General features: G+C 48.1%; 2 protein-coding genes across 2 annotated transcripts; one reads left to right on the forward strand and one right to left on the reverse strand.

Moving 5' to 3' along the window:
- The first annotated feature begins 22896 nt into the window (after positions 1–22896).
- On the forward strand, positions 22897–28585 carry LOC131291417 (serine/threonine-protein kinase D3). Its single transcript, XM_058320625.1, has 8 exons — positions 22897–23128; positions 23249–23393; positions 23580–24009; positions 24861–25300; positions 25409–26292; positions 26460–26643; positions 26731–26913; positions 26981–28585. The coding sequence occupies exons 1-8, from the start codon at positions 23003–23005 to the stop codon at positions 27178–27180; spliced, it is 2592 nt and encodes an 863-aa protein (XP_058176608.1). The 5' UTR covers positions 22897–23002; the 3' UTR covers positions 27181–28585.
- A 1739-nt stretch (positions 28586–30324) lies between these two features.
- LOC131290478 (uncharacterized) lies at positions 30325–42082 on the reverse strand. Its single transcript, XM_058319626.1, has 5 exons — positions 41997–42082; positions 34926–35118; positions 34290–34506; positions 31903–31989; positions 30325–30491 (listed from the first exon to the last, which is right to left on the reverse strand). Exons 1-5 carry the CDS (start codon positions 42080–42082, stop codon positions 30325–30327), a joined length of 750 nt encoding a protein of 249 aa, XP_058175609.1.
- Between the last annotated feature and the right edge of the window lie 13392 nt (positions 42083–55474).

Consider the following 55474-nt stretch of genomic DNA (forward strand, 5'->3'; position numbering starts at 1 on the left):
AAAAACATACCCACACACCTACAGAGACTGGGGGATGGCAGCAGATACACACACAGACTTCCCTCCAGATTTCGCACTGCATCCGAGCAGCCGTCGAACGTCGAACAACGAACGGAGTTCGCAAGACCCGAAGAACCGGGGGGGAGACCTCTGCCACACCTCACCCGATATCTCCGGGGAAATTCGGGTCGGGTAAAAGTTTTGCTGGGCAGGCTCGAGAGCCGCAACCATCTTAGAGTTGGGGTAACCAACTTGTTTTAAAATTAATTGTGATCTAAATAAATCATTATCCCCAGACCGCTAAGAAGCGAATGGGGGCGAGCGATATCGTCGAAAGTGCGGATAAGTGGACAAATTCGACCAAGAGCAAGCTGAAGAGTTCCCGGCGTTGTGCTGGCTCGCCGGGGGGACGAACCGTTCCCGAGGTTGTGGTCAAACGGCCACAAACAACCTCTAACCAGAGCCCGGATTTCTGGCAGCACGCGGCAGTGGGGACCTGCAATTGCACCGAACTCGGGGTACTTGGGCTCCACTCTGCTCAAGAGCACTCGCAGTAGTTCAACGCGTTGTCGAAAGTGTTTGGACGACGGTTCGGTGGCCCTCGGCGGTATCGTTTTGCTGGCGGCGTGCCGGGTGAGCTGGGAATAATAAACACAAATCAGGAGTACCTCCGGGCGGCTCGGCGACCTGGTGGCAGGGCAATGATCTCATATTGTCCATTGCCCCCGCGAATAGGTCCTGCGCTGCCGTCTCTTACGATTTCGACGAACAGTAATTCACTTTTTCCATCTCCATCTCCAGGCCGATGCGTTCGGATATGACTTAATAAAGTTCGCGCGCGGGGCAGGAGGGAGGATGGAGTCGTAAAAAAGCGACACCCCAAACGAGAGATCTCGAATCGGGCGTGTCCGGGAGGGACGCTTCGGGGGGCAGGGTGAGGGCTGCGAGGTGTCCCGGTGGGGCCAAATACGTTGCAATATTAATATCTCACCACCAAGTAATGGGGCTACAGTCGCAGAAAGGGCGGCTTTTTTTTACTACCTCCATTGTATTTCCATTTACCTCCCAATTGTGTTGTTTGATGGAGGAGTATGTACCGAATATGGAGCTTCCAATCTGGACTTGTTCAATACCACGGTGTGGCAGCGTTTCGAGGAACTCTTGTAGCGTAAAAACAACAGGTACCAACTTTCTTCAAAGGAGACGAAAACAAATTACCCTATTTAGCATACTTAGGGATAAGCTGTTGGTAAATGGCAACGAAGGTAGGGCCGAACATTGGTACGACGTTTGGAGAGGTCAAACAAGACAGGGGAATGTAAAGGAGTTCGTGGGAATGAGACAAGCAACCATCAAAGGCAAGTGCGAAGGCTGATGGACACCGAGATATCTAACTCACAAATCGCACACTTCGTACGGAGTGAGTTCCGGTACTTGCACATGAGGAGGGGGGACCGATTCTCGTACTTCGTGTAGACTTCCACAGTCCCTGCAGTGACGTTGGAACCCGGTGTGGGAGGGAGGAGAACACCAGGCACGGAAAGGCACAACAAATGAACCTGGACGAAGCATAATATCTATCCACACTTCCACATCGGAGCTCGGAGGCGCTGTGAGTGTTAGCGCCTCCGAGAGCCTCCGGATCGTGCCTGGGAACCGATGCCTCAACCCCCCCATCGGGTTCAGTCAAGGTCTGCGGACGTGATAAGAATAAAGTATTTTGTATTAAAATATATGTGATTTCTTATTCTCCAGCGACCGGCGCCCCCTCCCCTATCCCATACCCGGCCCTCAGATAGGTGTTCCGATGAACTCAGTAGTCGTAGCTAGGAAGGCGTAAACCTTGCGGAAGACTTGCACTCCCCTGCCACTGGTGGGGATGGTGGAAGGTGAGGGGTTTCCCCAGAGAGATGAAAGGTTTGATCCTTTCCGGGCATCTTTCCGGACCATAACACCTCTCTCCCTTCTCCCCCCCCCCCCCCTCCCCCTCCCCCCAAGCCCGTCACTTCACGTGCGATTCTTTTCCGTTTCATTTGCGTGGAAATCATAACCGAAAGTGATGCCATTGTTGGGGGGCCAGAACCGACTCATGTCCGAGCCGGGACCGTCCCAGAGATCGTCCCGTGGTGGGGCCCGCTTTATGGGCTTTGCACCTAGATTGTGTGCGGATGTGTGCCCCATGATTAGGTTGATGACGTGCGGTCTTTGACGTGGGTGACCTTTTTCGGGTGAAGTCACAGGCCAGACGCCGACTCGCTAACGTGCCGATTGGCCCCGTCACGACACCGCCGGATGTTTCCTGCGCTGTGCTGGAAGTTCAAAGTGAGTGCGTCTCCAGGTGAGCCCATTAGCAACAGCGGGGAGGTTCACATATAATGTGTGCCGAAGCCGTAGATTAGTGTCCGCCCAAAACCACGTCCTGCACGTACGACTACGCTGATGGCGGCGCGCCTTCACACGAACCCCGGGAGGAGAGCTCGTAAAACAGCATCGCCCCGAGTGACGTGTTTGATCGGTCGGTTTGTAACAGATAAGAGTTGACAACCGGCGCGCATCCGCGAGCCGAACGCTGTCCGAAACGGAAGTCGGACTTTAAACTCAAAGTCAACAATCGGTGTGCGTGTCGACAAACAAGAGAGGTGGAAGACTGGAATAAAAACAAAACCAGAAACAAAGGAAAAAAGAACACACACACACATACACGGGGTAGAACTGCTGTTGATTTGTGTCTGCGAGTATCTGCAGAGTCCTTCGGGATATCCTCTGGTTAGTGATGGCTGTGGCGCGTGCCGAAACGGGCAGACGAACCCGGGAGTCAGCTCACTCCGTGCGTCCACTTGTTTGTCAAACGTGTGCGGACGATTTTACTCGGCATTAATATACCGGGGCATGTGGCAGAGCGTGTAGCGTTTCGCATCGGGAACGGCACCGAGCTAGCTTCATGATTAATCAACTCGCCCCCCCCCCCCCCCCCCCAACCGATATATAGCTGGCGGGCGTTGTGGAGGCTGCATACAGTCTGTTTTACGACGAAACGGCAATAATTTGTGTGCACCTCACCCGCGTCACACCTTTCGGTGGAACCGAATGTCGAACGGGTTGCATAATTTATGGCCCAATGGGTTTTTCCGGTACACCCCCTCCCCTCTCACACGAGCTCACCGCGGCTTTGGCATCGAATTGAAAACCAACACAGCTCGGCTCGAAGACGCGCCCGGTGGAACATGAAAGCTAATGCCCTGTAATCGTCGACCACCCGCTGCACGCATCGGAACATCGTTCGTTTGCAAACTGTCAATACGATTGCTTTCCACATTCCCATTCGATGCGATCCGATCCTTGCCTCGAACGGGCGCGTGGGTCAATAACGCTGACAGTCGACTAATTAACACGAACTAATGCCAAATGAGGAAAAACTGGTCGCACTCGTTCATACCTGCCTGAGAACAAGGCTTTTGGGAGTAGCGAGAATCTGAAACTATCAATCAAGGATGAAATCCGATTAAAGCTAAAAATACCAACATGAAAGAAATAGCAATCAAATGACTCTACTCATTTCTGTTGCGTCATAGCGACCTCTCCAGTGTAGTTTACAGGATTCTGTACCGAGCCTCGTTTGAGGTACTAGGCGTCTCCATCGACAATGGTGAAATGTTTTTCCCAACACTTCTTTATAGTCTCTTTTCCACATATTTACTTTACAAAAAGTAGAAAAAGAAGCCACAATTATTAAGAGACATCAAAACGCATTTGAAACACAAAGATATTTATGTTTAGTGCTTCCTTTTTTGAGGTACTAGGCGCCTCCATCAACAATAATGAAAAATTTTATAGTCTTTCACTATGTTATCCACCTTTTTCCTCTTATTGTTTTTGATGTCTTTTTTCTGTTAAAAATAATTCAGTGTTTATGTACAATGTTAATGTATGTTTTGGGAAAACGGTGTCTTCAAACCCAGCATCAACAGTGGGAACAAGTTTCGGATGCGTTGGTACAGTGACACCCGGTTCACGCCACATATATTACTAGAAATTACCGAGTCACACTTACTATTCATCTTCGGTTATCTTGGAGTTCAGGGGACGTAAGTATTCGCCCATGTGCCTTCGGCTGCAATAAAGTGAGTCGGATCAACTCACGGCCTCTGCCCCTCATGACTTCGCAGCAAGCTGGTTTCGGTTCGCCGAGCAGCTTTTAATTTCCGTGCCACCACGAATCCGTCACACAGATATACAAAAGAATAAAAGCCGGCAAAACACAGAGAGAGAGAGAGAGAAGGAGAGGGGGAAGGGGGGGGGGGGGGGAGAGGGTGAAAAGGCGAGAACGTGCACTTGCATTTCCCATTTTCAAAGCGCCAAAGATGCAGACCCCAGGCTCCGGGCTGTTGTGCGGAGAGATGGATTTACAGTTTATTTTATTTCCGGTAAGTTTTTCTTTTCCCGCGCGCGCGCGGCGGAACTGATGAATCTTTCCGCAGAAGTTTACAAACACACCACCAACCAGCAACCAGCTAAAGGTAGGGATGCGGCCCCGGTTCCACCGTAAACACCACCACCAGTCGGCAAGGACGCGGAACCGGAAAAGCGGCGGGTGAATGCAGCGACTTAAAACTTTGCCACCCACGTACGCATTGGAATGCTCCGGGTTCTGGCATGGGGGTGGGGTAGTTGCTAAGAATTTCCCTAAGACCCACCACCCGGAGGGTCTCCCTTTCCCAGGCCCCCCAGGAACGCCAGGCCCGGTGATGACAGCGAAAGAAATTTAACGGCTCTCAAGCTTCGAAATGTTCGCACGCGAGGACGTTCCCGTAGTTTCCCGTTAGCGGCACGGGACACCCAAACACGGGGCGCGCACACGGGGCTGATAAAAGCAGAACTGAAGAACGGAAAAGTTATACGCTTACTTCCGGCAAAACCGGGTTGGTACGCCGCCATATGCCCGGCTTTTTCCCTACAAATGAGGCACATTCGCGCCCGGGACACGGAAATGGCAAGCACGTCTTGCATCATTTCACCTTTTCTTTCGCAAATCATAAGTACTGTGTGTGTGTGTGTGCTAGGAACAACCTTACCTGCCCATTCAACCCACACTTCCGTCAGGCTTTCCCTCGCCACCTTCGCGGGGATCCATTTCGCCGACGCCCCGGACATCTGTGTGGAGACATTATTTTAGCTTATTTTTCCATCATTTCCGGTCGCTAGGCTTGCAGCAGCAGTTCGCCCGCTACCCAGAAAGTAGTTTTTCCGCGAACTTGCCGCGCTCTGGCCCCCAGACAGCCCGCTTCCCCCCCCATCCCCGCGCGAGAGTTTCTTCACCGGGAAGAACTTTCGCCCCCTTAGATGTTATATTAATGAAGTAAGATGACCAAAATATGCGCCGAAACTGACACGCTACTTCCCAGTCTGAAGAGAGAGAGAGAGAGAGAGAGAGAGAGAGAGACAGAGCGAGCGGGTGAGAGGCGGAAGTTCAGCTTGTGACCTTTTGCGAAAACCATCGCACCCGGGGATTGCCAGCCAGGAAACACACAACACGGTAAGCCTCAACCAGTCTCAGAGCTCGCTGCTCTTTTAAGTTTGTTTTGATGGTGTTTTCTCCTTCTCAGCCCGGTTTTGTTTGCCATTTTTGCCCACTTGTCGGGCAGAGGGAACTGTTTGAACGATGTCAACTTTCCCAATTCGATTGGCCGGGAAATAGCCTTGTTGAAGCAAAGGATGAACAAACAAGTGAACTGAAGACTTATCAGCTGAACGGTTAATACCATCGCCCACTGAAAGAAACAGAGAACAATTATAATTCCCCATCATTCGCGTCCGCGAGGGAGGATGTCTATGAATGGGTGATGAGCCGATTCACCGAAGTAACAGCTCACCATTACCATTGGTCAATCGTCATCCATTTAAAATCCCTCACTATCAGAAGTTATCCTAGATACCAGTTCCAGTGTTGTACGTTTGATGGACTCAGCAGTAGTTTGTTTTCTTTGCTTGCTTTCAGTCCAGAGTTCAGTGGTAACGATGAAAGGACATCCGACCAGTTCACCTTCACCACACCAAACCCATCGATGGTCTGTTTACTCTCTTCCACCCAGGATATACTTAGTGACACAACCAACGGGCGATTTGCAGCTGAGGTTTGTTGGACAAAGTTTGCCGAAAGGATTACCGTACTACAACAACTCTGCATGCTGAAATCCTGCCCCAACGAAGGTTCTGGTCTCCGAAGGCAATCTCTTCTTTGGGTGTAATTTATTTGATTTCCCTTTTAACTGGTTTATTGTCCATTCTCCATTTGGAATGCTACAAACCAGCGACGCGTTCGGGGTTCGGGAACATGCTTTTCGCCAGATTTACGTTTACCGAAGATACATTAAACGGATCAATGGACGGTGGCGATGTAGCGTGGCGACATACTCTCAGTTCTCAGCGCCTCCAAACGCCTATCCCGCGAGCGGAGAACAAGCATTAGATTGTAAAGAAGAAAAAAAAGGTAAACAGCAGTTATAGAAACACACCTACCAAGAAGCGGGCGATAAACCCCAGCTGGCCGCGGTCCGGGGTGGGTCAACATCGATCACAAACGTATCGTTTCGAGCAAACTCCTCCGTAAACACGGTCGGATTTCGATGCTTTCCAACGCCAACAACGAACGAAGGACAAGAAGCGGAAAGTAAAAAGGTCGCGCTGGAGTTGGAGGGCATGAGTTGGGGGTTTCTGGATCTGCCCTGCAGCTGAGGGAGGGAGGGAGGGAGGAGACACAAACCGGTCCAAAGTTTTTCGCCCCCGAGAAAAAAATAAAACCGCAAAAGGATCAAGCGATTAGCGGCAGTCACCGTGCACCGGTAATCGATTTTAACTTTCGCACAAAACCGAATCGTACATGACGCTTTCGCTAGCACAGGGTGTGAGCTGTCGCTGTACGGGTCTCTAATGTGGGTAATACACGGAAAGAAAAGAAACCGGCCACCCACACAGAAAGGTAAAAAGTCCAGTAAGGGTCCAATTTGGGTCAAATTGAGTGGAAATACTTCTGACTTGACTTTACTCGACTTCTGCGGCGGCTCCTCAGAGCCAGCGGGCGCGTCGTTATTCTCTGGATCTTCCAGCTCCAAGCAAATAGCCGCCCCCTCAACCCACAGACCGGCGTCCCACCGGGAAGGTGTTGTAATTGTGTGAACTTCGGAAGGGCTCAAATTCGGCAAACAATCCCGCTCGGATTTTGGGAAAGAGTGAGTGAGGCACCGGTCATCAGCTGACGGTGAAGGTTAGGTGGAGTTCAAAAACGAAAACAGATGGTCCCCTTCCCTTCCTGGACGGGATTGGGGAAACCTCCCAGAAGAACGTTTCAGGTTCAGGTGCTGCTGCGTGCTGCACGCTCGGTTTTCCTCACCACCAACTGCGGCCCAAGAACCCAGATCCCGGGGGGAAACATACCGATGGGTGCTGGCCACACACAACTTCACATACCGGATTTGTCCCGAGATTTGCGTGGCCGCTGAAAGGTAAAAGTTTCTCGTGTGCAAAGCTCAACTGCAAACACTGGACACGTACTCGGGGTGACTCGGAGGTCAGTCTCGGCCCGACACAAGCACGCACTGTCGTCCAAACTGCAGTAAGCTAACTTCCGCCACCCTTTTACGGAATCTTGCCCATTGTCGGTAAGCCGTATTGTCGAACGCAGTTTTAGGGCACCGAAGTCCACCTATCACGCCGATGACCACATCGCAAATGTGTGAGGTGTAGCGGCGAGTCGTCGTTTCCGAGCCGAAAGGCTTACCGGAGTACCCGGAGTTCCCAGATCCCCGTCGAATCTGAGGGAAAGGGTTTTGTTTATAGATTGGGAAAGTTTTTCCTCAACAGTAGCGTAACTTTGTGCTAAACTCACATTCCCTCCTGTCGTGTGAATGTAAGAAGAATTAAGCCAGCAGCTTCGGCTCAATTTGGCAAACACACACACACGCACGCTTAATAGTAGCTGCAGCTGTAGCAGCACCGAAAAAAAAATGGCGACACTTGCAGCAACACTCCATGCCTTTACCAGGGATAAAGTTAGCGGTGACGGTGACAGGGTCAGAGAAGTGCAGCAGAACGTAAGCGGGGAGGTCCTCGGAGAGCTTTCAAGACACATTAGAGCCGGCCAAGCTGCTGGAACAACTACCATCTTGGAATAGGTTCACTGTACTTACATAGAGGCAAATGGAAAAGTTTTTGGTCAAACAGGCCGTTTTCTTAACTCTTTAAGTTACACCGCAGTTTCAACATCATATCCTTCAAATCACTTATAAAGCAAAGAAACAAACACACACACTGTTACTAACTACACTGCCCTTCGTATCACGCGGTAACGAAATAGGCAACGATTGGTAAAATTACACTTCTAGTAGCCACGTAGTAATTAGTAAACAAAAACAAACACTAGTGACAAGTAGGGTTCACATAGCGAAGGTGTCCAGTAGTTAACAAATTAATTACCTTGGTTGGGGCGAGTGTAATTTTGAGACCATCGCGCAATGGCGATGAATTGAGGCTATAAAAGTTAGTGCACAGAGGAAAGTGCTCCTTTTTTAACGCTTTTGTAGAGCAGAGTAAAGAAATAAATTTTGTAGCGAATGAAAATTTCACTGGATGTCTAAAATGGATGTCCTTAGATACGATACGATAGATAGAGGCTTTTTTGTGTGATCAACCAATATTAAAAATAGGATGTAGCTACAGCTACGAGTTGGTTGCTTGAACTATTGAGGTAAGTCTTTGCCCTACGTAATTTTACTTTGATGGATGACAATCCTGCCCTTTTGTTTGCATACAATAGACATTCCTACGTCCCAAAATAGGCGTTCCGTCCGGAAGGCCTCATAGATAGGCCACGCCAATAAAATGAGTGACAGTAAGTGGGAAAGTAATCCCCGGTGAACTGCAAATGTTGTAACGCGCCGGAGGACAAACTGCTCACGGCTGAGGTTTTCATTTATACCCGAATTATCCAGCAATTTTCCTCGCCCCGATAGCAAACGAAACGCCCCGCCGAAAGCCCACGGATATCGGTATCGAAGCCGCATAAAACTGTCCAATAAAAAAGAATAAATAAATAGATAAATATAGCACAACATCCGGTACGGCCGGATAGTTTTGGCATTTCGTATTGTGTGGCGCACACACGTTGCTGCCAGCGGGAATGGATGGTCTTGAGCGTGGGGACTTCCGGCGGGAGCGGGCGGGAGGTTTAATCACTTCCTTCCACATCCAGCAGCAGGGATGAAAAGAATTGCTGGTCGTATATATGATTATGGCTTTCGGATAGCGTCATTATGTGACCGCTTTTTCCTCCATCCAAAAAACCTCCCGCGCTGCCCACACGCTGGAGGAGGAGATGTCGTATCAAAGCCACCGATAAACATGTCTTCCGAGCCGTTTGCAGCGAAACGCATACTGCTACTACACAGACGTCCATTTCCTACATTCGGGGGGAGGGGGGCGGGGCGTCCTGGAACCGGTTATCCTGCTCCGAAGTCCGAGAGTTTGGCGTTTCGCTTCGTTTAACCTGGGCACAAATTGGGTGGATGCAGTGAAAAGACTCGTTCCCACTGTTGCTATCTCCTTCCAACAAAACCTCCACCCATCTCCCGTCCGTCCCCATCGCATCCCTCCATCCTGGTTTAGTTTCAACGCATTCGCAGCGTTCAGAGTCTGGGATGCTCCCTGGCTGCCGGAAATAATATCACATTTCACCTGCACGTTCTAACGGCGCACAATGGGGTGCTGCTGTTCGAGAAATCAACGTCCGGGCGAGGGTGGAGGGAGGTGATGAAAAAAAACCCTACTTCAGGAACATTGAGCTGAAAAGATGACAAGAGAGCCACAACGCGGTGCCGAGTTGAGTCGGAAGAAATTTAATTCAATTTAGTTTCTTTTCCTGTGGCCCCGACAGACACACAGACACACACGCATAGACAATGCGCAAAGGAACTGTTCCTCTAGAGCTCCAGTAATGTTGTATCTACCCATCCCAGATGCACAGAACAATCGCCATCCTCTCCAGCCCTCGGGGTAAGGCGTAAGATATTGCTAGGGTGCGCTGTAAACCCGTGGATTCCTTGCATGACGATCGATTAGATGCGTTTTTCGGCGATACCGGGCAGGTTTCGTGAAGTTCACGCCCCTAACACTAACACTTTCGGGCTTCTCATTACGTCTGGTCTTCAAGTTGCGATATCCGTACCACCGAAATCGAACTCCGAAGGGTCGCCCAACCTGCTACGGGATCGCCGAATCGATAAACGGCAAAGCAACCTCCAAATGTAAACACAAAAACTAGCAAAAAGCCGTATACACAGCCACAGCGATCGTGCCATTCCGTGCGATTTAACCTGCGTGTTTGTCCAGCGTTGCGAACTCAAGTGCCATTTTCCAAGGTATTGAGCACCGTACAGACCGTGCCAAAATTTACAACACCCGGAGAAAGTTGCTCTGCGGCTGTGTGGTCGAAAGCATCCCCGGCGACTGCCGGCCCGTCTCGTGGTGACTCTCTGCCCTCCCCCTTTTTCCCCGAAAATTCGCCCCGGGCAGGAATCCGAAAGCCAACGCGGCACAGGGTGTCACACACGAACGTTGAGAAATCAAGCAAGTGGTGAAATAAATTCCTCCGGCTGCCTTATCCATAACCATAGTTTAAATGCTAGTTCATTCCCGGCCCTTCCAGCTACCCGCCGTTCTCTGTCCCTTGCCATCCGTCCGTCCGTCAGCAGGGGGTTTTCCGATGGAGCAAATTTTGCAAAATCCCCTATATTGAGGCATTGGGTGCAGCTGTTGCGTCCAGACCAACCTTCCGGGCTGGTAGGACGACGTGCGCTCGACGTGCAAAACCCGTTCGGGGGGTGCGCACCTTTTCCAATCCAACTACAACCTTCCACCACTCCCCCACTCTCCTGGGGGGCAATCTAAGCGAACATCATCAATGTTCGTGCATACATTTGCATGTATGGCGGCCCGGGGTTCGTATCGTTTCGCCCGTGCTATCATTTTACAATCCAATCTGGCCCGGTCCGAAGGTACGCCATCCCACCAGCACCAACCACGTTGAGATCCGTTTGTTTTATTTTACTTGTCCTACGCTACAGCTTCCGACGCTACAGTTTTTCCACCCTTTTTGGAAAGCCGCCTTTAGGCAGGGAGTTAAATAAAAATAAAAAAAAACAAAAAGATAAACCGATTGTTCGTCTCGTGCGACAAATTGCTCCACCGCCATAATTGGGCTCGCTCGAACAAGCTGCCATGTTGCAGCGTTACTTATGAACATACCTTCGGGCTGCAAATAGAAGCAAATCATAAAACTAACGTCCACCAAATGAACTCCGAAATAAAACTCACATGGTTGATTCGTTTCCGCGTTGTGTGTGCCATTACTTCGACTGCTTCCGGCAGAGTAACTTTGCGGGTTTGCTTAAGACGTATACTGCCGACTGCTGACTATGTTGTACGCGAACGCGTCCTCGTTTGTCGCCGGAAGCGGCAAATGACTCCGACGCTGCTGGGCGTAATCTGCTTAGGAGCACATTTGGGGCAGCGATTATCCCGTCCGGCGTACTTCCGCGCCGTATCGGAGACGTATCGATTGACCACCAACCAGTGTGTAATGGCGCATCCTTTGCCCGAGAGAAACCGTACATCCGATACTTTGTTTTGTTTTTTTATCCTTTTTCGTAGTTCTATCGTGACTATTTTGAGGAGGACGAAAAATGGGCATCCTTCTCCCTCCAACTTCCGGTAAATGCTGCCAACCGGACCGCCTAGTCACCGAGGGTTGGTTGTTCGTATGAGTTGGATTATCGCGTTTAATCCATCTATATGGGCGATCCCGTCCATAATAGATTACAGCTGATAAACTGTTGGATTGAGTGGAAAGCCACCTGATAAGAGCTGGGCAGCCGTACGCTGCTAGAAAGTAGTCGTCAGAAGATGGGGGGAAAAAAAACCCTCCCTAAACCCGGAGAGCAGGACATCCGCTGGCTTGGCACCGGTTGGATCCTAGAATTGGTTGGCAATTTTGCAATAAAGGAGTGTGGGGGTGCGAGCGGACATATGAAGAAATCGTCCCCTCAGGTGGCAACTAGAGGACGTATCGGAGATTACGAGATGTCTTTTTCACATCACCAATCATTCAATTAGTTCAAAGGTGGCGTACAGGCAACATTTATTAAGACATTGTAACTATGAAACGTTTTCCGAGAAAACATGGAAAAGAAAAGTAGAAGCCTGGATTTGGGGATTGAGTTGGTATTTGAGCTAAGTATCCTTCCATGCTTAGAATAGTGAACTTTATATAGAAGACAACTCTTAAAACTTGGTGGGGCTGTGCATGCTCTCAATACCTTCTATCTAAACTTCTGAAACTGCTTGCTTTAAACGAGCTTTTCCTATTTCGTTTACGAAAAATACAGGTTAATTCCAATAAAACCATCGTCGTCCAGCTAAACTCGTCGGAATACTTCAAGGTAGATCATTAAAGGAAAACTCGGTGGATTGGAGTATGAAATATTTGCCCTCGGATTGCACCCCGGGGGTTTTGGTGCATCGGTTCTATAGTGCTTCCAGCTAGCTAGCTTTAGTGGCAGCCAAAGGCCTTCATTTACATGGAGGATGCGGGCCCCCGGAAAGGCTAGGCATTTAAATTTTCTTTTTATGCAATTTTCACTCACCCTCAACAGTGCCCGGACTACAATGCCAGGCTGCATACTGGCAGAACATTCGGACCGCTCCGGAAGGGATGTCGGCGGTGGCGAAAAACGAAGCGAAAATCAAATCCGAAACATCCAAACATCATTAATGCGCCACGAGCACGGAGCGAGGCCGGGGAACGATGTGCTGATTAGAGGCGGTGCAAGACAATCACCAATTAGTGCTTGCCAATATGCTGCTATGCCCTGGTAGCCCGGTTCCGCATCCGGTTCCGTACATCGGAGAGATTGTTTTTCCTACTACCTATTCTTTTTTTTCTACACTGCGCTCGCCGTGTGTTCGTGCACCTCGTTCATTAGATTTCCAATCGGAATATCGGCAAACCGAATGATACCAGGCTGGTGGTGAAAATACCTGTCTAGCGGAAGGAAGCTCCAAGGTCGCATAGTTGTACCCGTGCAAGCAGCAACTTAAACAGAAATAGTCTAAAAGAAAAAACCTAATACAAAGCAAGCATACCTATCGCGACATGATGGGAAAGGATGTTTCTGCACCCCCATTTTGGACCCGTTCTGTTTCTGCATGCCTGTTTGCAGAACACAAAAGTAGTAAAAGTGCAATTTGCCACCCTTATTGCGTTACGCTAGCTGTTCGCTATCGCGTATGTGAAAATCTTTCATTTGTCTACGGTGGTGAGCATAGCGGGAGAAATTGGGTCGTTGTAAAACGGAAACATCGGGGAGCAAAAAACCACCCTATGGCAGCTTAGCCGTATTACTATCAACACCCAAATGGGACCCGTGAATACAACAGTTAGAAACATTCCATAGCAGATCTGTATTGCTTCACTGTTGAATAGAACAAAAATCATAACGGTAACATTAAAATGAAAAGAACCAACGTAGTGTAATCCGATTCAGATCCCATCGTCGGCGAAAGGCGTCTTATAAATGACACAAACTCAAACACACACAAAAAAAAAGAATGCTTATTAGATCTAATATTTCATGAAGTTAAAAACATGTTTGATGGCTCGCACATCCAAAATGAATACGAGCAATAAATCAATCCCCCCTAAACGCACGAAACATAGAGGTCGGCCGGTCAATCGAATCGCCGTTTGATTGATAGGGAAAATGATGAAATATAGGATCATCCGCCGGTCCCTAGAGGGAAAGCGGTCGGTAACGATTTAAAATGTAAAATGGGAAAACAAAAATGCTGAGCGAGAAAGTCTCAAGATGAATAGCTGTTATTGTTGTTTGGTGGAAGATATGGTTCCGGCCTTCGGCGCTGATATCTATCAACCATCTGTTCTTCGCGGCGGCCGGAACGACACAAATCGATCAAAAACCCCGCTGCCACTACCGCTTTTCAGGCGAACCCTACGAACGGGAGCCATATGCATAGTGGCACTGTAAAAAAGCATCCCTCTTCGAATGCAACAGGTTGTTTATAGCGTATAGCCAATTGAGCTGAAGCTTTGCAGCAGAATATTCCTTGGGACGACCTAGAAGCAAAAAGACGAAACCTGCAATCATCACCGTTACAAGTCAATCGGTATACCCAGCGATAGCTGTAGCTTTGATCTCCCAGCTTACGCAGTCGACAGAACCGCAAACACTCATTTCAGGTGCGGAATCTTACCGGATAGCATTGTTTAACCACGGTGGCCGGAACATATACTTGAACAAGCCCGAAGCTACCACCAATTAGCATATATATTGCATGAAACCCTTACCGTTTGCCTGGGGCGTGCGGCCGACGAGAACACTATTGAAAGAAGTTGATTGAAGAGGGCACAATTAGATGTTTTCCAAACGAGCACTTTGCTAGCACTTTGGTCCAGAAAATTGCCCTACTGGTGTAAATCCTCGACGAAGAAGAGGAAGAAGAAGAAGACGTACACAAGCGACAAAAAAGGTTTTCACACGGCACGTAATGTAGCAAAACTATCGGCATATGTAAAATCGCATTTTTTACACCTCTGCGTTAATGTTACATTCGATAAACCGATAAATTTCACTAAAAAGCAAGATCTTGCACACTGCGCGCCTGGTAGCCGCACTCTTGACACACGCGAACTCGTCGTTGTAGGGCTCTGCATCAGTAACACCTCGACGGTGTAAATCCTCGACGAAGAAGAGGAAGAAGAAGAAGACGTACACAAGCGACAAAAAAGGTTTTCACACGGCACGTAATGTAGCAAAACTATCGGCATATGTGAAATCGCATTTTTTACACCTCTGCGTTAATGTTACATTCGATAAACCGATCAATTTCACTAAAAAGCAAGATCTTGCACACTGCGCGCCTGGTAGCCGCACTCTTGACACACGCGAACTCGTCGTTGTAGGGCTCTGCATCAGTAACACGTGTAACACGTAAAAATGCGACTGAAAAAGGTTTTCACACCGCACGTAATGTAGCAAAACTATCGGCATATGTGAAATCGCTTGTTTTACACCTCTGCGTTAATGTTAAATTCGATAATCCGATCAATTTCACTAAAAACCAAGATCTTGCACACTGCGCGCCTGGTAGCCGCACTCTTGACACACGCGAACTCGTCGTTGTAGGGTTCTGCATCAGTAACACATGTAACATGTAAACAAGCGACAAAAAAGGTTTTCACACGGCACGTAATGCAACAAAACTATCGGCATATGTGAACTCGCTTTTTTACACCTCTGCGCTAATGTTACATTCGATAATCCGGTCAATTTCACTAAAAAACAAGATCTTGCACACTGCGCGCCTGGTAGCAGCACTTTTGACATACGTCAACACGAACGTAGACAAACGACAGAAAAAGGTTCACACACCGCACTTAATGCAGTAAAACTATCGGCATATATGAACTCGCTTTTTTTACACCTCTGCGTTAATGTTACATTCGATAATCCGATCAATTTCACTAAAAAACAAGATCTTGCACACTGCGCGCCTGGTAGCCGCACTCTTGACACACGCGAACTCGTCGTTGTAGGGTTCTGCATCAGTAACACATGTAACATGTAAACAAGCGACAAAAAAGGTTTTCACACGGCACGTAATGCAGCAAAACTATCGGCATATGTGAAATCGCTTTTTTTACACCTCTGCGTTATTGTTACATTCGGTAAATCGATCAATTTCACTAAAACACAAGATCTTGCACACTGCGCGCCTGGTAGCAGCACTTTTGACATACGTCAACACGAACGTAGACAAACGACAGAAAAAGGTTCACACACCGCACTTAATGCAGCAAAACTATCGGCATATGTGAAATCGCTTTTTTTACACCTCTGCGTTAATGTTAAATTCGATAATCCGATCAATTTCACTAAAAAACAAGATCTTGCACACTGCGCGCCTGGTAGCCGCACTCTTGACACGCGCGAACTCGTCGTTGTAGGGTTCTGCATCAGTAACACATGTAACATGTAAACAAGCGACAAAAAAGGTTTTCACACGGCACGTAATGCAGCAAAACTATCGCCATATGTGAAATCGCTTTTTTTACACCTCTGCGTTAATGTTAAATTCGATAATCCGATCAATTTCACTAAAAAACAAGATCTTGCACACTGCGCGCCTGGTAGCCGCACTCTTGACACACGCGAACTCGTCGTTGTAGGGTTCTGCATCAGTAACACATGTTACATGTAAACAAGCGACAAAAAAGGTTTTCACACGGCACGTAATGCAGCAAAACTATCGGCATATGTGAACTCGCTTTTTCTACACCTCTGCGCTAATGTTACATTCGATAATCCGGTCAATTTCACTAAAAAACAAGATCTTGCACACTGCGCGCCTGGTAGCAGCACTTTTGACATACGTCAACACGAACGTAGACAAACGACAGAAAAAGGTTCACACACCGCACTTAATGCAGTAAAACTATCGGCATATATGAACTCGCTTTTTTTACACCTCTGCGTTAATGTTAAATTCGATAATCCGATCAATTTCACTAAAAAACAAGATCTTGCACACTGCGCGCCTGGTAGCCGCACTCTTGACACACGCGAACTCGTCGTTGTAGGGTTCTGCATCAGTAACACATGTTACATGTAAACAAGCGACAAAAAAGGTTTTCACACGGCACGTAATGCAGCAAAACTATCGGCATATGTGAAATCGCTTTTTTTACACCTCTGCGTTATTGTTACATTCGGTAAATCGATCAATTTCACTAAAACACAAGATCTTGCACACTGCGCGCCTGGTAGCAGCACTTTTGACATACGTCAACACGAACGTAGACAAACGACAGAAAAAGGTTCACACACCGCACTTAATGCAGTAAAACTATCGGCATATATGAACTCGCTTTTTTTACACCTCTGCGTTAATGTTAAATTCGATAATCCGATCAATTTCACTAAAAAACAAGATCTTGCACACTGCGCGCCTGGTAGCCGCACTCTTGACACACGCGAACTCGTCGTTGTAGGGTTCTGCATCAGTAACACATGTAACATGTAAACAAGCGACAAAAAAGGTTTTCACACGGCACGTAATGCAGCAAAACTATCGGCATATGTGAAATCGCTTTTTTTACACCTCTGCGTTAATGTTAAATTCGATAATCCGATCAATTTCACTAAAAAACAAGATCTTGCACACTGCGCGCCTGGTAGCAGCACTTTTGACATACGTCAACACGAACGTAGACAAACGACAGAAAAAGGTTCACACACCGCACGTAATGTAGCAAAACTATCGGCATACATAAACTCGCTTTTTTTACACCTCTGCGTTAATGTTACATTCGATAATCCGATCAATTTCACTAAAAAATAAGATCTTGCACACTGCGCGCCTGGTAGCCGCACTCTTGACACACGCGAACTCGTCGTTGTAGGGCTCTGCATCAGTAACACATGTAACAAGTAAAAATGCGACAGTAAAAGGTTCACACACCGCACTTAATGCAGTAAAACTATCGGCATATGTGAAATCGCTTTTTTTACACCTCTGCGTTAATGTTAAATTCGATAATCCGGTCAATTTCACTAAAAAACAAGATCTTGCACACTGCGCGCCTGGTAGCAGCACTTTTGACATACGTCAACACGAACGTAGACAAACGACAGAAAAAGGTTCACACACCGCACTTAATGCAGCATAACTATCGGCATATATGAAATCGCTTTTTTTACACCTCTGCGTTAATGTTACATTCGATAATCCGATCAATTTCACTAAAAAACAAGATCTTGCACACTGCGCGCCTGGTAGCCGCACTCTTGACACACGCGAACTCGTCGTTGTAGGGTTCTGCATCAGTAACACATGTAACATGTAAACAAGCGACAAAAAAGGTTTTCACACGGCACGTAATGCAGCAAAACTATCGGCATATGTGAAATCGCTTTTTTTACACCTCTGCGTTAATGTTAAATTCGATAATCCGATCAATTTCACTAAAAAACAAGATCTTGCACACTGCGCGCCTGGTAGCAGCACTTTTGACATACGTCAACACGAACGTAGACAAACGACAGAAAAAGGTTCACACACCGCACTTAATGCAGCAAAACTATCGGCATATATGAACTCGCTTTTTTTACACCTCTGCGTTAATGTTAAATTCGATAATCCGATCAATTTCACTAAAAAACAAGATCTTGCACACTGCGCGCCTGGTAGCCGCACTCTTGACACACGCGAACTCGTCGTTGTAGGGTTCTGCATCAGTAACACATGTAACATGTAAACAAGCGACAAAAAAGGTTTTCACACGGCACGTAATGCAGCAAAACTATCGGCATATGTGAAATCGCTTTTTTTACACCTCTGCGTTAATGTTAAATTCGATAATCCGATCAATTTCACTAAAAAACAAGATCTTGCACACTGCGCGCCTGGTAGCCGCACTCTTGACACACGCGAACTCGTCGTTGTAGGGTTCTGCATCAGTAACACATGTAACATGTAAACAAGCGACAAAAAAGGTTTTCACACGGCACGTAATGCAGCAAAACTATCGGCATATGTGAAATCGCTTTTTTTACACCTCTTCGTTATTGTTACATTCGGTAAATCGATCAATTTCACTAAAACACAAGATCTTGCACACTGCGCGCCTGGTAGCAGCACTTTTGACATACGTCAACACGAACGTAGACAAACGACAGAAAAAGGTTCACACACCGCACGTAATGCAACAAAACTATCGGCATATGTGAAATCGCATTTTTTACACCTCTGCGTTAATGTTACATTCGATAATCCGATCAATTTCACTAAAAAACAAGATCTTGCACACTGCGCGCCTGGTAGCCGCACTCTTGACACACGCGAACTCGTCGTTGTAGGGTTCTGCATCAGTAACACATGTAACATGTAAACAAGCGACAAAAAAGGTTTTCACACGGCACGTAATGCAGTAAAACTATCGGCATATGTGAACTCGCTTTTTTTACACCTCTGCGTTAATGTTACATTCGATAATCCGGTCAATTTCACTAAAAAACAAGATCTTGCACACTGCGCGCCTGGTAGCAGCACTTTTGACATACGTCAACACGAACGTAGACAAACGACAGAAAAAGGTTCACACACCGCACTTAATGCAGCAAAACTATCGGCATATGTGAAATCGCTTTTTTTACACCTCTGCGTTAATGTTAAATTCGATAATCCGATCAATTTCACTAAAAAACAAGATCTTGCACACTGCGCGCCTGGTAGCCGCACTCTTGACACGCGCGAACTCGTCGTTGTAGGGTTCTGCATCAGTAACACATGTAACATGTAAACAAGCGACAAAAAAGGTTTTCACACGGCACGTAATGCAGCAAAACTATCGGCATATGTGAAATCGCTTTTTTTACACCTCTGCGTTAATGTTAAATTCGATAATCCGATCAATTTCACTAAAAAACAAGATCTTGCACACTGCGCGCCTGGTAGCCGCACTCTTGACATACGCGAACTCGTCGTTGTAGGGTTCTGCATCAGTAACACATGTTACATGTAAACAAGCGACAAAAAAGGTTTTCACACGGCACGTAATGCAGCAAAACTATCGGCATATGTGAACTCGCTTTTTTTACACCTCTGCGCTAATGTTACATTCGATAATCCGGTCAATTTCACTAAAAAACAAGATCTTGCACACTGCGCGCCTGGTAGCAGCACTTTTGACATACGTCAACACGAACGTAGACAAACGACAGAAAAAGGTTCACACACCGCACTTAATGCAGTAAAACTATCGGCATATGTGAACTCGCTTTTTTTACACCTCTGCGTTAATGTTACATTCGATAATCCAATCAATTTCACTAAAAAACAAGATCTTGCACACTGCGCGCCTGGTAGCCGCACTCTTGACACACGCGAACTCGTCGTTGTAGGGTTCTGCATCAGTAACACATGTAACAAGTAAAAATGCGACAGAAAAAGGTTTTCACACGGCACGTAATGCAGCAAAACTATCGGCATATGTGAAATCGCTTTTTTTACACCTCTTCGTTATTGTTACATTCGGTAAATCGATCAATTTCACTAAAACACAAGATCTTGCACACTGCGCGCCTGGTAGCAGCACTTTTGACATACGTCAACACGAACGTAGACAAACGACAGAAAAAGGTTCACACACCGCACGTAATGCAGCAAAACTATCGGCATATGTGAAATCGCATTTTTTACACCTCTGCGTTAATGTTACATTCGATAATCCGATCAATTTCACTAAAAAACAAGATCTTGCACACTGCGCGCCTGGTAGCCGCACTCTTGACACACGCGAACTCGTCGTTGTAGGGTTCTGCATCAGTAACACATGTAACATGTAAACAAGCGACAAAAAAGGTTTTCACACGGCACGTAATGCAGTAAAACTATCGGCATATGTGAACTCGCTTTTTTTACACCTCTGCGCTAATGTTACATTCGATAATCCGATCAATTTCACTAAAAACCAAGATCTTGCACACTGCGCGCCTGGTAGCCGCACTCTTGACACACGCGAACTCGTCGTTGTAGGGTTCTGCATCAGTAACACATGTAACATGTAAAAATGCGACAAAAAAGGTTTTCACACGGCACGTAATGCAGCAAAACTATCGCCATATGTGAAATCGCTTTTTTTACACCTCTGCGTTAATGTTACATTCGATAATCCGATCAATTTCACTAAAAAACAAGATCTTGCACACTGCGCGCCTGGTAGCAGCACTTTTGACATACGTCAACACGAACGTAGACAAACGACAGAAAAAGGTTCACACACCGCACGTAATGTAGCAAAACTATCGGCATATATGAACTCGCTTTTTTACACCTCTGCGTTAATGTTACATTCGATAATCCGATCAATTTCACTAAAAAACAAGATCTTGCACACTGCGCGCCTGGTAGCCGCACTCTTGACGCACGCGAACTCGTCGTTGTAGGGCTCTGCATCAGTAACACATGTAACAAGTAAAAAAGCGACAGAAAAAGGTTCACACACCGCACTTAATGCAGTAAAACTATCGGCATATGTGAACTCGCTTTTTTACACCTCTGCGTTATTGTTACATTCGGTAAATCGATCAATTTCACTAAAAAACAAGATCTTGCACACTGCGCGCCTGGTAGGAGCACTCTTGACACACGCGTACTCGCTGTTGTAGAGCTCTGTATCAGGAGCACATGGAAGACGTAAACATGCGATAGAAAAAGGTTTTCACACGGCACGTAATGTAACAAAACTATCGGCGAACGTATATAACGTAGCCCTGAATGTAATGCCCAAAAAGAAAGCATCTATTCCACAGTCCGCCAGTTGTCAAAGCGACAGCAGCAACTTCACCTACCCACTCTATACGCGTTGGTTTGTCAGCGAAGCATGCGCAAAGTCGCGATGGCTGTGGACAGCCGAGAGAAAGTAAGCAGTTTCGGTTCACGGGTAGGGTATGTCGTGGCTTTGCCTGGTTGTAAACAACCGTTATCGTTGGTGCAATAGGGAACACATTCCACGGGGGCCATAGAAACGCGTAGTGCAATTGGTTGCAGCAGTTCTGTTCGTTCGGAAAACTACCTTCTCGGTAGTGCGTCACAGGCACATAGCAGATTTTCTGCGTGCCCTCGTTCCTCGGGTGAAACTAACGACCCCCGGACGGCGTGCGGTACACGTGAAGGCCCAGCGGTTGCCGTACGGGGCGATCCGATGCATGCGGGTGGTCGTCGTAGCGGACAGCACTACCGCGCTCACTAACACAGTCGCCACCATCGCTGGATTACATCCGCTGTGTCTCGGTGCTCGGTTGCCAGTTCCAAACCACCTCTAGCGGCGATGTACCTGGCGGACCATCGATGTTAACATCCAGTGGTAAGAGTCGTTTCAATTTGCTACGATTTAGATTTTCCAGCAAACAGAAGTGGGTGGGTTAACGGTGAATAAATATGGTCGCAGGTTGTTGACGGTGTGTGCTGGATGGGCAGAGAGGGTGAAAACTTGCAGGGCATTCCGGGCTGCTGACGGCACACTACACCACTTCCTTCCGTAATCAATTATTCAGCCTTTGCTATTTGGTGTTTATAAACGTGTGCTGTGAATATTTTCATCCGATGTACGAGGATAAAACAATCTTACAATCCGCCTAGACCACGACAGGGTGTGGTGGTGCGCGCTGTGTGCTGGTGACGGGGTGCTTCCGACACCGTCGTGTGTTTGCCCCGTCAGATTCCAGGGCGAAAGATTTCCCTTTTTTTTCTTCTCTCGCCTAGTCGCAGTCGTAACATCCGAAATAACGTCATCGCCGGACGAAGTGTGCAGTGGCGCGACCGCCCAGGGTGTTTGTGTTTCGGTTGTGCTAAAACGCGCGCCCCTACCTCGTCTACCCCCGCGAACTGGCACTGCTTCCCACTGGTGAAGTGTTTTTTCATTTCATTTTCCACGTAGGTGCAATTCTAACACGGCCTGGGAAGGTCGAGCAGCTTACAATGGTGCAATTAACAATGGTTTTCCAGTTGTGCGCCGATTCGTCGAAACAGCAATCAAACAAATATCTGGATCCGGATCATTCAATCAAATATGCTTCGGTGGGACTCCGTGACGCAATCCTACAACCAACCGACTATCTTGCCGAAACAAATCTAAAGCTTTAGTTTAACTTTGTTGTTCGATATGATGACAAACAACGCAGCAACCTGTGACTTTACTAATTGGTTATGTTTGTTCCACTTGTTTTTTTTTTCCTCAGGGTTCCTTTTATCGACCCCCCAGCGTGCACTGACAAGTACCGTAATTATTGTTTTTCGTTAGTACCCCGCGACCTGGGTCGTGGTCATCTCTTCCATCTCCGCCAAATCACCACCACCACCCTTCCATCCAATCGCAATGGCCGGCAACGACACGACGTTCATCTTTCAGTTCGGCAACCTGCGCGACATTGTCACGGTCGAGTCGAGCACACTGACGCTCAAGACGCTCAAGGAGCTGGCGTGCGAGTTTATCAACAACAAGGTAAAGGCGCGCAATGGAGAGGGGGAAGGCACATCCAGCACCGTGTGCTGCACTTTTTGTGATCTTGTCCCAGTAGTTGTCAGTCCCGGGTTTGATGTAAGGGTGTTCTATTCTTTTCAGATACCAGAAAATGGGTTGAACCGGCTGCCGGAGCGGCTGCTCCTTTTTCGCCACGACTACGACTCGCACAACGTGCTGCAGATGGTAACGGCGGCGTCGGAGATAGTGGACGAAACGCTCGTCGAGATTGTTCTTACTGCCAACCGTAAGTGTCGTAGTTCGTTGTTGCTGAAACCCTCGCAAAATGATGGAGATTCAAGTAAAATACGAAGGATTTAATGAAACACTAAATCTCAATCTTGTATTGCGTGGTGCGCTGCCCGCGGCAAGCAGCATGAATCAGCTGACCTAAATGTTCCCTTCCCTTTGGTTTTTGCTTTCACCTGCACAGAAACATTGCTTCCACCCGCCATCGGTGGCCCAGCCATGATGCAGCAGCAGCGAAGTAGCAACAACAACGTGACTCACCTTGCTCAAGACGAAATACCACTGGTGCGGCCGCACGCACTCAACGTGCACTCCTACAAAGCGCCCACGTTCTGCGACTTCTGCGGCGAGATGCTGTTCGGGCTGGTGCGCCAGGGCCTGAAGTGTGACGGCTGTGGCCTCAATTATCATAAGCGTTGTGCTATCAAAGTGCCAAATAACTGTAGTAGAGTAGAACACACCGGCATCCTACAGCAGCAGCAGCAGCAGAGCAATGGAAGCGGTGGCGGTAGCAGTGGCCGCCGTTCGGGCTCGGCTGGCGGCGGGGGCCTGCTGTCGTCGATGACCGCCGCCGTCATACCGGCGCGCAGCCCTTCCGGTGGCTCCAGCAACTCGCTCGCCTCCGACGAGACGGCCGGCGCCGGAACAATGCTGGTAAGAAAAATGCAGCAACTTATGAATGACATTACAAACTAGGCGCCGTTCTCGAATGTCACACGCAACCAGCGTCACACTTAACTATTAACCAGAATTATTACTCAATGAACTCTGAAACGCATTCGCAACGACTGTTTGCAAAACGATTCCGTCCAACTATTTTCTAAGGGAAACCAATGCATTCCATATATTTTCGTATTTGTATACTCATTTTTTTATAGTTAAAAATGGGGGCTAATATACTCCACGGGGGGACACAATTTGGATATGGGAACAAGGCAAGACTTTTTTTTATTACACTAGATATAAAGACAATTTCTCTTAAGACTTTTATGTATCAACAGTATTCTTTTTTCACGAATTGAACAAAATAAATTAAGCTTTTCGATGGAACCCCAATCCCTTTTGGTTGTATTTTATGTTTTTATTTTCTTCGTTCTTACCGTTCCTTGTTGGTTCCCCCGTAGGTTGGCATTCACTGTTGATCATTTCGTTGTTGTTTGGTTGGTTTTAAGAGAATCCTCCTTAATGCCGCTGGTAAGAAGGAAACATGTAGGGACTATTAACTTTCCGTGAGGTTGATGATAGATCACACTTGACCTTATTAATTAAATAACACAACAGCTGATGAAACGTACCACCGTTTGGTACTCTGGGTGGCAAATACATTTATTTTCTCTCTTCTTTTTCTCCCTATCTGATGTTTCTCTCATGACCAGTATTCGTCCGGCGGTGTGTCAAACAATCGTCAGAGCCGATCGTCGTCGCTGACGAGTCGCGGAGGGACCATTGGCATGAGTGGCGGCAGCAGCCAGTCCATCAAGATCCCGCACAGCTTCTCGATTCACACGTACACGCGGCCGACCGTGTGCCACCACTGCAAGAAGCTGCTGCGCGGGTTGTTCAAGCAGGGCGTCCAGTGCCGGGACTGCCACTACAATGCGCACAAGAAGTGCATCGAGAAGGTGCCAAAGGACTGCACGGGCGAGAACACGCAGCCGGCGGACCCGCACGACGATCGCAGCCTATCGAGCGACCGCGAGCTGATGTACAAGGACGACCCGGAGGACGAGAGTAGTGATTTCGATGACAACCCGTTCTCGGGCGGTGGATCCGGTAGCGGATCCGGCAGGCGCAGTGGTGGCAGTGCGCCGATGACCTCAGCTGGGATGTGTTACAGGGGCGAGACGGCGAAGGGTGGCTCGGAAGCGTCCGGGTCGTCGTCGGGCGAAACGTCGGAGGAGCACACGGCGATGGGCAAGACGGCGGCGATGAACGGTGGATGTCCAGTGGCATCGCCCTCGTACCACCTGCTCGGCGCCGGGGACGGCGGGGACCACCGGCTGGAGGTGATCTGCGAGCAGCAATCCCGCCAGTCGTCGAGCAACTCGTCGTCGTCGCCGAGCGCCAACATCCCGCTGATGCGTATCGTCCAATCGGTGAAGCACACGAAGCGCCGGGACGGGCGGGCAATGAAGGAGGGCTGGCTGGTGCACTTCACCAGCAAGGAGAAGACGGTGCGGCGCCACTACTGGCGACTCGACTCAAAAGCAATCACGCTGTTCGTGTCGGACCAGGGTAGCAAGTACTACAAGGAGCTGCCGCTGAACGAAATCGTGGCGGTGGAGGCGGCGCGCACGCTGCAGGGCGAGGTGTTGCACTGCTTCGAGATCCGCACGGCGACAGTGGACTACTATGTCGGGCAGGACCCGCTGTACAATGTGAAGCATCCGGCGGATCCGATGCTGGCGCTCCCGCCGCCCGACAGCGGCATCGGAGCGTACCTGGCCAAGAGCTGGGAGACGGCCATCCGGCAAGCGCTGATGCCGGTGCAGACGGGGACGGCCCGGGCGGCCGAGTCGCCGGGTAGTGCGGGCGAGCCGGAGGAGCGCATCACTGACATGAGCCAGCTGTACCAGATCTTCCCGGACGAGGTGCTCGGCTCCGGCCAGTTCGGCATCGTGTACGGCGGTGTGCACCGGAAGACGCACCGATCGGTCGCAATCAAGGTAATCGACAAGCTGCGCTTCCCGACCAAACAGGAGGCGCAGCTTAAGAACGAGGTCGCCATTCTTCAAAATCTGTCGCACGCCGGCGTTGTCAACTTGGAGCGGATGTTTGAGACGCCCGAGCGCATCTTCGTCGTGATGGAAAAGCTGAAGGGCGACATGCTAGAGATGATCCTGTCGCACCAGAACGGCCGGCTGAACGAGCGCGTCACTAAGTTCTTGATCACACAGGTACGTTGGCTCGAAGTCATGCTCAACTTTTACTTGAACCATCAATCAAAGCCTCTTCAATCCATCAACAATCAATGTGTCACGGTGAAGTGCTTGACATATGCAAATCAACAAGTGATATCATGTTTAACTCGCGTTGTGTTTGTTCCTTCTTTCCCTCGCCGCAGATACTCGTTGCGTTGAAGTACCTGCACAGTCGTAACATCGTGCACTGTGATTTGAAGCCAGAGAACGTGCTGCTGTCGTCGGACAACGAGTTTCCGCAGGTGAAGCTGTGCGATTTCGGATTCGCCCGCATCATCGGCGAAAAGTCGTTCCGTCGATCGGTGGTCGGTACGCCCGCATACCTCGGTACGTACCCCAGCAGCTAGCTTACCCCCGAGTGTGATCTCTGAAGTGTTTCTAACTAGCGCGGGACGATTCTTATTCATGTTACAGCGCCGGAAGTGCTGCGCAACAAGGGCTACAATCGCTCGCTGGACATGTGGAGCGTGGGCGTGATCATCTACGTCAGCCTCAGCGGAACGTTCCCGTTCAACGAGGACGAAGATATCAATGATCAGATCCAAAACGCAGCGTTCATGTATCCACCGAACCCGTGGAAGGAGATTTCCTCCAACGGTAGGGAAACGCGGCGGCAGTAGTGGTAGGAGCGGGTTAATAGCTCTCTTTTATTGTTACCCCTCAGCGATCGATCTGATCAACAACCTGCTGCAGGTGAAGCAGCGGAAGCGATTCACCGTGGACAAGAGTCTGCTGCACTGCTGGCTGCAGGATCTGCAGACGTGGAACGATTTGCGCACGTTGGAGTCGCAGGTCGGCCTGCGCTACCTGACCCACGAGTCAGACGACGCACGCTGGGCGTTGACGGCCGGTAGCGGTCCATGACCACCAGGGTCCTCGCAGCAGCACGACAACGCCGACGCCGGTGGCGCCAACGACCGCGACAACGACGACGAAGAAAACGACCGTCATCCGCCGCTAGCCTTCATCGAGGAATCCTCATCGTCTTCCCCGGTCACGGACGAGCCGTCGTCGGCCACCACGGCACCGATCCCCCGGCTGACCTCCGCCGGCTACTACAGCCCGGCGGGGCCCGGCAAATCGTTCAGCCCGAACCAACCGTCGCTGCTGTTCAACGACTTTCGCGGCAAGGCCTACCGCTGGGTGCGCGGCCGATTCTGTCGGTTTGCGAAGGCCTAAAGCATTGCTCGAATCGAATCCACTTCCAGTGTAATCTCCGTCGAAACCATTTGTTGATATTGACGCCGCTCATCTGACTCCTACTTCCTTAAAAAAACAACAAAACAAATTTACCTTAAAACACGTACGCGAAACGAAACGTACGCAACTAATGCTCTCCCTAAACCAGGGAACCACGAGTACAGAAATACTTACATCACGTAAAGCTCGTATATATTGTAGATTACAAATTTTCCAAAACTGTGAAAAACTACGTGGTTGTTGACACTCCAACGTAGGCCACCGGGTTGGCGAAATCCATCCGTGGTTGAATTCGAACGAATGCGGGGTTAGGCTGTAAGTTTTGTCTATATTTTTTAATCTTTCTAATCGCCCCATGAACTCTGCTCGAAGCGTAGCGCTAGTTTTTATGTCTAGTAAAGTAGTTTTTTCTCCTTCACTTACGTGCATTTAAACACGCTCACCATCCATTCATCCATTGACGAGCGTCGTCACCCCTTTTCGATTCAAACTTGCTGGATATCAGGAGGTTCAACATCGTTTTCCACATTTTATGTTTTTGTTTACGGAATTAACGGAACCATTTTTGGTCCTTGGCGTCGGACGCACCTCAACAATCTCTGACACACGGCGGTGCTCGGGTAATCTTTGAAATAATATTGGACTATATACAACTAGAACCGTAGGATCATTCACACTCCTGTTACGCGTAGGTTAGGTCTGCATGCAGAACACAAAAAAAAGAACATCAACGCACAAGATTCGTCTGCAAGAAGGTTTGATTGGATGTATTAACGCTATGTGATGTCTACACTATGGATTCCGTTCTTTTTACCCACGTTGGTTGTTGTTAAATACATTCCTTCATTTTTTATTATACTGTAGGTGTTTATTTAAAAAAAAAAAGTAGAATCCAGTTGTTTTCCCCCAGGTTCCCGCTAAACGCGACAAGCTAGCTTTTCACCGAGTTTTCTTACCAACCCAGCCGTTCCATTACTAAATCGCGCACGGAAAAAGTGTGTACAAACAAATCTCGTACGATCCCGACATAAACCGGTGAGAAGAAACTATGAGAGAGAGGGAGCGAATTTCGAACGAAAATAAAATCGTCTTACAATGAAACAAACTGTTCAAAGTGCCTATACGATAACGATAACAAGGATGGGGTTCCTCGCCTCGAGATGAACGATATCGGTTGATTCTTTAACTGCTTTTAACCTGTAGGAGAAGGAAAGGAGAGTTCACACTCCATGCGTCTATGATCCATCTGATTACTGAATCCAAACTCTCTAAACGTGAGTCCTAGAATTACGTAGTCGCGGCAGAAGAACTAGCGGGTGCGCCGAAAGGTGTTTTAGTTACTCTTTTGTGTATGGCAGGCTAGAAGAAAACGGGTTATTCTTCAGATGTAAACAAACAAACAAAAAGGAAAATTCCGTGAAGGAGGATACTACTTGTAAAAGAACTATCTCATAAGCACCCGGGGGGGTGCAATAACGAAACGTACGGTTACTATACTCTATACACTTACGCACATGCCGATATATATATATTTATATATATATACTTCCACTTCTCGTAAGATACCTCACCTAATGCGTCTCTTTTTCTATCGCTTTTCGTGTAATGTTTAAGAAGCTCGAGGACGGTAGGACGATTGTCTAGGCTAAGAAGGGAAGGCAAAACTGATACAGCATCGTTCAGGGGAGTGCTTGAGAAAGAGGCCGCCGCGGGATGCCAACAGTAAGGTGTGATTTTTAATCTTTTAATCAACGCTCCGACGGGCGTCGACTATGATGGTGGTTCGATCATTTTCATCATCCTGTGGAGTCTCCTCGGGTACTGATGGCCTTCTTTTCCCTCACACTCTTCTCTCTCTCTCTTTCTCTCTCTTTTCCATCTCACCCTGATCAATTAACTAACATTTACACTACAGAGCGTCTTACAAACAACTAGGGTGGGAAAACGCAACTCTTACAACGGGGTTTGAGAAATGATATTCGTACATTTTATTGTATGTTTTCATTGTGTGGTTTTGTGTTTTAATTAAAATTATTATTATTTCCTCGTTCGCTGGGTAGGATAACAAAATCGCAACAGTTACGCTAGGCGAACCGCCGGGAAGGAAGTGAACGTTTTTGTTATATTTTCGAAAAATACTAATTGAACCTAGTTGCGATCGAATAGAGCCGGATCCGCTCCAACGCTGGGGTCGACGTCCTTGTCCGCTAGCGTGGCAAGAGATGAGGGGTAGCAAGATGCCGGTGCCGGCAGTGATGTGTTCGGGAAGTACCGCGCGATCCCCCTTCCCGCCGTCGTCCTCTCTTGTCGTGTGCTTCTCTCCTGTTGTGTTCTCCACACCTCGGAACGACCAGGACCGGTGGTTTTTGTTTTTCAAGCGCCTTCCTTCTTCCTTCTGTTTGCTCACAGCCTTTCCTTTAATGGTCGCCCTCACCCTTTCCTATTACCCCACGGACACATCCACTTACCTCCCCCGTTTCCTGTCTTTCCATGTCGCATTTCCAATGGTTTTTGTCACTTTCTTCCAAAAGGAGCATCCTTAAGGTGAAACATTCTGCCGGTGCTTGTGTGTTAGTGTCACTGAGCCTTCGGCATACCCCCCACCCCCCTCTCCGCTCCCCTCCTTCCTCTCCTCCCACTATCACTTCTCTGGAGCTTCCTCTCTCGTCCTGTTCCCGTTCCTTTTCGCCTCCTTCCTTGTCCCGAGGAGGGCTTTGAAATGCTGAAACGATCTCCATCCTCACCTGTCCCCAAACTTTCCCCTCTACACTACTCGTCCCCTTTCCCTGCCTCCTTCCCTCACCCCCCTCACTGCTTCAGCGCGAACCGCGATCGGCCGAGGCGCCCGATCAGCGACTTGGCCCCGGCACCACCTCCGTTGGCGTCGGCCCCGCTCTGCTCACCGTCGTTCGACGCGTCCGTCACGGTGTGGTCGTCTTTTCGTGCGCCACTTCCGAATCGCCGCTTGTTCGGTGCTGGTGGATGCCGGAGGGAACCGTACCGAATCGTGTCCCGTGCGCGTGAGTTTCAAGTGTGTGAATGTGTGTGTGTGTGTGCGTATTGTACATACATTAACGTAGGTAAGACCAAGATAAAGAAAGAGCAAACAGAGAGAAAAAGAGAGAGATAGAAAGAAAGGGAGAGAAGGAAAAAGATAGATATGGGTTAAAAAAAGGGTAACGCAGCTGCTATATTTTCGGGCCTACTGTTTTTTTTTTGAAGCAACAACTAATATACCAGTGTGCAAAATGTATGTCAAAGTAAAAAGTAACCGTAGCTGTATAGTAGAGAGCGTAAAACAGTAGATGGAAAACTAGTGGCAATAGTAGTGACTGGAGATAGAAGCGTCGGCGTAGCGGTAAGAAAACAAAAATAGCAAACAAAAAAGAAAAAGCAACAAACAAGTACATGAACTCATGGAGCAATAGAACTGCGTAAGCAATGTGTTTTCGATTCCTTTTTACCTCATCTATATTCCTCCTTACGTTCGATCGGATCAACGCGGTGTACTCAATCAATCAATCAAATCCTTGACAGCAACAGTGAGTGAAAAAGTATTAGATAAAAAAAAATCGTATAGTGAACAGAACTAAACAAACTAAACAAACACACACAGTGGGAAATTTGCCACGACGGGTGAGGGCAGCAGCCGAAGTAAAAGAAACACTGTTCTGTTTCCTTTCGCATAGATAGTGTAATCATTCCAAGCCACAAAATGAAAACTAAGTAAAAACAAACGGAAGAAACGAGATGAGTAATGAAGAAAAAGAAGTCCGTGTATCTTTCCAGTTACAGTAATAACATTTTATTAAGGGACTATTGCGTACATTGAACAAAACAAATATATATGTATATACATTTAAATGATAAAATGAAGGAAACAAACTAAACGGGTGAAGGAAAGAAACTGCCACTAGGTGGTGTTTGCATAATCATGGACCGTAGGCAATGGTTGAGCGTGAAATGTGTGTAGTGCACGTGTTCTCGAAATTGCGAACATCAAACACGATCGAAAGGTAGCGAAAAACGGAAAGTTCACGAAAAGAACAACTAAATAACGAACTCTTTGTCAAATCTAACGAAAAATGGAAAGCGCCTAGTGCGTTCGATTGTAGCGAAAGCTTTTCACGCGCGGAGATGCTGACGGAAAAAAGAAAACGGAAACGGACACGTGTTCGCAGGTTTCAAGGACCACACGCAACGTGCAAGCAAGGAAAAGAGAAAATGGAGGCAGCAAAATGGGAAGAAAAGAAAGAGATAGTGATGAGAGCGGTGCAGTGCCAAAAAAAAAAAACAGTAAGATCGAGTATATAATATAATAATTGTATGATTATTGGTTTAAATTACGTTTCGTGAAGGAAAATACAATATTATCTGCAATTTTACCGATTGCGGGAGCTTTTGCGGTCTTGGCGGGGGCAGCCGGGGCCGGCGCGGGCTCCTCGTCATCGTACACCTTTTCCTTCGGTGCCGCTGTGAATAAAATGGAAACCACAAAGTACGAGAAACAGATGTAAGCAGAGCGGAGCCGGGAGTTTGAGAAAAAAGCGAACGGAAAGAAACTCAATTTGGGAAAGGGTCAAGGACCGAGTCCGTAATGTTTAAAAATAGTAACTGATCAACAGTCACTTCACCCGCCACAACTCCCACACACGAATCTCCACCAGTCCATCGACTCCGAAAGACCTAATAGTTTCCCAACTTTACTGCACAACGAATTCCGGTGGATCAGCAGACGAAGTCGAGACAAGAAACTCGAGAAGAAAATCAAAGAACCGAGCTACGTAAAAAAAACAAGCATAAGCTATGTACGCACAAAATACAAACGAAAAAAAAAACAAGAAACATTGACACTAAATAGGAATTTAACAAAACCAAACCCCGCCAGGGACTTCTGTGTCAACTGAACGGACGAATTTAGCAAAAAAAACGGGACGGATTATGAAAAATATAATTTAAAAAATAACACGGTGAACCGGTTTTGATTTCTTCGCCCACTTGTGCTCCTCGTTCTCTTCCCCCCGACGCCGGCGGCGCCGGAGATCGGGAGCGGCACCCTTGGCTCACCCTCCTCTACACAGCCAGCAGCAATCGATTCTCTACATGAGCGCTACCACACATAGCGAAATTAGTCTGCAAACTGGGTTTGCGGGTATCACTTTCAATTTTATCTCGCCCAAGATAACGCATGTACTTCGATGGCTATGAGTTTTCGAACGTCTGACGTAATTTGCACAACTCACTTATTAATTTAATTGTACGATTAATCCACTCGATTGTATCCTCAAACAATGTTAATCTTTTCTTCATCTTCATTCTGACATTATTATGTTTTCAACCTTTTCAGGTATTTCAGAACTAGAAAGAAGTTAACTACAATAAAGTTTCTCCAACATTTTCGATTCGATCGAAACGATAGATTATTGTTTTTAAACTTGTGTGTCCTGTTGAACGAGTCATTACCCTTTGCAAACTTTCACTGAGATACATTAAAACTGTGTATTGATAAATCATCACATTTTATGATTATGTCCAACACAAAGGGCAAGAAAAAATACCCGAGAATGTAGATATTTCGAGTTAAGCGTTGAAGGATTGTACACTCCAAAGCTAGCAACCCTATAGAAGCTGCAATTTATCATATGCATACTACAAACAGATAGCAAACAGCTAGGCAAAAGCCGTTCCTACCTCTGATATGAAGTCGATGCGAAATTTTGCGCAAACCGAAGGCGCCAACAGGCTTGGTGTGTCTCGGTGTTTCAATTTGTGTAGTGTAGTACTCCCCCAAAATGCCGGAGGATCGGGACATGGGGATATATGGGTCGTCACCCTGCGCAAACAGGCCTGGCCCTCCGATATACCATGCGCGGGTTTTTACGTCTTGTGAGCTCGATTCGGTTGCGGCAACCGAAGCACATACCCCGTCCATACCGTCTCTCTGTGCATTGTACGGTGCGGTGTGTGTGTGTGTGTGTGTGTGTGTGCACTGTCACGAAAAGCACGAGCGAGGCTCCATTGTGAAACACAGATGCGCGGGCCCAAATAGAGGAAGGCGCAGAGATGACGAAGGAGGATTGTTGGACGGTCGGGGATGGGGGTGGGGGGGAGGGGGGGGTTTGGAGGAGGTGGAGGTTGATTCGACACGATCTAGGCGAGGGAGCCGGGGCCGTCGGCGGCGAATCGAACCGGTTTCAACCCGCCGAGTACAAGGCGGGCCCGAACTTATCATGAATGAATCGAATTGTAGCTACGGAGTGGACGGCGACACCGAGGGGCGGAGAGGGGGTTGGGTTCGGTTGCGGTGAAGGACGAAAGGACCAGAACTCCCCCCTGGCCCCCCCTCCGCGATCGGTTGCCGATACCGGAGACCGGTTCGACAGGCCGGAGAGTTGTGCAAGCCTCGGCCAGCCAAGAGAGTCACAGCCTTCGCTTCAGTTTCAGGCTTTCAGGCCACCAATTGCCTGCCTTCGCCGCCAGTATCGCTCGATGTCTTTTTTGCCCCCTCCTCCTCCCCCTCACCATCCCCTCGTTCGCCATGTTCGCCATTCTGCACAACTCCATCCCATTATTACCACCGTCGTCGTTTTTGCTGAAACGGCTGGCTGTGGCTGAGGTTAAGAGAAAAGACAAATTCCAGCCCACATCAACTGAGCCTCAAAAAGAAACACCTCAACCCCGATCGGAATGAACCTACAGCGGTCGCGAATAGGTGCCAGGATCGCTTTCACCTGCCAACACACACGCAAACAAACAGTGTGCCCAGTACTTACCGGCGACGGGCTTGTTGTTCTTCGACTCCTGGCGGCGCTTCTTCAGCGCGGACAGCAGATCGTCGTTGCTGCGGAACGGGCGGATGCTGGGGCGGATCTTCTTCGGCGCCTCCGTCGTGGTGGTGGTCGTCGTCGGCTGCTTTCCGCCGGCCTCATCGCCACCGTCGTCTCCACCGTCCTCGCCCTTGCCCTCGTCGTAGTTGTCGGCGTACTCGTCCTGCAGAGATGAAGGCGAGGGCTAAAGTAGGCAAATCTCCGATAACTTACGGACCGCATCCAAGAGTTGGAGCTCTTGCATCCTAATACTTCAACATATACCAGGCTATAGACGTATAGCCTTCGATTCGCAAACGATCGTAGTGGCGTAATTATAATCGGAATTCCAGGGCAAATGCTATTCCAGGAGTTCAGCGTTGATGGCGTGAAGGCAACCGAGTCCTAAAAGATCATTTTTTACGGGACAACTTTTCATTCCACGCTGTAACACCCTATCCTTGACACATCGCCTTTGATTGACTGTAATTTACAACCATGGTGAGCGAACGCGGAGATTCCTGAAAGCTGGTACTCACTGGGATTTTCGGGATTCCTTTTTTTTTTGTGTCACTCAACCTCGAGCATCGAGATCCTGCTTACCTCGGCGTAGTCCGCTGGGGATGGAGTGGTCGTGGTGGTCGTGGTGGGTGTCGTCCTTCCCAGGGGTCGCCCGACATTGCCTCTTCGCAGGAGCAGGTTGTTCCGGCTCGCCTTCGCCTGGTCGTCGGCCTGTGGTGCCGCTCGGATGCGCGCCGCAAGGACCACCGTCAGCACCACCAGCGCTAGGGTAAATCTGCGGTGCGGACAAAGGACAAAAGGCGAGACAAGAAACGGAGAGCATCGGATGAGACGCTGGCTGTCATGGCGACATTGGCTGTGGAGGACTGTGTTGTGAACTTGAGAAAAAACATGGCCGAACAACAATCAGAGGGGTCCTTTTTGCGACCGGCGACTGGCGACGACCTTGCCGTCCCGGAATGCATTGAGAACACGAATCGGCGTTCACGGCGAGCTTCCGTCAGCTCGTTGTAGTGGACCCTCGCCAGCATAGAGACATAGGCTTCAGTACGGTAGTGTTTTTTTTTTGTTCTGTGCCACACATCAACGCTTTTTTACCACGACAAGGTGAGGGTGTGGAGGGAAGAGGAGAGCGGGCGATCTACCGAACCGAATTCCGTGACCTGGTTGTCCTTGGAATCGAATCTATTAAACCCCTCCCGCCCCTTGCGCGCTCGTCCACAAACCTTCCCCCTTGGATAAGTATAGATGTGTGTCTTGATGGGTAAATGTACCGTTCAGCCCCGCGCGTTCTCCACAGGCTCCCGCCGGTCCAATCCCAAACCTTTGGCAGCTCCAGCATGACGTGCTGGTGAGTGGAGACGGACACAGGCAGGCCGGATGGGCGCATAGAATGACCGACAGACCGATTGAAAGCGAGAGTAGAGCCCGTCCACTGGAGTCCAAGGTTGCGAGAACTGGTAGAATGCGAATTTCACAGTCTACCGGCGCCGGCGAAAGCAACAATGTTGGATGTAAAACAAAGCCCGGACCTATGCGGAAACGACACACTAGCGCAAGGTGTGCGCTGTTCCAGAATAGGATTTGTACCGGGGGCTCATTAAAAGACACGTCTTCCACTTTTCTTCCACTCTCCAATTCCACCGAGGAACTAAGTGCATTAGAGCCAGCCTATAACCATCAACTTTAGAGTGTCATTAGAGCACAAAGTGAGTCACTATTAAATTCGCGTCCTGCAACAGGCACAGATTTACACCAAAGGCGCTTGCGAGCGCTTGGTCTCCAGTGAGTCCATTCGCATATCGTGGTGTACTTGCTCCTAAACTGTACTTGGGTGTTGCTACCGACGACTAGAGCAACCCCGTGCGCAACACCCTGGCACCTGGGCAAGCTACTTTCGCAAAGTTCTAACTGTAATTGGTTGAAGAAATTGAGCCTTGTGTGTGTGCCCATAATGTCACTCCATGGAGTTGATGACATCGAGCTCGGCGAGGACTAAGACTTAAGCACACAAACACACCCAGTGTGTGTGTGTGTGTGTGGGGACCCAGTCGTTTGGCTGAATATCTCGAAACGTACAACCGGTAGCAGAAAATCGTTTGCACGACACTGCGGCGTGCGCTAACCTAAATCTACTTACATATCATTAAACACCCTGCTACACTGCCTCCTGCCCACTCCTGTGCACCTTCTTTCCTTCTCCCTTTGACGCGTGTGGCCGGGCATCATCGGCGCGGATGCAAACGAAAGCGAAAACTGTTGAGATGAACGGCGTTGCGGGTTCACACAACAAGTTGTGCATAGTAGCTCGGGATTAGATCTCTTCTCTTTTATTGACTTTTTTTTGTTTTATGTTTCCTACAGCCCAACGGCACGCCCGGATGATGATGCATGCCGTTACGGCACGGTTTCGCATCCCCAAACCGCAAAAGTCACAAAAGTCACCCGCCGACGGGGGGCGGGTGAGAAGGGGAGGGGGCGGGGATCCCAGCCGGATCGGATCGGGCGAAAATTCGTGCCCGCAGAAAAGTGTTTTTCGTCGCCACCGCCACAAGTCCCCTCCTTCCAACATCGATCTCTTATCGAGATCAACAAACTCTTCGAGGTAGCCATCGAACTCTTCGACGCTTGTACAATGTGCAATGGGCTGGATGTCTATGTCTGTGTATGTGTGCGTTTGTGTGTGTGTGTGTGTGCCCGACCCACTGTTGCAAGGAAATGACTTTCTTTCCGCATTCGTCAAATTGGTACTGTTGGAGGCGCTCGATTGATTGGAGTTCGAAGGGGTCGGTGGTAATGGCCGCCAGAGGGCTCCGTTACCACTACGAGACCCCGCGCCTTCCTAGCAACCCCCCTTTCCCCCGCAAGTGTTCCCTACCGTGCCATTATCAGCTTCGGAGGGGGGGGGGGGGGGGGGGACCTCCTCTGCTGCCTATATGGCGAGTGTCGCTGTCGACTGCTTATGTGTGCATATGGGGAGGTAACCGGAGACCAGCGCGAACCGGTTCTACCTGCTCACGAAATTTTGGGGAACCCGCGTAGAGGCGAGGGAACCAAAAACCCAAGCCGGATTATCAGCTGTCCCGGATGTCCGCGATCGAAAAACGGCGCGACAGAGGTCTTACACACTTCCTAGCGTGGCGTCGCCAGCCATCCAGCGGGTGAGATAGGTGGTTGATCGTCTCGATCTGGGCACCAGGGGAACGTGTGTCTAACTCGCCTTGTACCAGAATAACTTTTCCAGCAGGCGGCTTACAGACCACGCGGCACGTTCCAACGGTTCGCCGAAATGGGAACGTCGGCCCGTCGCTTCGATCGGTGGCTCGGTTGGCGGTTCGCAAGCAGAGGAAGCTAGCTGTCAGCGAGTCGCAGGCTGTGGCAGGCAGTTGTCTTCTTCGCCGTCGAAATCTGTAGGCCGAGCACGCGAAGGCGGGCACACTCGCGAGCGTGGAATGTAAATGCTCATGGAGTCACAGCCTGCTGCGCCCTAAGGCTACCCGCCGTGCCCCCCTTTCGAGCAACCAGCACCCGGCTACTCCTCCTACTCCTCCTACCTGAGGGTCTTGCCAGGCGCGCACGGCTCGGTGACTCTCCCAGGGCTCGGCGCGAGAGATTGTGCAATCCCTGGTGTAAAGCGCGCCTGACGACTTGACTCAACCCAAATATATGCAGCCGACGCCAGCCGGGCCAACCCCGACTCCGTCCCTCGCCTACCCGTCCTCCTCCTCCTCTTCCTCCTCGACCGGTCACCGTCTCCTGTTTTCTTTTTCCTTCTCCCCTTCTCTCACTCTAGCCTTCCCGAGCGCACTATCACTAAGTCGGGTGCCACACAGCCTTTTAGATAGCCACAGCGGTTCTCTGCCGCATTGGGGCGCACCGTGACTGCTTCGCGTGCTCACGAACTCTCCTCCCCCCCGCCTCGCACCAACCTTACCTCATTTGCTTGCCTTTTTTCGTTCCAGCACAACTGATCACCCCACCTCCTGTCTCCCGAGGTTCCCCCCCGGTAGGTAGTACCCGAGGAGTACCCGGGGGCCCAAAATGACACGAGGCAATATGAAGGCAGAGGTCTCTCCCTGCTGTTCGTTGCACCTTTTCAAAAGTGCACACAAAAACCGCGCGGAAAAGAAACCTTTTGAAGAAATCCCCAATGCCCCGGGGGTGGTGGAGGAGGGGAGGGTGGATAGCTCGCTTTTCACCGAGCCCATTTTCTTTCTCCTCCGCCTTTGGCGGGGAAGGAATATTGATTGAGCGCCCCGTCAATATCGTAGGCCTTTCGATTTTGGCTAAAAAGTTCGTAGGTTCGTCATTCGCTGTTAAAAGGGGCCCCCCGGAGAGCCTGAAGAGCTCGAGATCTACCATCAAAGAAGGTTCCTATCTCTACGAAAGCAATACCCATCCTGGCCGAGCATTGAAGACGCTCTATTGATAGCAAACCGAAGGGAATACTTACGTTTTAGAGAGCTGCATCTTGAGGCGCTGTTGTTTGTTTTTTCTTTCCTTCCAAGAGGACGTCAGTGCTGATGGTCGTTAGGGCGGTTCACCTGTGTCCTCGAGCCTCCACACCGGAGAATCCCGCTGGCAGAGCAATTCCAAATCTTAAGACGGGGAAAACAATATACGTGGTGTTATATAGAAAAAAAAAGGGATGTTTGGAAAGCGAAAGTGAATCGGATTGCGGTCGATTGTTTTTGCGTTGAGAAGAAGGTACTGGGTGTTCTACTGTCGGGACCCTAGAAGTACACACACACACACACACATTCACACACACTCGCACGCACAGTGACACAATCGCATCCAGGCACAAATTCACATTCACTCGTAGTTCCACAGTTCTGGAGTCCTAGGTCTCTCGTTGGGGGGTCTAAAGTTTGATTGCAGAAATGTTGTGGTTTGAGTCTGGGTAGTTGAAGGTCCGACTCGCGCTGATCCGGTTCTAGTATTTCGCCAACGATAGACGGACTCTGCTTACCCGAAGGGCGTAGAATTCACTGCTGGATGGCACGGAACGGTTCGGGGTTTGCCTCGCGGTTTTCACACGCACGATTCGTAGGGAACTCCGGGGTCACCTTTCGACACCCACCGCCCGAGGAGCTTTTGGGAGAAAGCCACCGGAAGAAGTCACACTTTCGGGGACACACTACACACGACACACTGTAAACGGGTGCGAGAGCAGGTGCGGAAAGGACTTCTGCGTGCGAGTGCTGAGTGGGGAACAACGCGCGTTTGCACTCGGCTGAGTTTCGGCTGCGAATGACACCGTCGATGCGCCACCGACCGCGAAGGACCGCGCGCAGCTCACGAGCTCGGGTTCCCCTCCCCTTCTCACGCACGAATCCAGCTCTCGCTCGCTCACCAACCAGCGCCGCCGAAATCCCCGCCTCCCGTCTTCTGCCCAGCATCCAGCGGGCCTCCACGAAAGCACGGACCAACTCTCCCTCCCTCCCTTCTCCCTCCCTTCTCCCTCCCTCGCTGCGCGCTCATTGGAATTGTTTCGTGCGATTGATTCCTGGAGTCGCTCTCGCTCCTCTTTGCGATCGTGTGATCGCGTCGATCGCGTCGTCATGCTTTTCAAATGTCACGCTTTCCCACCCACCAACACACCCCACCCGAAAGCCGGCCATTTCTTCCCTTTTTCCCAGACACGCGCGACGGTAACAAGTTAATCTTTTTTTCCGATTCGAAATGAAAACCCCGAATTCGGTTCGAGGTCGAACAAATAAAGACCTCGGGGGGGAAAATGTGTGACCCTTTTGTTTGCGAAAACAACAACCAAAAATCCTTCCATTTCCCCTCCCCCCCCCCCCCCCCCCCCCACCAAAGGGGGCGCATTGATCGTCCCGGGGGGCAGGCGTTATGAAGACATCAGCTCAAAAGATTTCAACGCCGTGTGAGGCGAGGAACCCAACGTGCCAGCGGGGAGCGCCACTTATGGAGCCAGGATTGACGTCACGCGGTGTACCATTTCCTGCTTCAGTGTGTGTTTGTCCTGTTTTTGTGCCCGTGTCCTTTTTGGCACACCGCAAAGGAATTTTTGGAGATGAAAATTGAGGGCTTCACGGTGCCCATTTATTAAATATCACGAGGCGTGGTACCTTCACCATGTGTGCTGTGCACCTTCACTTGGCATTGAAAAGCCCTGCTACCGCAGACTCACTTCCGAGATGGTGTGTGTTTTGTTTTTTTTGTTTCTCGTCCGTATGATTTTCGTTTGGGGGTTTCGTTCAAACAATTATTCGGCGCTCACAACATTGCGTTCTGCTGCTGCCCCTGGGGCCGGTTAATGGCACCTTGGGGGGAGGGGGCGAACACCTTCGAACCGGCGGGTTTTCTTTTGCGCCATTTGAAGCATTCCAAATGTCTGCTGTTGCTGCTGCGCCCTCTCTCCTAGCGTGTGTGGTTTCCCTCTTTCGCGGGTTTTTGTTTTCTGCGCATTTTGTTTTGATTTAGATTGTGTACCGAGCTGGCGGACTCGCACTCACGCTCACAACAACCCCGTCCCCCCTCCCACTAACTCACGGGTGCACAATATCTTCCGGAATTAATGACCGAAAACTTTTACTTCCGTGGGCCAGCACTTACCCGCACGCCGCCACCAGCAAAAAAGCACCCCCTTCTCCCCCTAGGCGAGAGAGCGATGGCCCTCGGAAGGAGGTCGCACATGGAAAAGCACGCGGGCGGCCCCAGCTATATCAGCTATCAGTCCACGAAAAGCGATGCCCATTAGGCGATCAATCAAAAGAAAAAAGACATTCAAAACGAACAAAAAAAGGGCAACACAAATATGGTGGCAGCAAGAAAATTGAAAGGGAAACTTGTTACATGACAAAGGCTGAACGAGAAGAAGAAAAAGCAGTAAACGGTCATTGAGTAGGAATCAAACGGCGCAAACACACTGCCAATCGATTTGGCGAGAAAATGATGTGCACTGGGATCAACACTAGCGAGAAAACCCTCTCTTCGTCATCAACAATGGAAAAAAGAATCTCATTATACGGCAGGGGTCGGCAAGCGCTGCTCAGTGCGAAATGGCTTTTTAACCTCTTCACTTGCGTAGAAAATGTTACATACGTACTCACGTACTTCCAAACGTTTTCCGGAATTATTCTACCAACGCCGCCCGAAAAATATTTTCATACAAAGTAAAATATAAAACATACTAGAATAAAACATTTGGATTTTTTGAGATAACGACGCCATATGTTATCTTTATCGAAATGTCAAAACGCCATACGAAAAGTAGACAAGAAATCAGACCGCGTCAAGATAACTTCTCGCCGCGGTTGGTAATATTTAAGTGTATTGTTTACTTTTGTAAGGAGTTGTGACATGACTTCACGGGGTTTTGACAGCTGAAATAAAAAAAATATGCTTGAAATGAAAACTGACTGAGCAATCAGAGTCATGATCAAAGCAATGTTGTTAGTCGGGGAACAGCGCAGGCGGTTATACAGCCGCAACGAACCTTTGCTAGTGATGTTGCGAAACTTTAAGTATTCGTGTTAATACATTGACTTCAACTCTTCAATTTTACACTTCTAAAATAAATTGCTGCTCCATTATAGGGCAGGGGTCGGCAAGCTGGTCAGTTAAAAGTAAAGTCAGGTTGTTAAACCCCTTCACTTGCGCACATAATGTAACTCACTCACTTACCTGTGGAGTTTCCGCACGTGATGAACGTACGTTTGCTGCGGGAAAAAAGGGGTAAAATCCCAAATGAGACCCTCTTCTCGTCGCATGCTTTTCCGCGTTTACACCTGAAGGGTATGCAATAGTTGACACTACAAATTGGTTTAGATGTTTGAGATACCAAATTCAGGTTGGTTTAAATGTTTGAGTTACCATCACCTATTGCATACTTTAAGGTACATCCGCTCACAAATGGTGGAGCAACGACAGTGATTTCGGCTGAGGCAACCTCATTTGGGATTTACCCGTAAAATATTTTCATAGAAAGTAAAATATAAAACATACTAGAATAAAACATTTCGGTTTTTTTTAGATAACGACGCCATATGTTATCTTTATCGACACGTAATGTCAAAACGCCATACAAAAAGTAGACAAGAAATCAGACCGCGTCAAGATAACTTCTCGCCGCGGTTGGTAATATTTAAGTGTATTGTTTACTTTTTGTAAGGAGTTGTGACATGACTTCACGGGGTTTTGGCAGCTGAAATAAAAAAATATGCTTGAAATGAAAACTGACAATAAAAATAGTGCTTGAAAAATCAAAGTCAATTGGGGAAAATGTGTATGAAAACTGAAAATAAAAAAGAAAGATTCTTAAAATATGACAAAAATCACATCTAATTAGCAGCCTGCTGCTGATGAAATCGAACGGATCTGTATGCAACTGTAAACCGGGTGTTCACTATTGTTGGTTCATTGTAACTGGCATGCAAAACACAACCTTCGGGTTCGCAGCCGGCGCGAATCGGTGGTTTGCCCACCCCTGATCGATGAAAGAATGATTGAGCGGCAACGCAAGCCACAGCAGCAACCAGCATAGGCCGGCAGAATTGCAAAAAACAAAAAAAAAAAGACATCGTTCGCCCGCACCGCTCGCGTGAAGTGAAAGGTTTGGAAATTTTGCGGCCATCAGAGGCGCGTCCGAGGGTTATGCAAACACAAGCAGAAAGAAAGACGTTTGGGAGGGTGGGCAAATAGGGGGGGGGGGGGGGGGGGGGGGGGGGTGCGCAGAAAGGCAAAAATTAAACACAGAAAACCAGACAAACGATTCCTATCCGATCCGGCAAAGAATGGGACCGTCATTTTTCGCGTCCATCTCCTTCTTTGCAAAACGCGGTCGCCGTCGATTCGTCGTAGTGCTGCAATTGTACATTCGAGGATCGCTCTCCCACGAGAGATGATTGCTATTTCCTTCCCGACGCAATACGCTGAAGGTCAGGACGCAACGATTACGCGAAAAGCGAAAGCTTCTGACGGCAAAATCCGCAGCGCAGTCCGGCTTCGGAAGCGGACAAACGAGGAAACGGTCGCAATTCCGCGTCGAATCGATCTCTCCGGTTGGAGTCAAATGACGACCATGAGGGGGGGGGGGGGAAGACCCCCGCAAGGCAAGGAGGTTAAATCACCACGGCCACCTCAACAACCGATTCAAATTCGATCGTTTGCAACCGCGGGGAGGTGTCGATCGATTTATTTTCGATACGTTTCGACTACCGATCCTCTTCTTTGTGTAAGAAACTCATGGACGGGAAAAGAAAACTGCTGCCCACAACAGGCTGATCGAATCAACAGTCAGAACATGCCCGCATCGTTCGTATTTCGAATGCACTTAAACACTGATGGGGGAAAGTTGTGCCGAATAGAAGCGGAAGCCCCCCGGAATACGACGCCGTTGGAATGATTATACGGGACCTAGAACGTGACATGGGTGAGGTAACGGAAAGCTGGTCAGTAACCTCCTCTCCTCCTCTATTTTTAGCCCTTCTAGGTAGCGCTTCTCAATGAGGCCGACGCAGCTAAATAAAACGCTGGTGAGTGGACGGAGGCAGACAAGCTTCTTAAAATAAAATAAAATAAAATAAAATAAATAAAATAAATTTAAGAACAGAAGAAAGACTTCAACTTTGCTAGTGCGCAAGCAAAGACAAGCAGGTAGTGTTGTATGCTGGAAAAGTTCTACTATCGTTGGTTATCACCAGAATAGCTGCTGTACTATCTGGATTATTTGGAAATCATGAGAAAATCAGAACTGGAACAGGAGATGTTAAAATGTTAAAATGTTAAAAATATCTTCTTCTTCTTCTTCTTCCTTCAGCGAGGATTTATTCCAGTAAGGCTATTGAATCCAGCTTCCTGGGCCTTCGCAAGCGAACCTGGAGACCTCTATAGGTTAAGGACTGGCTGCTAAGGCCATATGTCCTGCATTAAAAATATCACCAACTATATATTTTGTTCTTTTTGATCCATTTTAATTGATCCAGAAGAAAATAGTGTTTCTTCTATTTAATTCTATTTAGCAATGATTCACAATTTCACTTTCACTCGGTTTCAATCACGTAAACACAACTGTTTAGATATCACTTTGACAGATCACTTCGACAAGTTCGTTCGCGGTGGATATTTTGGCAAAAGCTGGGCTATTTTTATTCGTTCGCGTCGGGGGATTTTCGCGCTGCGTTTAGGAACGTGCTAAGGAATTGCAGTCAAAAATGCAGAAGATACTTACAATCATGGATGACTCTTTGGATGAAGTGAACAGCAATTCCAAAGCACGGATGGAAGCGTCTAACTAGTCAAACAACAGTGACAAGGAAGAGATGCCCACGGAGGAGCAATTCCTATAGAAATGTCAAGAAAATATGAAGCATCAGAAGCTGGGAGAGGACAACAAAGCTCAAGAGGATAAGATCGGCTTCAAGAACCACTGGCTAACATGTTTTCCCTCAATGCAGCGATCCGATTTTAACAAGCGAACACCGCATCAGACATGCACCCAGCGCACGTTTAGTGTCTCATTTAAATTCGTCCCGATCACCCGAATGTGTCTCGTCCCGGGCGTCGAAGACCCAGGGGGGGGTGGGCGGTGCATATCAAATCGCGGTACCGTTGAGCGCGCTTTCATAACGGAATCCGTTGCTATTATTCAACCCACACCTATGACACATTTCACGGAAGGTCACGCACGGGGCCGGTCGCGACCACATGCACGTACTCTCCACACACTCGATCTCCGAAACACCGGCCACCAAAACGACTGCTGCCTCCAAAAAGAATATTCAAAAAACACCCGGCTGCGCTAAAATACTCCTTTGGAGAAGCGCCCGCGTTGCGTAAACCAACACTGGTCGAAATAAACCCGATCAGCTCCTTCGCGGTGGGGGTTGAGCACCTGACGTACAGAGGGCGCTAGAGTGTGGCGCTGGTCCTCAGTCCACGGTTACATTAAACATTAAACATTAAATATTAAACTGAGTTAAAAGTTAGTAAAGCCATCAGGAACAAGAAAACCGTACGAAATTTTTGTAGTTTCATCTAGAAAGAAAACCGACTCCTAAAAAACATGTACAATGTCCCACGGACTTACTCCTGCGCCTGTATGTACGCAATATACAAAGAATATGTGTAAAGGGAAGCTTTACAAGGGTAAAACATTGGCCACAGCATAAAAGCACAGCTAGAACAACTTTATATATCTCCAACGCCTGAATGCTTGCATGCAGTGAGACCCCATGATCAGGCAGAAATCAGAAACAACCGTAAAGCTTGAAGATAAACGAAACGCAATTGTGCGAAGACCTCAAAAACTGACCGAATAATACAAACTCGACAAGAAACTTTTCCTTAGAAACAATCAGGTATCTGGCGACGAAAATCACGACCCAGGAACTAGGAGATACTCTCGGAAAAAGCTCGACTTAAGCTGCCGGGAAACCCCGAATGCACAAATGCATCAAAAGCTCGAACGCTCGCAAGTTTAACTATTTCATAAAACTCTACCCTTAAGCATTCAGATTGGTTTAAGATATAAACATAATTTTGTCATTTATGTTTTGTTCATCCAAATCCATACAGTGTGATGATGACTCGGTGTCCCTCAATGATGTCCCTCCCCTTTGGAGGCACAATTGCATTCATTGTGTTTTCATTTTTGACTGACGTAGGTTCGGAAAGTTTCTCAAAAAGGAACGGATGCACCCAGGTAGGTCCGCAAAGCGTTCCATCCTTGTTTTTGGTTTCAAAATTATTCATTTTTTTTTTTACATTTCCCCAACCGAACAAGAACAAGGGATTCGCGTTTAAGAAGCAGGTTTAAGGGATGCAACGAACACATTATGCTTCGAGGATGGTTTTAGAAAATGAATTGTTGACAGTTTAAGGACCTGTTTACCATATTTGCAACGGTGCAGCAACGCACATTTTCAAAAACGGAAAAAGTGTCAGGGAAACCACTACTAGCCAAACTAGCACAACTGTCATCTGCAGCGATCAACCGTTGGCGATGATCAACCAGAGCGACGAAACAGGCGTTCATTTTTTGACATCGAAAACACACCTTCGCCGTTGGGTTCTGGCTCGCCAGTTAGAGTTTGCACTTCCTAGGTGGAGCACGGTTGCAGTTTTTCCACGGTGAATCGAGCATCTTTTTCTTCCCCACGTATCGTGCGAATACTCATACAGTTGTGGTGTAAAGATGAATCCGATCGTTAATCAGGAACAGTTTCGCCGGTTGGCAGAGGCGATGTGGCAAAACATATTACCGGGCGAAATGCTCTCGTTCGAACGCGTCCTGTCGGTGTACAGACAAATCCAGCAGCTGGTGCATTTGCTCTACGCAGCGGGTTTGATCGAGGAAAAGGTACCGGAGCCGCAGGGCGTGGACGGAATCTGGGCAGATTTTCGAAACAACGGATACAACGATATGGCATACGATCGCAGCTCCCCACCGCTGGTGATGCATGAGAACGGATGGGAACAGCCACCACAGATCGGCAGTCATAACACAAGTGAAGATGAGATGATTTACGATGCAATGGAGGTAAATATTACGACTGGAAAATACTTCAGCCATCGGGTCGATGGAAATAATTCGGTTTCCTTATGGCTTTCTTGCAGTTTTTCTGTGAATTCTGCTACCGAGACAGTGTAGAAACGAGCGTATATCACGGTCATCGGTGCAAGGACGAGCGCGGGTTGGTGTGCTGCCCGGTTCTGCAGGCTGTGGTGTGCCCGTACTGCAAGGCAACGGGACGAATGGCGCACACACTTAAGTATTGTCCCTATAAACCCACCATCACGCCGGACTTCTGGGAAGCAATGGAGCAAAAGCAATACGAAGAAATGAATAAACAAAGCGGTGCAGCGGAGGTAATTATCCTAGTGCAGGCACACTACAGCCATCCCCCATTGAGGATCGCTTCATTTAAAAAATGTTCATCTTTGTTGCTCTGCAGGCTTACTGCCGATATTGCCACAATTACGGGCATACCTGCAAGGACGAGCGGGGGCTTGTGCGATGTCCTATCATGCAGACTCTGGTGTGTAGCTACTGCAAGGCAACGGGGCTAAAGGCACACACTTTGCGATATTGTCCCAATAAACCCGGTACCTTCGAACCACCAAACCATCAACCTACCAACGAATCGAATATAGAAATACCGCCGTATTATGGTCTGGAAATGTACGTCTTAAAGCAGGCGGTTCGTGCATATGATCCGATAGCGAGCCAATTCAAACTGTAATGTCGTTGCACATCAACGATCAACGACTTATGTGATGTGTCAAGCTTTAAACGCATTTTCCTATTTTTATAATTATAAAGTAACGTCGTTCTGGTTAAGTGGAACACGTTGATAACTAAATAAGCTAGAAAGGTAAGATTCGTACATCGCTGACTCGGGCACGTCTGGTGAAAGTCGGGAAAATGCAGAACGGGTGAAAGGGTGACGAATGGCCAACGCCGTTCTATCTAGCACATCCCTCGGGTCCAGCAGCAGGTCCACACGAGCGAGTTCAGCCAGCGGTGTTTTTAAATCAAAGAATTTTTGTCGTTATCCCCCAGAACATCCACCCCCCCTCCGGCAACTCCCATCCCAACTCCATCGAACGATGTTGAGATCGATCGCACAACAGCCATACCGTTTCTTCGTACAATTTCAATATGTAATTTTACTATAATTAAGTCGTGCCATACCGTGTTAATACTTCTACACATTCCGTACATAAAATGTTTTTTTATCTAATGGGTGTTAGCTTATCAATGTTTTCATTTTTCGTAAATACGACAACCATGTGTCCATCGAAGCCACAAGCCAAAAGAGGAAAAAGACTCGAACAAAGCAGTTAAAATAACGTGCCTAAAGCAGCTTGGTATTCTGCGCGAATGAATAGTTAGCGAAAAAGTTGAGTTGAAACACCGAAAATAGTGTTTTAATAAAGCTGTCGATGTTTGTTTGTGCAACTGCATCTGTCAGTCTCGAATGAATGGCTTTTGGGGGGACACATATTGCATTCATTGCTTTGACCGTTGTAGGTTCAAACGGTTCCTCTCAACTAGAAAACTGTTGAACCGGTTTAAACATGTCGTCAACTAGAGTACAGTATGTTTAGAAAGCGTTCCATCGCTGCTTTTGGTTTCAAATCTGATCAAGCTTTTTTTGTCGCGAATATTTTGTTTAAATTTAGAGATTTATTTTAATTTTTTTCATAAATGAATAATATCAAAACCATGGGATTGTGAAGGTTTGTGTTTTACTTGAATCACCAGTCCGTTCCAGAAGCATATTTCAGGCCTTCAACAAACATTGTTTTTCTCGCAAATAGCAAATTTTGCGCATGCACATTTTTAAATAACAAAAATGTGACACGTTTATAGCTGGCATCGGTAGAGATTGACTGTTCATCCGCTGGCAAGCAGCAATGTGACAGGTTATCATTTCTAACTACGTTGCACACCTGTCATCAGTAGGGAGCGTCTGTTCATCCGTTGGCGATCGATCAGATCTAACAAAGAGCTCAAATTGTAATATTTTTGCATCGAAATCGCCGGTGCAGTTGTATGCTCGCCAGGTTGGAGCTTGCACCTGCAAGGGAGTAGTGCTTGGTTGCCGTTTTTTCCCCCAGTGAAAGGCACATCGATCTCTTCCCCGCGTATCGCGGTACTGATTAGTTCTGGTAGGTAAATAGTTTCCCCCCCACAACGGCATCCCATGGATTTTCCGGCACATCGCAAAGCCGCGGAGGGCTACTACGAATTATTCCCGGCTGATACGGATTGCAACGATTTCGCCATGTCGTTGCTGGATGGAATGGCAGCCGGTGATTTCATTCCCGACACGCTGAACCTTGAACTGGACCTAGCAGGTATGGCTAGGGACATTGCACCACCGTTGCGGAACATGCTAAAAATCCGGGAAGATTTTCGAATGAACGGCTACAATGATGTTGCGTACAATTACAACATTCGACCGCTGGCTAGCAACGTTGTTGGGTATACATACCCATCCAGAAAGCCAAAACAAAATACTGGACGTACGGTGCGGAAAAAAATCAAAACACTGCAGGTAAGGCTACAAGTGTTCTATGCTTCATATGCATCTAACCTTTTGGAAATAATCTCTTGTTTGAAAATGTTTCCTTTTTCGCCAGAGTTTCTGTGTATACTGCCGAAATAACGGAGCGAATCCGGATGCGTATAACGGACACCGGTGCAAGGACGAGCGCGGGTTGGTGTGCTGCCCGGTGCTGCAGGCTGTGGTGTGCCCGTACTGCAAGGCAACGGGGCGAATGGCCCACACGATATCACATTGTCCCTATAAACCCATCATCACGCCGGAAAAGTGCGAAGCAATGGAGCAGCGGAAACGCGAGCACGTTAAGTTTTCTTCGGCCAAACGGAGCAAGGACAAGGATAACGATATTAAATACCAACTCAACTTGTCGTCGCGTTCCAAAAATACTCCTGGTTTTCAAAACACATCAAAGAAGCCGCTGGACGACAAAACGGATAAAACCAGTGGACGTGCGACGTTGCGCAACGAAGGCCCAACACCGAAGGTAATTTCCCTAGTACACTATACTCCAGCTATCGAATCATTCCACTCCTTCCGAAAGGATTCGACTGTGCGTGAGTGATTCTCTGCTAATAATCAATCCGTTTGAATTTAAAATGTCTATTTTTTTGTACTTTGTGGCAGCTTTACTGTACGTATTGCTTCTGTTACGGCCATAGCTGCTGGGACGAGCGCGGCTTGGTGTGCTGTCCAGTTTTGCAGTCCATGGTGTGCCACTACTGCAAGGCAACCGGGAAACGGGCACACACGCTCAAGTATTGCCCTTATCGACCACCATACAACCGGCAGGGGAAAAATGGCGAAAAGTATTAAATGGTAGAAATTTAATTGTGATTTTGTGCTCGCGTCCACTGCCGTTGGTATTCGCCACAGAACGCGCGGCGACAACCGCAGCTGCTGGAAATCGGTCCCACCAACGGTAGTGCTCCGGGGTGATGAAAACGACCGAAAGGAGAAGTGAATCAAATCGAAGGATCGCCGTGATAGGGAGAATTATTGCCCTGCGGTGGAAGTCTTAGTGAAGAAAAGGGTGTGATTGCCAGAGAAGCCGAAATTTCCAGCCAAGTAGAAATTCACGTATCCTTGGAGACACAGTAGTTCTTTGGCAGCGTTTCATTTTTAAGCCTGAGGTTTTTGAAAAAAGTTCCTTGGAACCAAACAAAATCAGCAATAGCGTATGATAACTAGCAATAAGTAATGCCTTAACGGTAAAAGAAGCCATCAGAATCACAGAGGAAAACAATTGATGAACCCTGTAATATAAATGTAAAGTTTACTATGTAATGAATTACAGGGTGGCATCGTAGAAGTGATACACTTTGTTTATGTGATAAAATTGAAACCAGGTACGATATCTCTTCGAAATTGATTTAAATAACTTCTATTACTACTTAACTTGCATTTGACTCAATTTATTTCAAATCTTTCACCTATGAACTTGATAACGGCCCGTAGACGCTTTTGGAAGTCATTGAAGGCCGCACGCACAACTTCATCCGACATTTCTTCCCATATCTTTAGCAACCGTCTCTTGATTCCGGCCAAATTCAAACGTTTGACGTCGCCTAACTTCCCAAGCATGTATTCCCATATGCTGAAGTCCAACGGATTCAAATCTGGAGAGGCAGCAGGCCATTCCGATGCGTTGATGAAACATGGCAAATGTTCCTTGCACCACTCCTGAACGATTGAAGCTTTATGGGATGGAGCTGAATCCTGTTGGAAGCAAAAGCTGTCTTTGCCAAAAAGCTTCATAGCGTATGGTTTCAAGTGGCCTTGGAGAACGTGTTCTAAATAATACTCCTTGTTTATCTTCACGCCTTTGTCGATAAATAACAACGGCAACTTCCCTTTGGTCGAGATAGCTCTCCAAACCATAACCGCTGACGTATTTTGATACCGCTCGACTGCTCTTTTATCGGCTGGTATATCCCGAATAGATGCTCCATAGACTCGATCATTCTGCTTATTTAAGGGAGCCTCCAGAGTGAACAGTTTTTCATCCGAAAAGATGATGTTGTGGCCTGCGTGCGTCTTCAGTAGCAAGCGAGATCTGGTAACCCTGTCGGCAATATTGTTGGAGGTTAAGCCGTGAATTTTCTGCTTTTTAAAGGCTTCGTAACCAAGGTCCTTTTTCAAAATGCATTGCATGGCAAAGTGACTCATGTTCATGTCACGCGCCATTTTTTTCCCGAGCGAGCTGGATTCCGCCGGACACGTTCCTTTACCGCTTTAATCACCGCTGGAATCCGGACACTCCGTTTTTTACCCGGTTTCTTCTTTGGAACAACTGTCCCTGTCTCCTCGTATCGCTTGATGGTCCGGTAGACAAATAATCGACTTAAATTGAGATGAGACAGTTTTTGCCAAATCTGAATGTTTGTCAAACCTTGCATATGCAAAATTTTTACTTGCTCGCGACTTGAATTCATAGTAGTTACTAGAAAACTGAACTGAACACTGAGTGTACGTTTTGAACATAAATAGTAAACAAGTAAATCTGTCGAAATATACCCATTTGTTTAACATACTGGGTACAGGGGTTTGGCAGAAACCGCTCGAATAAGTGTATCACTTCTACGATGCCACCCTGTAAATTGAAGACCAATAAATCACAAATAATAATGATAATAATTTGGCAGTGTTTCAAGCGCAGTGAAGTATGCTTTGTGATTTGGTTCAGTTGCTGGCTTGCGTTTAGTGTAAGTTTTCTTTACGTGTGCGTGTGTGTTCATGTGTTTGTACGTGTCGGCAGCTGGGAAAAGGTTGCATGTTCGTCTAAGGATCACGGTGGCTGGTATTGATCGCGAGGCGATCGCGTGAACCATTCGCGAATGGTCACGCGTGACGTCACGATTCGTTCATTCATATTTGGCTAATCTTTGGCTAATCTTTTTCGAGGATAAGCTAAAGCTTAGCCAAAATGTGTAGCGTTGCAAGCAAATGATGCGCAACAATGCCCGCTGGGATGTTTTTAGCGTTTCGTACATCGTACAAACTAGCGTATCAAGATATTTTTTATCATGTGTACAAATTTTACCAAGATTTTCGTATTTATACCATAATAGTATAGAGAAACGTAAGAATTAAATCAAATTTCTTCATCGAATTTGAGGGATAGGTTCGAAGTGATCATTCAAAGGAAACAGTATAACCCAATGCACAAACACAAGCGCGAGTCCTACACGTACATCACCACAAGCATCCGCACATAAAGAGGATCCAACATGTTCGAAACCCCATGCGCAAACGTCTGCGAATTTGCCATAAAAATGAAGCATGGAGAAAGGGTGACGAAGCGGCTAATCCCTCGGGCTACCGCCAGGCTCGTACAGCGAGAACAACTGCCTCCAACGTGGAGTACGAGACGTGACGAAGACAGACACCAGAACGGCTTACATCGGTGACTCATTCATGTTCAACCCGAGCACAGTTGCAGCGAGCGTGAGGGAGTTCAGCCAAAGGTGGTCTTTCGACCGAAGAATCAATGGTTTTCCATATACCTCCTCCCTCCCCCCCCCCCCCCCCCCGCGCCCTCCTACGATCATCCGCGCCACAGCTGTAAATCATCTGACTTTTGCAAAGATGGAATCGACTGCGATGCCGCTGCGACCATAAAAATTGTTGGGAGTTTTTTATTACTTCATCTGAGAAGCGAGGTGAGGGTCTTTCTGCCCATTTCCTGGAAGTTATAAGTTCCATACTAAGCTGCCCATCATACACCGCATGTCGGCCACGTGCCGATAGCGAGGGGTATCCTGCAACAGAGATTGCCGCAGGAGCTCTTCGCTTGAGGATCGACGCTGACCTGCACTGGACCGGGTCAGAGAGATGTTGTTCCAACTGCGTCCTCTACGCAGTAGCTAACAGCGATCGTCCTACACGTCCTTACCCTTTCTTCCTTCCTATGTTTGATATCTAATTACTACAATTAAGGCGTTCTATATTTTGTAAATAGGTCCAATATCTGATAATCAAACAGTTTCACAACAAATGAATCTGACTTTTCATATCTCTGTTTCCCTGGTTTCATAAAGTTTACCAACCATGCTGATGACCAGGGCTCAGGGGTTTTGCTATTGCCAGTATTTATTTATTTAGTCGTTTCCACGCAACAACGACACACCAGTCAGCACTATGTCCCCGCGTCGTACTGCTCTTTAGGTCGTGAGTAGCAGCTATCTATCTAATGCACTCGGGTTGTCGTGGTAATGTGATATCGGAGCAACGAAGTCAAAATATAGACAGCGTTTATAAACACATTCTTTAGATAAACTTACATCGCCGCCATATGAGTTTGAAGCGATAATACCGCCATTTCAAACATGGCCCCCCAGAGTTCCCCCCGAAAGAAAAGGGTAATTATTACGACAAGGGAATAACTACCCTCGACAAGGGAGGGGAACTGTGGAAAAATTAATATTGTAAATGATGTACCCACGATTTTTGCCGGTATCTCTTTGCTGGTTGCACGTCCTGAACATTGTAGCGTGAGAGGCGATCCGCACACATGACCCTTCCAAATGTCCTGATTTTTCACGCTTCAATACTTTCATCCCAATCCGGCACTCGTACCAACTCGATGTTGAGCTCCAGTAGGTATTCTCGTTCATCCAGGACATTATCAGTATTGACGCAAATCGTAAAGGTACACCACGTTTTTGTGCGCAGTACAGTTGTGCTGTACCACGCAGCCTCGCAAACGCAATTTCCTATTGCGAAGATTAACATAAGCTTAAAGCAATTATCATTTCAAACTCCATTGCAGAGCTTCATCTTCTAATTGCTTGAAGCTTATGTTAATCTTTGCAATCTGAAATTGCGTTTGCGTGTATGCGGAATACAGCACAATTGCATTGTTCACAAAAACGTTCGGTTCCTTTACGATTTGCGACAAATACTGATGATGTCCTGGATGATCGAGACTACCTGCTGGAGCTCAACATCGAGTTGGTACGTGTGTCGGAATGGGATGAAAATATTGAAGCGTGAAAAATCAGGACTTTTGAGAGGATCATGTGCGCGGCCAAAAATCACCACCCACGCTACAATGGACAGGGCATGCAACAGGAGTGTCTTGGACAACGACGTCTGGGCTAAAGTGTGGGACCCTGAGAGGTACATAGGTGCCTCGGTGCGTTAGTAGATATTTGCATTGAGTTGCGTACTTAATAATCCCAACGGACTGAAGATCATATGCAACGCATAAGTGTACACTCGACTGCATCGGGTGGCCTCGTGCAGGGGAAAGAAAGGGAGTGAAAGAGCGAGACTTTACACACAATTGTGCGCCCGAGGTCTCTCTCTCTCTTCGCGCTCTCGCGAAGGTTGGAAAAGATCATCAACCTGCGTCGCGATCATTCACCATCCGCTCTCGCGGCATTCTTCCGTCGATTGTGGCCGCGCGTAGACGGTGTCTCCGCCAAAACGGTGCGTGCGTGCGTGCCCTTTTCGGCACCGGGGCCAGTTTTTTTTCGGTGCACCAACGCCAAGTGTGTGCGCGGGCGTGCATAGATGTGTTGCCGCGGTGCGCGGTGGCCGAGATTGTTTTCGCTTCGCACCGGATCGTGTAACGGATGTAAGCGCCATTTGTGCATGGTAGAGCATAAATATCTCTCCGTCGTGGCTTTTCGAATCGCCGGAGAAGGAATTTGAGAGCCGCCTACCCATACATCAACATAATCGCGCGCGCGCGCGCGCCCACCGCTCTTTTTCCTGCTGCTGTATGACTCCAGCACCAGGCCAGCGCTAGTATCTGCTGGTCATTGCTACCATCAGCAAGCATTCTACCTCCCGTCCCACGAAAGCAGCGGAGCCAAAGTGAGTGAACGCTAGAACAACAAATTAGTGTAGCATTAGAACAATGCGCTTTGACTCGCAAACGCAGAACGGGAAAGTGTATGAGTGAAATTTGGTCCAGGTACTGTAAAAGTTCGAACACGGTTTGTTTTCAAATCCCATCGCCGGCACACCGGGGAAGGGACCGGAAGGTCCAAGGTTCTAACACGGAGGGAAGGTAGAAACGTGTTAGAAAGTTGTGCGCGCGCGTGTATGCGGCGGCTAGTTTCACTTGTTTGCGTTTGCGCAAGC

The sequence above is a fragment of the Anopheles ziemanni genome, chromosome X (genome assembly GCF_943734765.1).
Source record: "Anopheles ziemanni chromosome X, idAnoZiCoDA_A2_x.2, whole genome shotgun sequence".
Lineage (NCBI taxonomy): Eukaryota > Metazoa > Arthropoda > Insecta > Diptera > Culicidae > Anopheles > Anopheles ziemanni.

Bases quoted from the DNA above. Each gene is read 5' to 3' on its own strand.
- LOC131291417 (XM_058320625.1), top strand. From the start codon at position 23,003: ATGGCCGGCAACGACACGACGTTCATCTTTCAGTTCGGCAACCTGCGC. The intron at 23,129-23,248 runs GTAAAGGCGCGC...TATTCTTTTCAG, and splicing joins GCGAGTTTATCAACAACAAG to ATACCAGAAAATGGGTTGAA. The intron at 25,301-25,408 runs CGGCGATGGGCA...TGGAGGTGATCT, and splicing joins CGAAACGTCGGAGGAGCACA to GCGAGCAGCAATCCCGCCAG.
- LOC131290478 (XM_058319626.1), bottom strand. From the start codon at position 42,082: ATGCGACGAGAAGAGGGTCTCATTTGGGATTTTACCCCTTTTTTCCCG. The intron at 31,990-34,289 runs GTAAGTACTGGG...TTTTATTCACAG, and splicing joins GAACAACAAGCCCGTCGCCG to CGGCACCGAAGGAAAAGGTG. The intron at 30,492-31,902 runs GTAAAATTGCAG...GGCATCCACCAG, and splicing joins CGCAAAAGCTCCCGCAATCG to CACCGAACAAGCGGCGATTC.